Source organism: Chiloscyllium punctatum, chromosome 30 (genome assembly GCF_047496795.1).
Source record: "Chiloscyllium punctatum isolate Juve2018m chromosome 30, sChiPun1.3, whole genome shotgun sequence".
NCBI classification, from domain to species: Eukaryota; Metazoa; Chordata; class Chondrichthyes; order Orectolobiformes; family Hemiscylliidae; genus Chiloscyllium; species Chiloscyllium punctatum.
The window spans coordinates 49609283-49681371 of record NC_092768.1 but is presented as its reverse complement, the minus strand read 5'-3'; the positions used below and the strand labels follow the sequence as shown (position 1 = coordinate 49681371).

Sequence of the window (72089 nt, the reverse complement as noted above, 5' to 3'; positions counted from 1 at the left end):
ACAGGGGAGAAACCTCACAAGTGTAAGGAATGCAACAAGTCATTCTCAGAGTCATCAAAACTTCAAACACACCAACGAATTCACATAGGGGAGAAACCTCACAAGTGTAAGGAATGCAACAAATCATTCTCAGTGCTGTCAAAACTTCAAACACACCAACGCATCCACACAGGGGAGAAACCATTCACGTGTGAGTGGTGCAACAAATCATTCTCTAATTCATCAAGACTCTTGATCCATCAAAGGATTCATACGGGTGAGAAACCATTCATGTGCAAGGTGTGTAATAAAACATTCTTAGATTCGTCAAAGCTTCAAAGACACCAGCGAATTCACACAGGGGAGAAACCTCACAAGTGTAAGGAATGCAACAAGTCCTTTTCAGAGCCATCAAAACTTCAAATACACCATCGAATTCACACAGGGGAGAAACCATTCACATGTGAGATGTGTAATACATCATTCTCAGACTGTTCAAACCTCCGCAGACACCAACGTATTCACACAGGGGAGAAACCATTCACATGTAAGGTTTGTGGCAAAGTGTTCTCACGTTCGTGGAGCTTCCGCATACACCAACATATTCACACAGGGGAGAAACCATTCACGTGTGAGGTGTGTGACAAATCATTCTTGAAACCTTCAGACCTCCGGATACACCAGAGCATCCACACAGGGGAGAAACCATTCAAGTGTGAGTGGTGCAACAAATCATTCTGTGACTCATCAAGACTCTTGATCCATCAACGGATTCACACGAGGGAGAAACCGTTTGTGTGCAAGGTGTGTGAAAAAGCGTTTTCAGAGTCATCAAAGCTGCAAAGACATCAACTCACGCACACAGGGGAGAAACCTCACAAGTGTAAGGAATGCAACAAGTCATTCTCAGAGTCATCAAAACTTCAAAAACACCAACAAATTCACATAGAGGAGAAACCTCACAAGTGTAAGGAATGCAACAAGTCATTCTCAGGGCCGTCAAAACTTCAAATACACCAACGAGTTCACACAGGGGAGAAACCATTCACATGTGAGATGTGTGACACATCATTCTCAGACTGTTCAAGCTTCCGCAGACACCAAAATATTCACACAGGGGAGAAACCATTTACATGTGAGGTTTGTGACAAAGCCTTCTCACATTCGTGGAGCTTCCGCAAACACCAACAGATTCACACAGGGGAGAAACCGTTCACATGTGAGATGTGTGACAAATCATTCTTGCAACGTTCAGACCTCCGGATACACCAACGCATCCACACAGGGGAGAAACCATTCACGTGTGAGTGGTGCAACAAATCATTCTGTAACTCATCAAGACTCTTGATCCATCAAAAGATTCATACGGGTGAGAAACCATTCATGTGCGAGGTGTGTAATAAAACATTCTTAGATTCGTCAAAGCTTCAAAGACACCAGCGAATTCACACAGGGGAGAAACCTCACAAGTGTAAGGAATGCAAAAAGTCCTTCTCAGAGCCATCAAAACTTCAAATACACCATCGAATTCACACAGGGGAGAAACCATTCACATGTGAGATGTGTGATACATCATTCTCAAACTGTTCAAACCTCCGCAGACACCAACGCATTCACACAGGGGAGAAACCATTCACATGTGACGTTTGTGGCAAAGCCTTTTCACGTTCGTGGAGTTTCCGCATACACCAACAAATTCACACGGGAGAAACCATTCACGTGTGAGGTGTGTGACAAGTCATTCTGTAATTCATCAAGACTCTTGATCCATCAACGGATTCACACGAGGGAGAAAACCGTTCATGTGCGAGATATGTGAAAAAGCGTTTTCAGAGTCATCAAAGCTGCAAAGACATCAACTCACTCACACAGAGGAGAAACCTCAAGTGTAAGGAATGCAACAAGTCAATCTCAGAGTCATCAAAACTTCAAAGACACCAGCAAATTCACACATGGGAGAAATCATTCAGGTGATATGTTAACATATCATTCTCAAATATATAAACCCTACATGTACACCAACAAATTCACACAGAGAATAGAACATTCACGTGAGGTATGTGACAAATCATTCCCAAAATTGTTGCAACGCTACAGCCAACTATGCATTCACACAGGAGAGAAACCATTTATGTATGAGGTGTGTGATAAACTGTTCATCAAATCTCCTGCTTCATCAGGTTTCACAAAGGGAGGAACTCTTCAAATGGGAGGTTTGCAATAAAAGTATTGTGACTTCTTCAAACTTCCTGACACGAGGGGATTCAGAAAGTAACAAACTCTTCAGATATGATTATATGACAGAGCTTTCATCCACACCTCTAGCCTAAGCTGCAGAGGACTCACACTGGTTCAATCAAGATAATGAGTCCACAAGGGACACCATTTCCTGGAACATATGAACAAGGATATCCACATCAGACTTGTGCTCATTGACCACAACTCCACCTTCAACACCATTATCCCTTCCACACTGATCTCAAAACTCTTGAGACCTAGATCTCCACTCTGCCCTCTGTACCTGGATCCTCAGCATTCTCACCCACAGACCGCAATCAGTGAAGATAGACAACTGCATCTCTTCCACGATAACACTCAACGCTGGTGCTCCCCCCCCCCCCCCCACTCTCCCGGTCCCTCAGGATGTTTGCAGCCCTCTGCTGTACTCCCTGTACACTCATGACTGTTGCCAAATTCTGAACATGTTTACTGATGACACCACAGTGGTAGGACAGATATCAAACAATGATGAGACAGAATACACGAAGGAGGTAGGGGGCTTGGTGACATGGTGCAAATGACAACAACGTTTCTCTCAATGCCGGCAAAACTAAAGAACTGATCATTGAATTGGGGAAGAAAGGAGGAGATCATAGCCCCATCAACATCAGTGGAGTGGGGGTGGGGAGCATCAAGTTCCTTGGAGTGATGTTAACCCAACAACAAATGCACCATAGAAAGCATGCTGTCGGGATGCATAATGGCCAGGTATGGCAACTGGTCAGCTTAGGACTGTAAGAAACGCAGAATGCTGTGTGCAAGCCCAGACCATCACAAAGGCAACTTTTCATGCATGGACTCCATTTACATCGCTCGTTAGTGTGGAAAGGCTGCCAATATCATAACCGACCCATCATTCAGTGTCAAGGAGTGAAGGACTCTGCTTTTTAAAAAGAGACTGATTTTTGTTGGTGTCTTTGCATTAAGTAAGTTATTTTGTCTATTGAGATTGTTTGCTTGTTTAAAAAAAACCATCATCCCACCCACCCCATAATGCTCCCCTACAACCTCTTCTGTTGAGCAGAAGATACAGAAGCTTGAAAACACACACCTGGAGGTTGGAGAATGGCTTCTTCCTGGCTGTTATTAGACTAAATGGACTGTTTAACTTCAAACAATGCTGAACTTGTTAATTTTGATCTTGCCTAGCACACAAACTGTGCAGTACAACCTGTATGATTCTGTCTAGGTTTTTTTTTCACCCAATGATTGCTATGTTCCTTGCAGACTATGTTCTGTCTGTACTGCTTGGAAACAACACTTTTCACTGTAGTTAGATACGTGTGATAATAAATTAATCAATCAATCAGTGTGACATGTGCCAGGATTGTTTCACCACCTCCTCCTCTCAGGATGTCTTCACATGGTTTTGGAGTCAGGTCACCCACTTGCATTGCACTGAGAGTCGACTGTGTTGTTCATTGTAAATTACTGTCTCAGCAGTGTCTCCCTCAAACCTCTCCCATTGTCAATCCAATTAGGTCAAGGATGTCAGTATAACCTTTGACCAGATAGCAAACATCATTAAATGAAGACATCAATATAAGACCATAGGAGCAGAAATGAGGCCATTCGGCTCATCAACTCTGCTTCGCCATGCAATCATGGCTGATGGGGTTTTCAACCCATTTTCCCCCCCTTTCACCCCATAACCTTTGATCCCCTGAGCAATCAAGAACTTACCTACCTCTGTTTTAAATATACTCAATAACCTCAGGGCAGCAGTAGACGTCCAGTTCATAGCCAATGCCATTTGACAGTGGTGCTCAGACCCGACATCATGCACCAGTTGGAGGGCACTCAGGTGTGCGGTGGAATCCCGTCTGCACTCACCCCTGCCCAGACGGAATTTCACATTGGCCCCAAGGTCCCGCACTTCCCACGGGAGCCTGTGCCCCACAACCTGAGCTGCCTCCAGAATTTTAGTTTTGTCCCCCAGGGATGTATCACGGCAGGCCCTATACAGACTGCTGCTGCACACCATCCACCTCTTTTCCCTCGTCCACCACCTGGACATGTCTTGGCGTGCCCATTTGTCTAAGCCCACTATGCTGTGTACATCTTTGCTTAGTGTGATCTGCCTGTACTGCTCGCAAACAAAGATTTTCACGATGCTTAGGTACATGGGATCACAATAAATCGAATCAAATTTGGATGTGAACATAGGAGATATAGTTATTAAGTTTGTAGATGACATCAAAATTGGAGGTGTAGTGAACAACGAAGATTACCTCAGTTTACAACGGGATCTTGATCAATGGGCTGAGGAGTGGCAGATGGAGTTTAATTTTAGATAAATGTGAGGTGCTGCACTTTGAAAAGATTAGAGCAGGATCTGTACACTTAATGGTAAGGTCCTAGCAAGTGTTGCTGAACAAAGAGACCTTTGAGTACAGGTTCGCAGCTCCTTGAAGGTGGAGATGCAGGTAAATAGGATAGTGAAGGCGGCGTTTGGTATGCTTTCCTTTATTGGTCAGAGTATTGAGTATCGGAGTTGGGAGGTCATGTTGCAGCTGTACAGAACATTGGTTACGCCACTGTTGGAATATTGCGTGCAATTCTGGTCTCCCTCCTATCGGAAGGATGTTGCGAAACTTGAAAGGGTTCAGAAAAGATTTACGAGGATGTTGCCATGGTTGGAGGATTTGAGCTATAGGGAGAGGCTGAATCGGCTGTCACTGTTTTCTCTGGAGCATGGGAGGCTGACCTTTCTGAGGTTTATCCATGAAGGACATGGATATGGTAAATAGACAAAGTCTTTTCCTGGGGTGGGGGGAGTCCAGAACTAGAGGGCATATGTTTAGGGCAAGAGGGGAAAGATATAAAATGGACCTAAGGGACAACTAAGGGTGGTGCATATATGGAATGAACTGCCAGAGGAAGTGGTGGAGGCTGGTACAATTGCATCATTTAAAAGGCATCTGGATGGGTGTATGAATAGGAAGGGTTTGGAGGGAAATGGAACAAGTGCTGGCAAATGGGACTAGATTAGGCTGGGATATCTGGTCAGCATGAGTTTGACTTAAGGATCTGTTTCCGTCCTGTACATTTCTATGACTCTAATCCAAATCAAATGATCTTCCAGATTGATTACGAGCTACTCCTGGGATTCTTCTCTTTGGTCGGCTGTTTTCAGACTAAGACATTGGTGTTCTTCCTCTTTGACTTTGAACCTTGCCTTGTGCTAAGTAGATGTTCATTGCTGATCAAACAAGTTGATAATCTGTTCAGCAGCATCACTTACACATACGGATTAAATGGTACAGCCAATCCGTGAAGTGCAGACAGCAGTTTGAACTTTGACTTGGACATAGCGAACAGGGCAGCGGTAGACGTCGGGTACATGGCCACCACTATCCGACGCCTTAAAACGGCGGTGCTCGGAGCCGACATAGTGTACCAGTTGGAGGACGCTCAGGTGTGCAGTGGGATCCCGTCCACGCTCACCCCAGCCCCAGGGTCCCGTACTTCCCGCGGGAGCCTGTGCCCCACAACCTGAGCCGCCTCCGGAATTTTAATTTTGTTTCCTTTCAGGGGGTTAAAAAGGCGGGCCCTGTATCGACTGCTGCTGCACACCATCCACCTCTTCTCCCTCATCCACCGTCCGGACACGCCTTGGCGTGCCCATTTGCCACCGGGCAGTGGGGATCCACAGTGGAGGGCTCTCTACGCGGGAGTCCTCCCCCTTTCTCTCGGGGATCTGGGGTGGAGGGTGCTGCACGCAGCAGTCCCCTGCAACCGCAGATTGCGGTGGTTCACGGACTCCCAGCCCAACTGCTTGTTCTGTGGCGCTGTGGAGTCCGTGGACCATGTATATATTGGGTGTGGGCGTTTGCACTCCCTTTTTGATTTTCTCAAAAACCTTCTCCTCTGTTTCTGGCTGCACTTCAGTCCCACGCTCCTGATCTTCGGGCACCCGGTACGGAGGAGGGAGGGCAGGTCCGAGGACCTCCTCGTGGGTTTGCTCCTGGGCCTGGCCAAACTGGCCATCAACAGGTCCAGGCAGCGGGCCGTGGAGGGGGTCGTTAGGGCTGACTGCCTGCCCCTCTTCTGCGGTTACTTTAGGGCCCGGGTGTCCACCAACACCCTGGAGTCGTTCAGGGAGAGGTGGGCGCCACAGGGAGTGGAGTGCATCATTTCTATAAAAAAAAAGTAGCAGTGTCAGAGGTTCTGCTTACTCTAGGAGCCAGCTCTAAGATAGCTGAGACAGAATCATGTAATGTGCATGTGTAATTACAGGGTGACTTGATGATAGGATAATGGCCTTCATAGAGTTATTTCACTGGCAACGAGAGTGTTACGATACGGGGTAAACCCTCCTGCTTAGTTTCAACCAGCAACACAGAAAATGTTTATCCCGTGCAGTAATCTGTGAAAATTTGAGAGGCCAAGAACTATTTAAAGTAAAAATTAATAATTCTATTACTTAAAGTATAACAAAGAATAAGTAACTAACAACTATTTACAACTCCTTCTGCTAACCTAGCTTTTACTTTCCCTTCTATGATATGTGTCCGATAAAAACCCCGAGTAAGATTTACCAAAAACCCAAATTCCAAAACTTCTGTAGATTTGCTCACTAGGTCAATGTCGATGTTTTTTCTCTGTGCAAACTCCTTCTCTAGACAGGTACCTCTCAGAGAATTCTTACTAGCAGCCTACATCTGTTCGTCTTTTGGCAGTTCTCCCCCAGCTGTTCAATTTTTCCCGGTCTTATACTCCCAAAGCATCGGATTGTGTCACTGGCTTTTAATATTATCAATATACTAAATTCAATCTTGAGTGGAGTTTGTTTTTTTTGGGTATAATTTAAACTGATTGGCTTAATTCAAATTTGTTTTTGTCTCCAGGCAACCAACTACCCTAGCTGCTAGACCACTTATTACATTGTATCTTATTCAAAATACTTGGAGCTGGCAGGTAGTTCTGCTAGCTTTTAACTCTCCTAAAGATACAGTACACCCATATCTTCAAAACAAGAGAAAAACAACACCCGTGAAGAGATTTACTGAGAATAGTCTTCTTTGAGTTGGGGTAAGAATTTCTGGCATCACGCCACTCTTTGGGAAGCATGACTAATTCAATCCTGTCATCAAAGACTGGGTCCAGTGTATAGAAAGAATACATTATTTTTTCCAGGCAAATGACACTGGGACAACAAATAGTAAAAATTAAAAAAAAAAGAAAAAAAAAAAAAAGAACTTTGACTTGGACATAGCGAACAGGGCAGCGGTAGACGTCGGGTACATGGCCACCACTATCCGACGCCTTAAAACGGCGGTGCTCGGAGCCGACATAGTGTACCAGTTGGAGGACGCTCAGGTGTGCAGTGGGATCCCGTCCACGCTCACCCCAGCCCCAGGGTCCCGTACTTCCCGCGGGAGCCTGTGCCCCACAACCTGAGCCGCCTCCGGAATTTTAATTTTGTTTCCTTTCAGGGGGTTAAAAAGGCGGGCCCTGTATCGACTGCTGCTGCACACCATCCACCTCTTCTCCCTCATCCACCGTCCGGACACGCCTTGGCGTGCCCATTTGCCACCGGGCGGTGGGGATCCACAGTGGAGGGCTCTCTACGCGGGAGTCCTCCCCCTTTCTCTCGGGGATCTGGGGTGGAGGGTGCTGCACGCAGCAGTCCCCTGCAACCGCAGATTGCGGTGGTTCACGGACTCCCAGCCCAACTGCTTGTTCTGTGGCGCTGTGGAGTCCGTGGACCATGTATATATTGGGTGTGGGCGTTTGCACTCCCTTTTTGATTTTCTCAAAAACCTTCTCCTCTGTTTCTGGCTGCACTTCAGTCCCACGCTCCTGATCTTCGGGCACCCGGTACGGAGGAGGGAGGGCAGGTCCGAGGACCTCCTCGTGGGTTTGCTCCTGGGCCTGGCCAAACTGGCCATCAACAGGTCCAGGCAGCGGGCCGTGGAGGGGGTCGTTAGGGCTGACTGCCTGCCCCTCTTCTGCGGTTACTTTAGGGCCCGGGTGTCCACCAACACCCTGGAGTCGTTCAGGGAGAGGTGGGCGCCACAGGGAGTGGAGTGCATCATTTCCCCCTCCAACTCTATTTTGATTTAGTCCCTACCCTCCCCTTCACTGTTTGATCACACAGCATTGCCCTTTGATATGAAGGGCACTGCTTGTCACTGGCCACCCGGGTGTTTTCCTATCTTCCTAGTGGTGGAAATTGAATAAAGATTTGTGCACCTTGTGTCTCACTGTGTCTCACACCTGCACACACACACCATGGGTGCTGGGGAAAAAAAAGCACTACCGCAGTTAGGCGTAGTGTGGGGGTTAAAAAGAAAAAAAAAGAAAAAAAAAAGAACTTTGACTTGGACATAGCGAGCAGGGCAGTAGTAGACGTCTGGTATGTGGCCACCGCCATCCGACGCCTTAAAACGGCGGTGCTCAGACCCAGCGTCGTGCACCAGTTGGATGCTCAGGTGTGCGGTGGAATCCCATCCACACTCACCCCTGCCCGGACGGAATTTCACATTGGCCCCAAGGTCCCATACTTCTCGCGGGAGCCTGTGTCCCACAACCTGAGCCGCCTCCGAAATGTTACTTTTGTCCCTTTCAAGGACGTAAAAAGGCGGGCCTTATATCGACCGCTGCTGCACACCGTCCACCTCTTTTCCCTTATCCACCGTCCGGACACGCCTTGGCTTGCCCATTTGTCACCAGGCGGTGGGGATCCCCAGTGGAGGGTTCTCTATGCAGGGGTCCTCCCCCTTTCTCTCGGGGATCTGGGATGGAGGGTGCTGCACGCAGCAGTCCCCTACAATCGCAGATTGCGGTGGTTCACGGACTCCCAGCCCAACTGCTTTTCTGTGGCGCTGTGGAGTCCGTGGACCATGTGTATATTGGGCGTGGGTATTTGCACTCCCTTTTTGATTTTCTCAACAACCTCCTCCTCTGCTTTTGGTTGCACTTCAGTCCCACGCTCCTGATCTTTGGGCACCCGATACGGAAGAGGGAGGGCAGGTCTGAAAACCTCCTTGTGGGTCTGCTCCTGGGCTTGGCGAAACTGGCCATAAACAGGTCCAGGCAGCGGGCCGTGAGGGCCGACTGCCTGCCCCTCTTCCGCGGTTACGTTAGGGCCCGTGTGTCCTTGGAGAAGGAGCACGCGGTGTCCACCAACACCCTGGAGTTGTTCAGGGAGAGGTGGGCACCGCAGGGAGTGGAGTGCATCATTTCCCCCTCCAACTCTATTTTGATTTAGTCCCTGCCCTCCCCTTCACTGTTTGATCACACAGCATTGCCCTTTGATGTGAAGGGCAGTGCTTGTCACTGGCCACTTGGGTGTTTTCCCTTTTGAGAATTGGATCAGTGTGACTGTGTGCGTGCACGTGCAAGGACTCTCCTCCTTGAAGGGACTGTCCCTGGACTAGCTGCCCCATATTGAGAGAGAGAGAGGAAGAAGGAAGAAGAGGAGGAGGCAGAAGCAGAAGGAGGTGAGAGGTTGTGAGTCTGGGGCCTACTTTTGGATGCTGCAGCCTGGGCCTCACCCAGGTCAAGGGAGTGTTGCTGCTGACCTGGGCCCCACTCCCACTGCTGGTCTCTGAGACCCCGCCCAGACCTACCTCAGCTGTTGCTGCTTGGGGCCTGCCTCACTGCTGCTGCCTGGTACTTGCCTTGGGGCCCCTCCCCAACAGTTCTGCCCCCACCGCTGCGGCCAAGGGCCTGCCTAGGACTTGCCTAAGGCCTGCCTCCACCACTGCTGCCTGGGATTCGCCTTGGGCCCCTCCCCACAACCTCCACCGCTGCTGCCTGGGACTCAATTTTGGGGCTGCCTGGGACTTGCCTTGGGGGCCCTCCCTAACAGGCCACCGCACCCACTCCCCCTCCCACGAAGTCTGCACCGCAAGCCCCAGCACCGGGGGCTAAGCCGGAGCCTTCCGATGCTCCAGCCTCCGGCAGGGAGAGGGGTGAGCGTCCGGCCGGCCAGAAGGCGCTCAAGAAGACGCGATGTGTCAGGCCAGCCCACGGGGAGACCACCCTGTCCCCTTCCCTGACACCTAGCCCACGCCCTGCCCCGCCCCAGCACAACAATGCCCCTGCTGCCGTGCCAGCGTCACCCTGGCACGGGAACCCTGTCCCCCAAACGTGTACCTGATCCTGGCCCCACTGACCTCACATCTACCCCCCACCCCAAATAGAGAAACCCCTAGGGATTCAACGCTGCAAAACCTGGCCCGGGGGCCCCTGAGCCCAGCCACACCCTGGCACTAACCTGGGGGGAACCACCGCTGCCCAACCACCTGCATCGACCGTGTCTCTGGGCCCTGGAGAGGGAACTGGGCCCCTGCCCCGCCCGCCATCACCTGATAAACCAGGGGCGGGGCAGGAAGTGACACAGCTGACCCTCCCCACCCTGGCCACGCCCCCTGCCTTCCCCCGGCAAATCATATTCCAGGAAAGGCTAGGGGAGAGGGACCTCGGCACACACACCATGGGTGCTGGGGAAAAAAAAGAAAAAAAAACAGGAGTTAACCCTCCCCTTCACCTTTTTATATAAAAAAAAGAAATAAAAATTTATAAAAATAAACACTAGTGTCAGAGTTTCTGCTCACTCTGAGCACTGACTCTGAGAAGGCCAGAGCAATGACGAGTACTATGTATGTGTAAATAAAGGTTTACTTGGTGATGAGATACCAGCCTCTCCGGAGAGAAAAAAAGAAAAAAAAAGAGGGACCTCGGGCCCCATGACCACCAAGGGAAGGGACGGGATGGGACGGCTCGACTCAGCTCACTGGGGAAGAGGTGCCGGCCCTTGGAGGAGAGAGATACCCCAGCAGCGTGCTGGCAGCGCTGCTCCTCTCCAGGGGATGAGCCGACGGTGCCTCTTGACCGTCCCGCACCGTGGCCTGACCTACTTAAACCCCCAGGGGCTACAGAGGGCCTCCAGCTGCCCCAACTCTTCTGGCCCCTGGGGAGGACAGTAATAACCACACAGGCCACGGTGTGGGCGACAACGGAGGGCCCTCTGCTGGGTCGTCGAGCGGTGGAGCGGAGGAAGGTGTTATCCTCGCTCCTCGCTCCTCCCTCCCAGACTGTTTTTCCGGGGGCCTTGGCCCTGGGAAGGACCTTTTCCCTGAGGAGCTGGGCGTCTCGGTGTCGGGAGAGGAGCGGGGCCCTGAGCCTCTGCTGCCTAACGACCTGAACTCGGGGCGTTCTGGGAAGCGGTGCACCGAGGAAGGTACCGCCGGTGACCCTGGGGGTGGGGTCACTGGGGGTTTGAGGCCAGTTGGCGGTGCTGGACCAGCCCCCATCCTCTCGGTGGGGGAAGCGGTCGGTGACCAAGGGTGACCTCCCGGAGGAGGGTTCGGGATCGGTGGCGGACACCGGGGATGATGCGGACTCTGTCTGCAGTGACATTTTCGAGTCCCAGGTGCCCCACACCGATCTCCCCCCTCAGTCCCTTCGAGGAACTCCGGGAATTTGTCGAGGAAACTCAGAGTCGCCAGGATAGAGCCCAACTGGTGCTCGACCGCTGGAGCTCCTCTGAAAGAGTTTACTGGTCAGCCCACGCTGCTCGCCAGGCACCTGGGCTCGACGTGAATGAGCGAAAGCGAGTCAGGAACTTCCTGGGGCACTCCTGGTGAAGGGGAGGGAGTTCTGTGCCCCTCCCCTGTCCTCACAGTAAATGTATATATCGGTTTTTAACTGTACTGGTGGTGGTTGCATCAGGGAGGAGGTTAGGGGACTTGGTCAATTCCTTCGACCTGGTGGACGTCTGGCGGAATCTCCATCCTGACTCCATCGCCTTTACCTTCGTGAGGCCTGTGGTCGGAGCATCCAGAATCAACCGCCCGTACATTTCGCGGGCGTACGCCTCCTGTTTTCCGAAGGCCTCCACGCAGCAGGTGTCGTGCACGGACCATCACCTAGTGTGGGCGGAACTCCTTCCGTTCGGCGCCAGGCTCGGCTCTGTGTACTGGCACTTTAACAACCTGCTGCTGGAGGACGAGCGGTTCCGGGACTCGTTTCGTCGTTTCTGGGCCGGCTGGAGAAGGAAGCGGGGAAGCTTCCTCTCCCTGAGGCTATGGTGGGACGTGGTCAAGGCTCACGTCCGCCTCTTCTGTCAGGAGTACGCAAGGGGATCGACCAAGAGGCGGAAATCCAGGATCGGGGAGTTGGAGAGGGAGATGCTCGCCCTGGAGTCAAGCCTCGGTCAGCTCGACGCGGACCCAGCCCTGCGCGGGGTGTACGAAGAGAAGAAGGCCGCGCTCCGGGACCTGCAGCTCGTCGGGGCTCGGGGCGCGTACGTGAGGTCGCGGATCCAGCTCCTCCAGGACCTGGGCCGTGGCTCCTCCTTCTTCTACTCGCTGGAAAAAAGGCGTGGCACCCGTCAGCAGCTCCTTGTGCTGCTGGCCGACGACGGGTCCCTCGTCTCGGATCCGGAGGGCATCAGGGCCCACGTCCAGAACTATTACACGGCTCTGTTCTCTCCGGATCCGTCCAGCGAGGATGCTCGCAGAGTTCTGTGGGAGGACCTGCCGCAGCTCGGCCCGGAGGATGCCGGAAAGCTCGATGCTCCCTTCACTTTAGAGGAGCTGACCGGCGCCCTTGACTGGCTCTCGAGGGCCAAGTCCACGGGGCTGGACGGGCTGACTGTGGAGTTCTTCAGGGCGTTCTGGGATGTCCTGGGGAGCGACTATGCACAGGTCCTGGGGGGAGTGTCTAAATGTCGGAGAGCTGCCCCTTTCTTGGTGCAGGGCAGTCATCGTCCTGCTGCCAAAGAAGGGGGACCTTTGTTCTTTGAAGAACTGGCGTCTGGTCTCCCTCAGCACGGACTACAAAATCTTTGCCAGGGTGTTGTCTTCTTGCCTGGCTTCCGTGCTGGCCCACATGATTCACCTGGACCAGCCCTACACGGTCCCGGGCCGGAGGATACACGACAACGTCCACATGGTCCGGGACCTGATTCATTTCTGTCGATGGGCTGTGATCGACCGCGCACCTTTCTGTCTCTCGACCAGGAGAAGGCATTCGACAGGGTCGATCACGAGTACCTGCTCGGGACTCTGCGGGCATTCGGGATCGGGACGCAGTTCGTCGCCCGGATCAGACTTTTGTACGCCGCCGCAGAGTGTCTGGTTAAAGTTAACGGGTCCCTGACGGCGCCCCTTCGCTTCGGGAGAGGAGTGCGTCAAGGCTGCCCCCTGTCCGGCCAGCTGTATTCCCTGTGCGTGGAGCCTTTCCTGCGCCTCTTGCGGAGGAGGTTGTCAGGGCTGGTTCTGCGCGGCGTGGGCACGGGGGTGGTCCTCTCGGCCTACGCCGACGACGTGCTCCTCGCTTTCACCGACCCGGCTGACCTGGGGAGAATGCGCGAGTGCCAGGCCGTGTACTCAGCAGCGTCTTCCACCAGGATCAACTGGGTCAAATGTTCTGGACTACTGGTCGGTCCATGGTGGGTGGACTCTCTGCCGGAGGAGTTATGGGGGTTCAGCTGGAGTACCACCCATCTCCTCAGCCCGGCTGAGGAATCCTGGCCGGCCAGCTGGCAGGAGCTGGAGGCCAAAGTCTCGGCTCGCCTAGGCTGCTGGACAGGACTGCTCCGAGGGCTATCTTACAGGAGTCGAGTGCTGGTCATAAACCAGCTGGTGGCCGCCATGCTGTGGTACCGGCTGGTCACTTTGGTCCCTCCTCCTGGCTTTGTCGCTGACATCCAGAGAACGTTGGTCGACTTCTTCTGGGACAAAAAGATGCACTGGGTCGCTGCACAGTTCGAGTCTCCCTATTGAGGAGGGCAGTCAGTCGCTGGTGTGCGTCCGCACCCAGGTCGTGACGTTCCGCCTTCAGACCTTGCGGCGATACCTTTACGTCGAGCCTCCTTCTAGGTGGTGCGCCCTGGTGATGTATTTTTTCCGCCAGGTGCATAACCTCAAATACGACACGCAGTTGCTGTTCGGCGACCGTGACAGTTTGGAGGTCTCCCTCAAGGTGCTGCCTGTCTTTTACCAGGACCTGATCACAGTCTGGAACATGGTCGAATCGCGTCGTGCCTACCCTCCGGCTGGAGTAGCGGCTGTCATCAGGGAGCCGTTGCCCAGGAATCCGCACCTCCGTACTCACGGGTTCGAGTGGCTGTCGGAGGGGAGGGTCGTAGCGGCAAGGGTGACCAGGGTCAGGGACATGCTGGGTGCTGGGGGCCTGGGCTGGACGCTGCCGTAGGACATAGCGAGCAGGGCAGCGGTAGACGTCCGGTACGTGGCCACCGCCATCCGACGCCTTAAAACGGCGGTGCTCGGACCCGACGTAGTGCACCAGTTGGAGGACGCTCAGGTGTGCGGTGGGATCCTGTCCGTGCTTACCCCAGCCCGGACGGAATTTCACATCGGCCCCAAGGTCCCGTACTTCCCGCGGGAGCCTGTGCCCCACAACCTGAGCCACCTCCGGAATTTTAATTTTGTTCCCTTCCAGGGGGTAAAAAGGAGGGCCCTATATACACTGCTGTACACCGTCCACCTCTTCTCCCTCATCCACCGTCCAGACATGCCTTGGCGTGCCCATTTGCCACCGGGCGGTGGGGATCCCCAATTGAGGGCTCCCTACGTGGGAGTCCTCCCCCTTTCTCTCAGGGATCTGGGGTGGAGGGTGCTGCATATGCTTACAGACCATCTGAAAGACAAACCTCTCACATTGACTTTCATTCTCCTCAGTGTTCCAGATTTTATCCAAGTTAAGACTTTTCTGTGGTTTCCCTCATGAATGTTTTCACTTCAACACTTGTTCTTAATACTTCAGGACTCTGGATGACTCAGCTTCATGTTCAGGTTACCTTCTCACAACTTTAAAACTAACTCTGCTGACTGGTTTCTGCTACAAGGCGCTCAGGACTGTTGTAAGTTTCTTTCCCCATCTTCAAACAAGGCAAATTCTGCAGTTAACATTCCTTTTTTTATTAGCCCAACAGAGCTTGAACTTCACTTTGATTTCAATTGTTAGATCCCTAAGGGGGGAAAAATTGAGTAGAATATTGGCTTGAATACAGGCTTGGCTGACAGACAGAGTCCTTCTGTGGATGGTGAACTGGAACTAGTGGATGTCATAGGCTTCAGTTCTTGGACCTCAGCTATTTACAATCTATATAAATGATCTGCAAGCTGGGACAGAGCGTAATAGAGCAAGATTCACTATTATACTAAAATAGGTGAGAAAGTGGGCTGTGATGGGGAAATAAGTCAGTGTGGTGCTGGAAAAAACACGGCCGGTAAGGCAGCATCTGAGGAGCAGGGTTGAGGAAATAGTTTATAGACCTATATTGATAGGTGAAGACAATGGGCCAGTAGCACCTGACAGATGGCGTTCAATGTGGATAAGTGTGAGGTTGTCTGCTTTGGCTGGAAAAATGAATGGGCAATTTATTCACTGAATGGCAAGCAGATTCAAAGTACATCAATGCAGAAGGATCTGGGCATCTTTGTTCATGACCCACAAAAATGGGTAGCAAGTGCAGCACATAATAAGAAAGGCAAATCAAATTCTGGCACATTGCACAAGAACTGGATTATAAATGTAAAGTGTGTTCCAATTAAACAAGGTGTTGGTTTGAAATGTCAACTCTCCTGCTCCTCGGATGCTGCCTGACCTGCTGTGCTTTCCCAGCAAGATAGTCAACTCTGATCAGCATCTGCCGTCCTCACTTTCTCCAGGAATGAAAGGGCTGTCAATTGAGGAATAGTGGAATAGCTTGGGTTTATACTCACTAGAGTTTAGAAGGAGGAAGGGTGATCTGATTGAGCTACTGTATATAAAATGCTAAAGGGAATTGATAAGGTGGATTTTGGAAACATGGCACCTGTGGAACAGTCTCAAACAAGACGTAAAGGATATAGTGATAGGGGGTAGGTTCAAACTGAGATAAGGAGAAGTTACTTCTTTCAGAGGGTTGTGAATCTGTAGAACTCAATGCCCCAGAGTGCAATGAAGGCAAAATCAATCCACTGATTCAAGAAAGAAATATGTATTTCAGATACAAAGCAGAATAAAGTTCTCTAATGAACAGGCAGAAAATTGGAGTCAGGATAAGGTCAAGCATGTTTGTGTTCAATAAGGAATGGTCTTGAAGGTCTGAAATGCCTATTCCTCCTCCTGTGTAAGTGGTGCACAATGAGCATAGTATTTCCTTTGCTTTATGTACAAGTCTGACTGACAACCATCTTCTGTTGGCCTCCTAATCCAATAGGATGCAGACTTGCAGTTTGGTTCAACCATGTGTAAAGAAGATGAATTCAAGAGGTGATGTGAGAGTGACTGCACTTGCCCCTGGCTGCATTTAACCAAATGTGATATCAAGGAGCTGAACTACAGTCAGTGGGAATCAAATTTAACATTCTCTACTTGTTTGACTCACACCAACACAGAAGAAGATGGTTATGCTTGTTGGAGGTCAATAATCTCAGCTCCAATAATCTCTGCAGGAGTTGGAAGCAGGTAGATGATAGAAAGCAGAGGGTGATGGTTGAATGTTGTTTCTCAGACTGGAGGCCTGTGACTAATGGTGTGACTAGCCACAGTCCTGTGAACTTTGTTATTTATATAAATTATCTGGTTGTGAGTGTACAACGATTGATTATGAAGTTTGTGGAAGATACAAAATTAGGAAGTATCACTGATAGCAAGGACATTGATCAACAATTATAGAGGGATATTGATCAGATGGGGAAATGGACTAAGAATTGGTAAATGCAGTTCAGTACAGAGAACTGTGAGGTGCTGCACTTTAGAAAGTCACACCAAGGTCAGACTAATACAGTAAACTGTAAGGTTCTGAGGAGTGTTGTGGAACAGAGGGACCTAGGAATACAAACATATAGTTTGTTGAAAGTGGTGTCACATGTAGACAGTTTTGAAGAACGCACTTCGCATGCTGGCCTTCATCGGTCGAGGTACTGAGTAAGTGTTGGGACGGCATCGGCATATTACAGTTGTATAAGTCATTACTGAGGCCACACTTGGAGTATTGTACACAGTTTTAATCATCCTATTATAAGAAAGATATTGTTAAACTGAATAAAATGCAAGTAGTTGGCCAAAATAGGACTTTATTGCTTGGAACATAGGAGAATGAGGGGTGACTTTACTAAGGTGTATAAAATCCTGAGGGGGTGTTGATATGATGAATTGAAAACTAGACAACATAGGTTTACGCTGAGAGAAGAATGATTTTAGAAGGAACTGAGGGGCAATTCCTTCATGCAGAGAATAGTGCGTAAATGGAATGGACTGCCAGAGAAAGGGGTTTGGAGAGGTATAATAGCAATACTCAAACATTTGGATTGGTACAGGCATGGAAAGGGGTTAGAGGGATATGGACCAAATGTAGTCAATTGGAACCAGCGGAGTGGGAACCATGGACAAGTGTGGCCTGATTCACACTGTATTACTCTGACTCTGAGTTCCTCAGGGTCCTGTCTAAGGCCCAAACATGTTCAGCCACTTCATCAATTACTTTCACTCCATCAAATTAGAAGTTGGGATGATTACACAATGTTCAGGACCATTCACAATTCCTACCCAGGCTTAAGTGAACAAGTGCATAGAGGAGATAAAGGTGGAGCATGTCTCTGTACATGTGTGTGAAGGAGGGAGGGATGGGCTATCTCCTCGAACATGACTGAACTTTATAGCCTCAAGCCCAGAAAGCGCTCCCTTCCACAGGGATTCAGTGCAAACCATCCAAACCCCTCACAATCCCGCTCCGAACTACATTACCCATGCTGCTTGTGGGCCCCGTGACGGCCAATAGCCTAGATTTCGAGGTGACCCAACTCACAGTACCTGACGGGAGTTGTAGTTCTGACCTGCACTGCAACAGTTGGTACCCACCGTTCACAAGTTCGAATCTGAGAGCGCGCGAGCCCCTGCAGCTGTGAGTGGAAGGTTCTGGAATGGGAGGTGTGCCCCTGTTAATGGCAGCGCCTAGAGATGGAACCCGAGATCACATGCTCTCCCCTGAAAAGCCTTTCACCCTCCCTCTTGCTGATTGGTTCACTGGAGGGGCTGTGTCACAATCATCCTCAAGTTCAAAGTTAAAAATCTCACAACGCCAGGTAAAAGTCCAACAAGTTGAATTGGAAGCACTAGCTTTTGGAGCACTGCTTCTTCATCAGGCGGTTGTGGAGTACACTATTGTAAGACACAGAATTTATAGCAACGGTTTACAATGACGTAATTGAAATTACACATTGAAAAATACATTGATTGTTTAAGTCTCTCATCTGATAGAATGACCATGTTAGTTTCTCTTCTTTCATGTGTAAATTGCAAAACTTTTTTTAAAAAGTTACATTCTCAAGTGAACTTTAACAATTTGCCATTTGGCAGAGCTTAAACTAGTCTGGCAGGAAGGTAGGATCTGAAGTAGTGCGGAGATGAAAGAGAAGGTTAAGGACAGTACAGAGGTTAATGAGAGCTAGTTAAATAGTAAAGGCAGTGTTGATAATCCCACTGTTGATAATAGACAAGGCAGGCAAGACCATGGCATGAAGCAAGGGAAGACTGGGTTAAACTGAATTTATTTCAATGCAAGAGGTTTGATGGATAAGACAGATGAACTCAGGGCATGGATGGGTACATGGAACTGGGATATAATAGCTATTACAGAAACATGGCTGTGGGAGGGAGAGGAGTGGCAGCTCAATGTTCTGGGTGATACATGCTATAGGAAGGATAGAAAGGGAGGCAAGAGACGAGGGGTTATTGTATTTCTGATTAGGGAGCACATCACACAATACTGAGAGGACATTCTTCAGGGTTTGTTCACTGAGTCTATATGGGTACAACTGAGAAATAAAATGGAGGAGATCACTTTGATAGAATTCTTCCCCGAGTAGTCAGTGGGAGATTGGGGAGGGAAAGGATAGGTCTGGTCCACAAGTTAAAGTTCTAAATTGGGTCAATTTTGATGGTCTCAGAGATGAACTTTTATAAGTTGATTGGAGGTGGTTGTTCACAGACAAAGGGATGGCTGGTAAGTGGGAGGCCTTCAAATGTGAATTAATGAGGATTTGGGGCCAGCATATTCCTGTTAGAATGGAGGGTAAGGTTGGTAGGTACAGGGAACCTGGATGACTTGAGTTATTGAGGCTCTTGTCAAGAAAAACGAGGCATGCGACGTGTAAAGGCAGCTGGGATCAAGTGAATTCCTTGAGGAGTATAGAGTGTATCGAAGTACACTTAAGAGAGAAATCAGGAGGGCTAAAAGGGGACACAAGATGACTTTGACAGACAAGGTAAAGAAGAATCCAAACAGATTCTACAAGTTCATGAAGGGCAAAAGAGTAACTAGTGAGAGAATAGGGTCTCTTAAAGATCAACAAGGTAGTTTATGTGCGGAGCCACGAGAGATGGGTGAGATTCTAAATGAATATTTCTCATCAGTGTTTACCATCAAGAAAGGTGTGGATGCTAGGAAATTTACAGAAATAAATAGTGATGTCTTGAAGAGTGTCCACATTACAGAAGAGGTGGTACTGAAAAGCTTAAACACATTAAGGTAGATAAATCCCTAGGACCTGATGAAGTGTATCCCCGTACTTTGTGGGAGGCTATGGAGGAAATTATTGGGGCCCTAGTGGAGATATTTCTCTCATCAATAGCCACGGGTGAAGTGTCCAAAGATTGGAATATGACGAATGTTGTGCCATTATTTAAAGGTTGCAAGGAAATGCCTGGGAATGGGGTGGCATGGTGGCTCAATGGTTAGTACTGCTGCCTCACAGCACCAGGGACTCTGGTTCAATTCCTGCCTTGGGCGACTGTCTGTGTGGAGTTTGCACATTCTCCTGTGTCTGTGTGGGTTTCCTCTGGGTGCTCCGGTTTCCTCCCACAATCCAAAGATGTGCAGGTCAGGTGAATTGGCCATGTTAAATTGCCCATAGTGTCACATGCATTAGTCAGGGGTAAATATAGGGTAGGAGAATGGGTCTGGGTGGGTTACTCTTCATAGGGTTGGTGTGAACTTGTTGGGCTCAAGGACCTGTTTCTATACTGAAGGGAATCTAATCTAATCTAATTGGTGTCAGATCAGATAAATTACTGGGTATTAGCACCTCTGTGCTGCTATCTGGGCCATAATACTTACACTGATTCTAATCTTAAAAAATGAATTAACAGAATCTTACATAGATTCATACAGATTTTGAGCAAAGCACAAGGTAACTCTGCAAGTACAAATTCACCCCACAAACTTTTATGTGTATGTGTGCATGTGGGGATGTGAGTGCCTGTGAGAGAGTGTGTATGTGGGTGTAAAATGGTCTAGGTGTGTGTGTGTATCTATAGGAGTGCCTGTGTGTCTGCATCTAGTGCAATGGGGTCACCTGCAATGTGACATGAACCCAAGGATCCGGTTGAGATCAATCCTATGGGTACCAAACTTAGCTATCAGCCTCCACTTGTCCACTTTTTGCTGCTGCCTGTCCCGAAGTCTGTCTTGGAGGATGGACACCCGAAGGTCCAAGGTCAAATGTCCTGGACCGCTGAACTGTTCTCCACCTTGGAGGGAACACTCCTGTCTGTTGACTATTGTGCAGTGCCCATTCATCCGTTGCTGTAACCTCTGCTCAGTTTCCCCCTTGTACCATGCCTCAGGACATCCTTGCCTGCAGTGAATGGGATAAACAACATTGGCTGAGTCGCATGAGTATCTGCCATGTACGTGGGAGGCATCCCACGCATAATGGTAGCATCCATGTTCACACTCTGACAAGGCTTGCAGCGCCTTCCGTGACAGGGTTGTATGGAATTGTCCTGTAAGCCAGGCAGCTTGCTATGAACATTGATCTGTTTGAGGTTTGGTGGCTGTTTAAAGGTGACAAGTGGAGCTGTGGGGACGATCTTGGCGAGGTGCTCATCCTCATTGATAATGTGTTTCAGGCCACGAAGAACATGGCGTAGTTTTTCAGCTCCTGGAAAGTACTGGACAATGTAGGGTATCCTGTCAGTTGCAGCATGTGTCTGTCTCCTGAGGAGGTCATTGCGATTCCTTGCTGTGGCATGTCCAAACTGGCGGTCGATGAGTTGAGCATTGTACCCTGTTCTTGTGAGGGCATCCCTGAGTACTTCCAGGTGCCCATCACGTTCCTCCTCATCTGAGCAGATCCTGTGCATGCGTAGGGCTTGTCCATAGGGGATGGCTATTTAATATGTTTTGGGTGGAAGCTGGAGAAGTGGTAGAATTGTGAGGTTATTCATGGGTTTGCGGTAGAGGTACTGAGGTGCCCATCCTTGATGGAGATGCGTATGTCCAAGAATGAGACAGATAGTAGAGAGTAGACCATGGTGAGTTTGATGGTGGGATGAAACTTGTTGATGTCACTGTGTAGTTTTATCAGTGACTCCTTGCCATGGGTCCAGTGGAAGAAAATGTCATCAATGTACCTGGTGTATAGTGTTAGACTGGTCCAATTACAACTTTGAAAAGGCACCTGGATGGACATGGGAGTATGAAAAGTTTCAGGGGATATGGGCCAAATGCAGGCAAATGAGACTAGATTAATTTAGGTTGTCTTTTAGGATGTCTGAGAGGTGACATTACAACTTTTCACTGCACTCATTCAAGTACATGCCAAAATAAAGGCTATTCTATTTGATACAGTTGATACATAACTGCACATCTTTTCTTCCTCGGAATACATTATGCTTCCAATGAACTGGAAATTATACAACTATTGATGGAGAAACCAGATGTAGTGGCACAGTAGGTAGTTTCCCTGCCTCAAAGTCAGAATCTCTGGGTTTGAGGCTCACTTAGGAATTTATGGTGATGTCTGTCAAAGTCAGCAAGTTGACTTTCAACCTCTAAATCCTCCTGATATTCTGATTGCATGTGATAAGAGTGGAGGAATCTCCTGGTGGAGAAACCAGACCATCTTACAGTGACTTTTAGCAATCTTATTGGGTATAGCACCATCACTGTTTCCTGAGTGGTTCAGTGAATGGGAACACATCATGCTGACAAGCCAAGTAGTTTGGTTTAACCTAAACAGTGAATTCATTGACATTATAAATCTCTATAAAACTCAGAAAAATTGATAAAACAGAGAACCAAAATGATGTCAGCTTACACCAAATACTAAATCAACCAAAATGACAAAACATTTGAAAATAACTGACGATACTTCCCAGAACATTAAACCCTTCGAAGATTCATTTCAAGTGAATATATCACACCCTGCTACATTGAGGTATTATGGGATGAGGGAACCCAGTTCTCTTGAGACACCCCCCCACTCCCTCCCCATACTCAGGATAGTTGTTTTACCAGACCAGAGAGTACAAATACTCTCCATGGTATTCATCACACCCCCATTACCTGAAGAGAATCTGTCTATAATTCACATCACCAACTCAAGCAGGATCCAAGTCATTCTGACACTTGTCCAGAATTCAGGTCAGCTGAGATCATAACAAATGGATGAGATCCTTAACACAAACGTTACAATTAAGGAGCCTCTCCCCAATGTGAATTCACCAGCGTCCATGGGTTAGGAGTGTCACAGACATACAATACCTTTAGCGGAAACCTCACACCAGAAGGATTATTCCGCTGTGTGGATCCTGTGAGGTCAGAGATCTGATGACCTCAAGATTTTTAATGCACTCCACATGTGAACAGCTTCTCTCCTGTTTGAATGCACTGGTGTTACACAAGTGCGGAAGACTGCCTGAAGGTGTGATCACAGACTTCACACTTAAAGGGTTTCTCCCCCATGTAGATTATCCCATGAATTAGCAAACTTGTAAATATCGTAAAAGTTTTATCTCACAGCTCACACTTTAAGGGTGTGTCCCTTGTGTGGATCCTCTGATGGACCAGGAAGCCTGAGCAACTTGTGAAACCTTTGTCATGCTCATAGCATTTGAACAGTTTCTCAGCAGTGTGCACATGTTGATGAGCCCATTGGGAGGCAGAATGGAGAACAACCTCAAGCACATTTCGCATGTGATTTGGTTTCTCCCTGATGTGAGCGCACTGGTGTCAGTTGAGGGTCAATGACTGCAAAAACAATTGCACACTCTACACGTTTCTCCCTTGTGTGAATGTATTGGTGTACATCCAGAGTTGATGAATCTGAAAAAGCTTTATTGCACACTTCACAGGTGAACGTGTTCTCCCTAGTGTGAATTCATCTGTGTGAGCTGATGGTCAATGGCTGTGAGATTGATTTGTTATGCACCTCGCATGTGAATGGTTTCTCCCCGGTAATATTGCTTTGGTGTTCACAGAGGATTGAAGACTTAAGGAACGATTTCTTGCACACCTTGTATATGGACAGTTTCTCCTCACCTTGGTGTGTGCGGAGATTAAATGACTGTGAGGCTGAAGTGGGATGAGCGTGAGAATGATTTGTCGTTCTCTTTCGTCCTGTTTCTTGAGTTAAAGTTGATGCAAACATGCGCCTCATATTTTAGGATATCTTATGAGACAGTGCAATACTCCTCACACGCATCACACTTGAACTGCCTTTCAACTACAAGAAAAGTCAGTGGTTCACAAGACTCCATGAACAATTGAAGCTCTCACCACACTTGCAACCTAATCATACTTCTTCCCAACAGAAGGCCCACAGCCAAACCTCTCAAAGGGCTGGTTCTTGTAGAAGGCTCCATCCACTGACTAGGTTCAGATTTCAGCATGTGTCAAATCTCCTTTGATATGACCGATCTGCAGATGATTTCCAGGATCTGGCTGCTTTACAATTTATCAATCTCAGCACAGACCATGACAATACTTCAATCACCACGAATAAACAAGTGATTGCCTGGCCATTATAGCATTTCTATTTATGGGATCTTCTTGTGCACACTTTGTTTGCCACATTTCATGCATTAGAACAGCAATCACACTTCAAAACAACTTCAATGGCAATAAAGTGGCATGAAACATCTGATGGTCATGAAGGAATCTCTATAAACACAAGTTTTTCTTCTCCCTTGACGAGGTCATGGAAATGCCAGAGGAGGGGGATTTGGAGAAAGTGTGACATTATGGAGACATTTGAAAACATAGGCAACATTCAAGTATCAGCCACTGTATTGGGTAAATCTTAGCCTAGACTTGGGAAGAGTTGAGCCCTTCAGATAAAGGAGTCGTTAAAAACAACATTCCAATGAATATACCTCCAGACATGACAGCTGAATTGACAGGGAGGATCGAGGCAATAGAGGGATTTGGAAACAAATGAAAATTTTGAAAATGAGCTGCTGCTTGATCAGGAGTCAGAGGAGTTTAGCGAATGGAGAGAAGTTTGGTGAACCGGTTTTTCGTGTCAGTTAAGACCTGGTCAGTAGAGTTTTGTATAGGTTCAGGTTTACTGAACAAGATATGCAGCAGCCAGGAGAGTATTGGCAGAGTGGCTATGGTGGTGAAACCCTCCGAGGATGAAGAATGCCTTTCCCACACTGGCAACCTGAGAAACATTTACCAGGGGAACTGACACACCAGCTGTAACACGTGAGGTTTTATTCAGATGGGACAATGACAAGTTTAAATCTCCGCCTAACCTGCTGCTCAAAGTCACCTCCATTTCCCCGGTCAGTTTCCCAAGTTTCAGGAAACCCACGTTGCTCCAGAAATATTTGGATTGACTGTGAGAGACCTCAATCAGAGAGTCCACCCACTCTGCCCATTGTCTCCTCTTCCAGAGCTGGTTCACTTCCTATAGGGACTGAAAACCAAGTGAGGAGATGGTGAGTGAAGGAGCAGCTTTTATACAAATTGTATCCCATAATATCCACACCAATCTTCAGGCAGTCTGACTATCCTGTGGGTAATCAGGGGTGGAAATGTCCCTTATGCTGTGTGAGAAGATCCAGCTGAGAGAGCTGTTTACTCGGTGCTTTGTGCTGAACTGTTTGACTGGAGCTGTGTGTTGGATATTGAGTGTGTTTATTGGAAGCATTTCCCTCTGATTTCCAGGCTGAGTTTTAAAAGAGGTTAGAATTCTCAGTAATCAATGAAAAGTCATTACACGACATAAATTTCACATTTTCAGGATTTCTTTAGAACAAACGAAAAGCAACGGCGGGAAAGGAAGGGGTAAACGTCAGAAATGTAAGCAGCAGGTTAGCGAGTGTTTAACTATATGGCAGACTACGAAAGAAGAAAAAAGGAAGGATAACTCAATCAATATTATTATTGGAAATGTTAGAATCCATAAAGACGGCACAAAAATTAGAACAAGGGCACTTTCCATGAATGCACGTAGCATTTGTAACAAGGTATGTGAGATAACGGCACAAATCAGTGCAAATGAATGTAATGTAGTAGCCACTACGGTAACGGGGTTGCCTGATGGTCATGACTGGAGTTAAATATCCAGGGGTACTAGACTACTCGGAGCACAGGCAGGAAGGTAAGGAAGATGGTGTAGCTCTGATATTTAAGGATGACATCAGGGCAGTGGTGTGAGATAATGAGTTCTATGGAGAATAAGGCTGAATCCATTTGGGTGGAAATTTGAAATTCTAAGAAGAAAAAGTCACTGTTAGGCATGGTCTGTTGGCCACCAAGTACAAATATCACATTGGGGCAGGCAGTAAACAAAGAAATAACTAAGGCCTGTAAAAATGACAGGGCAGTTATTGTGGGGGATTTTAATCTACATGTCGATTGGTCAAACCAGGTCGGTCGGGGTAGCCTTGAGGAGGAGTTCATTGAATGTATCCGTGATAGTTTTCTTGAATAGTATGCAGTGGAACTGATGAGGGAGCAAGGTGTCCAAGATCTGGTCCTGTGTAATAAGACAGAAATAATTAATGATGTCATCGTTAGAGATTGTTTTGGAAGGAGCAATCACTGTATAGTTGAATCTAGAATACGGATAGAAAGTGCGAAGATAAAATCCATTACCAGGGTCCTGTGCTTAAACAAAGAAGAGTACAATAGTATACAGAATTGGCTGGCCCATAGAAGACAGAGGGTGGTAGTAGATGGCAAGTATTCAGCCTGGAGCTCGGTGTTCCACAGGGATCTGATCTTGGATCTCTGTTCTTTGTGATTTTTATAAATGACTTGGATGAGGAAGTGGAAGGGTGGGTTACTAAGTTTACCGATGACATGAAGGCTGGTGGAGTTGTGGATGGTGTGGAGGGCTGCTGTAGATTGCAACAGGACATTGACAGAATGCAGAGCTGGGCTGAGAAGTGGCAAATGGAGTACAACCTGGAAAAGTGATCCATTTCGGAAGGTCAAATTTGAATGCAGATTGCAGGGTTAAAGGCAGGAATCTTGGACGTCTGGAATAACAGAGGGATCTGGGTGTCCACGTCCATAGATCCCTCAAAGGTGCCATCCAAGGATTCCTGATGAAGGGCTTATGCCCGACAAGAAAGGTTGTTGCTGGTTCTGGGATTTTGATGTTTAGTAAGAACAGTACAGGTGGTAAAAGAGGCGAGGTGTGGCAATTTTAGTCAAGGACAGTATTACAGTAGCAGAATGGATGTTTGAGGACTCAATAGACAATAGACAATAGGTGCCCTTCGAGCCTGCACCACCATTCATTATGATCATGGCTGATCATCCTCAATCAGTATCCTGTTCCTGCCTTATTTCCATAACCCTTGATTCCACAACGCATCTACTGAGGTAGTATGGGCTGAAGTTAGAAAGAGGAGAGGAGAGGTTACCTTGTTGGGAATTTTCTATAGGCCTCCGAAAAGTTTTAGAGATGTAGAGGAAAGGATCGCAAAGATAATTCTGGATAGGAGTCAGAGTAACAGGATAATTGTTATGGGGGACTTTAACTTTCCAAATATTGACTGGGAAATACTATAGTTCAAGTAGTTTGGATGGGTCAGTTTTTGTCCAATGGTTGGATGGTTTCCTGACACAGTATCTAGACAGGCCAACAAGGGGTGAGACCACATTGGACTTGGTACTGGGTAATGAACCCAGCCAGGTGTTAGATTTGGAGGCAGGTGAGCACTTTGGTGATAGTGACCACAATTCAAGTTATGTTTATTTTAGTGTTGAAATGGGATAGGTATTTAACACAGGTCAAGAGTTCTTGCTGGGGGAAGGCATTAATGTTGCAATTAGGCAAGATTTAGGATATATAGGATGGGGAAAGAAACTGGAGGGGATGGCACAATTGAAATGTGGAGCTTATTCAAGGAACAGCTACTGCATGTCCTTGATAGGTATGTACCTGTCAGGCAGGAAGCAAGTGGTTGAACGAGGGAGCTGTTGTTTACTAAAGAAGTTGAATCTCTCTTGTCAAGAGGAAGAAGAAGGCTTATGTTAGGATGAGAGGTGAAGGCTCAGTTAGGGTGCTTGAGAGTTACAAGTTTGCCAGGAAAGACCTAAAGAGCTGGGAGGGGACATGAGAAGTCATTGGCAGGTAGGATCAAGGAAATGTCTAAAGCTTTGTATAGTTATATCAGGAATAAAAGAATGACTAGGGAAACATTACGACCAATCAAGGATAGCAGTGGAAAGTTGTACGTGGAGTCCGAGAAGATGGGGAAGTGCTAAATGAATATTTTTCATCAGTATTCACACTGAAAAAAGATAATGTTGTCGAGGAGAATACAGAGATACAGACTACTAGTCTAGACAGGATTAATTTTCGCAAGCAAGAGGTGTTAACAAATCTGGGAGTATGAACATAAATAAGTATGCTGTGCTGGATGGCATTTATCCTAAGATTCTCTGGAAAACCAGGGATGAGATCGCAGAGCTTTTGGCTTTGATCTTTATGTCGTCATTGTCTACAGGAATAGTGTCGGAAGACTAGAGGGTAGTAAATGTTGTCTCCTTGTTCAAGAAGGGGAGTAGAGACAACCCTGGAAATTGTAGACTAGTGAGACTCATTTCAGTTGTGGGTAAAGTGTTGGAAAATGTTATCAGAGATAGGATTTATAATCATAGAGTCATAGAGTCATAGGGACATACAGCATGGAAACAGACCTTTCGGTCCAACCTGTCCACACCGACCAGATATCCCAACCCAATCTAGTCCCACCTGCCAGCACCTGGCCCATATCCCTCCAAACCCTTCCTATTCATATGCCCATCCAAATGCCTCTTAAATGTCGCAATTGTACCAGCCTCTACCACATCCTCTGGCAGCTCATTCCATACACTGCATGAAAAAGTTGCCTCTTAGGTCTCTTTTATATCTTTCCCCTCTCACCCGAAACCTATGTCCTCTAGTTCTGGACTCCCCAATCCCAGGGAAAAGACTTTGTCTATTTATCATATCCATGCCCCTCATAATTTTGTAAACCTCTATAAGGTCACCCCTCAGCCTCTGATGCTCCAGGGAAAACAGCCCCAGTCTGTTCAGCCTCTCGCTGCAGCTCAAATCCTCCAACCCTGGCAACATTCTTGGAAATCTTTTCTGAACCCTTTCAAGTTTCACAACATCTTTCCTTTGGAAGGAGACCAGAACTGTGCGCAATATTCCAACAGTGGCCTAACTAATGTCCTGTACAGCCGCAATGTGACCTCCCAACTCCTGTACTCAATACTCTGACCAATAAAGGAAAGCATACCAAACGCTATCATCTTGAGAGGAATAAGTTGATCAGGGATAGTCAACACAGTTTAGTGAAGGGTAGGTCATGCCTCACAAATCTTATTGAGTTTTTTGAGAAGGTGACCAAGCATCGGAAGAGGTTAAAGCTGTTGATGTGGTGTATATGGATTTCAGTAAGGCATTTGATAAAGTTCCCTGTGGTAGGCTATTGCACAAAATATGGATGCATGAGATTGAGGGTGATTTAATGGTTTGGATCAGAAATTGGCTAGCTGAAAGAAGACAGAGGGTGTTAGTTGATGGGAAATATTCAACCTGTTCACTTACTAGTTGTATAATGCAAGGATCAGTTTTGGGGCCACAGCTGTTTGTCATTGCTCTCAATGACCTAAATGAGGGCGTAGAAGGATGGCTTAGTAAATTTTTAAATGACACTAAGGTCAATGGAGTTGTGGATTGTTGCAGGTTACAGAGGGACATAGATAAGCTGCAGAGCTGAAGTGAGAGGTGGTCAATGGAGTTCAATGCAGAGAAGTGTGAGCAGATTCACTTTGGAAGGAGCAACAGGAATAAAGAGTACTGGACTGATGGTAAGATTCGTGATATGTAGATGAGCAGAGAGATCTCGTTGTCCATATACGTAGATCTCTGAAAGTTGCCACCTAGATTGATAGGGTTGTTAAGAAGGCTCTGGTGTGTTAGCTTTTATTGGTAGAGGAATTGAGTTTCGGTGCCACAAGGTCATGGTGCAGCTGTACAAAACTCTGCTGCGGCTGCATTTGGCATATTTTGTACAGTTCTGGTCAACGCGTTATAGGAGGGATGTGGAAGCTTTGGAAAGGATTTGTCATCCCATTCCCCTCTTCAGTAGAAGCAAAATGCTCAGAATCACAGTATGGCTTTACCTCCTTCATCTTTATTCTGGGCCCAGGAGGGAGAGAGAACAATCACCCACGTGCACAGAGACATGAGTTCTCGGTCTTCTCAGGAAGAGCAGTTTCTTAATAAATTATATAGTCATTTTACATTTTACAGCATCCAAATAAGGCAACATACATATTGATTGGGTGACGTTACAATCAACGAGGGTCAATAGCAAAGATTAAGTCATCTGATGTTACACCATGAATGTTCTTAACCTTAGCTGGCTTCATACAATGGATACTTTTCCTCTTGTTAGCTGACCTTGCATACTGAATGCTTTCAACATTGTTAAATGGCTGTACGTAATGACTGCACTTCTAACTTGTTAACCCATCACCCTTGCCTCCAGCATCCCATTGTTAACTGTAAATTCTTATCTGATCTGAGTCATGCTCAGCTGAATCTCTTGTTTCACAAAAGTCAGAACTTAACTCTTTCTCTACCTGCTTATACCCTATACATATTCTCAGATTCAGAGTAGATTTACTAGGATGCTGCCTGGACTGGAGGACATGTTTTATGAAGAAAGGTTGAGGGGGCTAGGGCTTTTCTCATTGGAATGAAGAAGGATGAGAGCTGACTTAACAGAGGTGTACACGAAGATGAGAGGCATAGATAGAGTGGATAGCCAGAGACCAGAGACCTTTTCCCAGGGCGGAATTGGCTATAATAAGGGGGCATAATTTTAAGGTGATTGGAGGAAGGTTTTGGGGAGATGTTAGAGGTAGGTTCTTTTCATAGAGAGTAATGGGTGTGTGCCAGCAGTGGTTGTAGAGTCAGATACATTAGGGACATTTAAGCGACTCTTGAATAGGCACATGGATGATATTAAAATGAAGGGTGTGTGGGTTACTTTGATCTTAGAGTAGGATAAAAAAATCAGCACAACATTAAGGGTCCAAGGGCCTGTACTATTCCATACTGTTCTACGTTCTAAGAATATGAGGGAGGAGTTGGCTAAAGTAGACCGGAAGCAAAGACTTTATAGTGGGACAGTTGACGAACAATGGAGGACTTCCAAAGCTATTTTTCAAAATGCTTGGCAAAAGTATATACCAGTGAAAAGGAAGGAAGGAAGGACTGTTGGAAGCGGAGTATTGTACCATGAATGTCTCAGACAAAAAGAGAGGCTATCTAATTGAAACAGAAAGCATACAAAGTGGCCAAGATCTGTGGGAAACTGATTGGGAAAGCTTGAAAGGTCAATAGAAAGCCACAATAACAGCTGTAAAGAAAAGAAAGGTAGATTATAAAGACAGATAGCAAAAGTTTCTATAAATATATACAAAATGAGAAAGAGTAGCTAAAGTAAACATTGATCCTTTAGAGGATGAGAAGGAGGATTTAGTAATGGGGTATGAGTAAATGGCCGAGGCATTAAACAGGAATTTTGTGTCGGTCTTCACAGTGGAAGACACGAATAACATTCCAGTAATTGACAAAGAGACAAAGGCAGGTGAGGAAACAATCATTATTATGGAAGAGGCAGTGTTGGGCAAGCTTATGGAGCTAAGGGTAGACAAGTCTTCTAGCCCAGATGGAATGCATCCCAGGGTACTAAAAGAGATGGCGGGAGAAATGGCAAATGCATTGGTGGTAACTTTTCAAGATTCACTGGACTTTGGGGAAGTTCCATCAGATTAGAAAACAACAAATGTGACGCCACTGTTTAAAAAAAGGAGGTAGACAAAAGATAGGCAATTATAGACTAGTTAGCTTATCATATGTAGTGGGGAAAATGGTCGAGAGAGAGAAATGGTCGAGAAATGTTGTCAAGAGAGAAATAGCAAAACATCTGGTTAGAAATTGTCCCATTGGGCAGACGCCGCATAAGTTCATGAAGGGCAGGTCATGCTTAAATAATCTCCTGGAATTCTGTGAAGACATTACGAGTGTAGTGGACAACAGAGACCTAGTAGATGTGGTATGTGTAGATTTCCAAAAGGAATTCAACACGGTGCCACACAAAAGACTGCTGCATATGATAAAGATGCATGGCATTACAGGCAATGTATTCAATGGATAGAGGATTGGTTAACTAACAGGAAGCAAAGAGTGTGAATAAATTAGTGCTTTTCTGATTGGCAATCAAAGACTCAGGGATCAGTGTTGGGACTGCAATTGTTCGCAATTTGTGTAGATGATTTGGAGTTGGGAACATGTGTAGTGTATCAAAGTTTGTGGATGACACTAAGATGAGTGGCAGAGCAAAGTGTGCAGAGTACTGTGAAACTTTGTAAAGGCACAGAGATAGTTTAAGTGAGTCGGCAAACGTCTGGCAGATGGAGTACAATGTTAATAAATGTGAAGATTTGTTATCCATTTTGGTTGACATAACTGTAAAAAAGACTATTACTTGAATGCTAAAAAATTGTAGCATTCTACAGTGCGGAGGGACTTAGGTGGCCTTGTGCATGAATCACAGAGGGTTGGTCTGCAGGCGCAACAGATAATTCGGAAGGCTAGTGGAATTTTGTCCTTCATTGCTAAAGGAATTGAGTTTAAAAGCAGAGAGATAATGTTGCAGCTGTATAGGGTGCTGGTGAGGTCACATCTTGAGTACTGCATGCAATTTTGGCCTCCTTACTTGAGAAAGGATTACTGGCATTAGAACAGGCGCAGAAGAGGTTCACTGGATTGATTCTGGAGTTGAGCAGGTTGGCTTTTGAGGAGAGACTGAGTAGACTAGGATTATATTCATTGGAATTCAGAAGACTGAGGGGGTATCTTATAGAAACGTGTAAAACTATGAAGGGGAAAGATAGGATAAAAGTTGAGAGGATTTTCGACTGGCTGGAGAAACTAGGACAAGAGGGCATGGTCTCAAAATGAAGGCAAGCAGATTTAGGGTTGAATTGAGAAGGAACTTCTTCATGCAGAGGTTTGTAAATTAATGGAATTCCCTGCCCAGTGAACTAGTTGAGGCTTCCTCAGTAAATGTTTTTAAACCTAAGATAGATAATTTTTTGAACAGTCAAGGAATTAAAGGTTCTAGTGAGAGGGTAGGTAAGTGTAGCTGAGGCCATGAAAAGATCAGACATGACCTTATTGAATGGCGGACCAAGCTCGAAGGGCCAGTTGGCCTACTCTTGCTTCCGTTTCTTAGAATATTTAACAATGATTGAACAGTACTTGTCAGCAATTAAAATAGTAATCTACAGAAAAGATAAAACCTTTCAATTATTTACACCAACTAATCTACACAAACTACTGTTAGACTCTATGCATCCTCAGTTTCAAAGGTGAACAAGCCCCAGGTGCTAAAAAAGCCCGTTTGGCAGTCAACCCTGCTCTGCCATTGAATAAGGTCCTGGCTGATGTCTTTTCACCGGCTTGATGATGATCATGGAATGAGGGCTGTGCGATTGTGGTGGAATACAGTGCCTCTGCTGATTGCTGACAGCATCTTTTGGACAATCAGTTTTGGGATCTGTCTAGCACCTACATCCTAAGTGATAATAAATATGGTGAAATACTGATTCATCAGTTGCAAGGGAGTAGTGGTTTTCCTTGAACTTGTTTGCCCTGAAGCCATGAGATTTCATTGAGTCAACATTGTTGGTCCATCATCATAACAATTCAAATGCCATACCGCGGTGTTTGCCCCTCAGCATCCCCTTACTCTATAATCAGCATACAGTCATGGAGTATTACAGCAGGGGAACAGGCCTTTTGGCCCAAACTGGTGCAGGCTGACCATAGTGTCCACTGAGCATGTTCCAATTGCCCGCATTTGGTCCTTATCCCTCTAAACCCTTCCCATCCATGTACCTATCCACATGCTTTTTAAATGTTGCTATTGTACCTGCCTCAACCACTTTTTTTTTCTGGCAGCCCATTTCCTAAACGCACCACCCTCTGTGTGAACAAGTTGCCCCTCAGGTCCTTCTTAAATCTTTTCCCTATCACCTTAAACCTATGCCCGCTTGTTTTCAACTTCCCATATCTGGGAAAAACACTACCTGCATTCATCCTATCAACGCTCCTCATGATTTTATACACCTCAATAAGATGTATAAACCTATCATTCTCTTACATTCCAAGGAATAAAGGCCTATCTTTGCCAACCTCTCTCTTTCATACCCTATAATCCTGGCCTTGTAAGTCTCTTTCCAATTTAACTATGTCTTTCTGATAACAGGGTGACCAAAACTGTATGCAGTACTCCAAGTGTGGCCTCACCAACAACTTATAGAACTGTAACATGATGTCCCAACTCCTGTACTCAGTACCTCAACTGATGAAGGCCAGCATACTAAATGCCTCTTCAACACTCTGCCTACCTGTGACACCACTTTCAATGAACTATATATTCTTAGGTTCACAACACTCCTCAGGACCTTATCATTTACTGTATTAGTCCGACCTTGGTATGACTTTCCAAAGTGCAACACTTTATGTTTCTCTGTACTGAGTTCTATTTTCCAACTCTCAGCCCACTTCTCCATCTGATCAAGATCCCTCTATAATTTTCGATAACCTTCTTCACCATCAATGATTCCTCCTAATTATGTATCGTCTTCAAACTCATTAACTCATGGATTTAGTAAGGGGAGGTCATGCCTGACAAACCTGTTGGTATTCTTTGAAGAGGTGACAAGTAGGTTAGACCAGGGAAACCCAGTGGATGTAGTCTATCTAGACTTCCAAAAGGCCTTTGATAAGGTGCCACACGGGAGGCTGCTGAGCAAGGTGAGGGCCCATGGTGTTCGAGGTGAGCTACTGGGATGGATTGAGGATTGGCTGTCTGACAGAAGGCAGAGAGTTGGGATAAAAGGTTCTTTTTCGGAATGGCAGCCGGTGACAAGCGGTGTCCCGCAGGGTTCAGTGTTGGGCCATAGCTGTTCGCATTATATATGAATGATCTGGATGAAGGGACTGGGGCCATTCTAGCGAGGTTTGCAGATGATACGAAGTTAGGTGGACAGGCAGGTAGTACTGAGGAAGTGGGGAGGCTACAGAAGGATCTAGACAGTTTGGGAGAGTGGTCCAGGAAATGGCTGATGGAATTCAACGTGAACAAATGCGAGGTTTAGCGAAAAGAATAAAAGCACAGACTACTTTCTAAACGGTGAGAAAATTTGTAAAGCCAAAGTACAAAGGGATCTGGGAGTGCTAGTCGAGGATTCTCTAAAGGTCAACATGCAGGTTGAGTCCGTGATTAAGAAAGCGAATGCAATGTTGTCACTTATCTCAAGAGGGTTGGAATATAAAAGCAGCGATGTGCTACTGAGACTTTATAAAGCTCTGGTTAGGTCCCATTTGGAGTACTGTGTCCAGTTTTGGTCCCCACACCTCAGGAAGGACATACTGGCACTGGAACGTGTCCAGCGGAGATTCACACGGATGATCCCTGGAATGGTAGGTCTAACATATGAGGAACGGTTGAGGATCCTGGGATTGTATTCAGTGGAGTTTAGAAGATTAAGGGGAGACTTAATAGAGATGTACAAGATAATACATGGCTTGGAAAGGGTGGACGCTAGGAAATTGTTTCCGTTAGGTGAGGAGACTAGGACCGTTGGCCACAGCCTTAGAATTAGAGGGGGTAAATTCAGAACAGAAATGCGGAGACATTTCTTCAGCCAGAGAGTGGTGGGCCTGTGGAATTCATTGCCGCAGAATGCAGTGGAGGCCAGGACGCTAAATGTCTTCAAGGCAGAGATTGATAGATGCTTGTTGTCTCGAGGAATTAAGGGCTATGGGGAGAATGCGGGTAAGCAGAGTTGAAATGCCCATCAGCCATGATTGAATGGCGGAGTGGACTCGATGGGCCGAATGGCCTTACTTCCACTCCTATGTCTAATGGTCTAATCATGCCTTGTACATTTCTCTCCAGATCATTTATAAACAACAAATAATGGTCCCAGTACCGACCCCTGTGGCACACCACGAGTCACCGGACTCCAGTCCGAGAAACAAACATCAACTATCTCCCTCTGCTTCCTATAATCGAACCAATTTTGAATCCAATTATCAAGCTCTCACTGGATCCCATGCGACCTAACCTTCATGACGAGCCTGCTGTGCGGGACCTTGTCAAAGGCTATACTGAGGTTCAAATAGACAACATCCACTGCCCTACCCTTATCTATCCTCTTGGTTACCTCTTTGAAAAACTCTCAAATATTTGTCAGATGTGACTGAGGAGGTTCACTGAAATTTGCACAAAGTTCAGCATCGCTTGCAACTCGTCAGATATTGAAGCAGTCCATGACCAAATTTTGCAAGACCTGGACAATATTCAGCCTTGCGTTGACATGTGGCATATAACATTTGCATTGTCCAAGTGCCAGACAACAACCATATCCAAAAGAGTGAGTCTAACCATCACCAAGACCAAAAGATATGGCAGCAGAATGAATGCATTCAGACCATTGAGTCTGCTCGCCATTTGATTATGGCTGGTATATTTCTCATCAGCATTCTCTATCTTTCTCTCCATCACCATTGATTGCCTTAGTAATCAAGAATTTATCTATCTCTGTCCTAAATATTCTCAATGACTTAGCCTCCACAGCCCTTTGAGGGAATGAGTTCTGTAGATTAACCGCCCTCTGGCTGAAGAAATTCCACCTTATCTCAATTCCAAGCCACCAACTGAACCTGCATATTAACCTCAACAGAATCGTAATTAGGACTCCCAAATACCTTTGTATTTCGGATGTGGGTTTGCGCACTGAGCTGAAAGGTCCATTTCCAGACATTTCGTCACCCTATGAGGTAACATCTTCAGTGGGCCTCAGGCAAAGCACTGCTGATAATTCCAGCTTTCTATTTATACGTTTGAGTTTCTTTGGGTTGGTGATGCCATTTCCTGTGGTGATTTCACTTCCTGTTCCTTTTCTCAGGGGGGTGGTAGATGGGATCTAACTTAATGTGTTTGTTGATAGTGTTCCGGTTGGAGTGCCATGCTTCTAGCCATTTTTGTGCATGTCTTTGTTTGGCTTGTCCTAGGATGGATGTGTTGTCCCAGTCTGAGTGGTGTCCTTCTTCATCCTTATGTAAGGATACTAGTGAGAGAGGGTCATGTCTTTTTGTGGCTAGTTGGTGTTCATGTATCCTGGTGGCTAGTTTTCTGCCTGTTTGTCCAATGTAGTGTTTGTTACAGTCCTTGCATTGTATTTTGTAAATTACATTAGTTTTGCTTGTTGTCTTGCAGGGTCATTCAAGTTCATTAGCTGCTGTTTTAGTATATTGGTGGGTTTGTGGGCTACCATGATGCCAAGGCAGTTATTTCCAAGATGTCTTTGTATTTCAGATTTCTGAGCCCTTTGTCCATTTAAAAAATAGTCTATGCCTGTATTCTGCTGATCAAAATGCATTACCTCACATTTCCCACCTGGTAATTCCTCTGCCACTTCTTCGCCCAGTCTCTTTGCCTGTCCAAGTCCTTCCTCAGTCTATCTGCTTTGTCAACATCTCCACCTACCTGTCTGTCATTCACAAAAGTGAGCAACAATGTCCTCAGTTCCTTTGTCTAGATTGTGAATGTATAATGTGAATATGTGTAGACCCAATAGGACCCCTGTGGAACTCCACTAGTCACAGACTGCCACCCTGAAAAAGACCACTTTATATCACTATGGCTGCCTTCTGCCAGTCAGCCATTCCTTTGTCAATGCCAGTACCTTGTACTGAAAATCATGAGCTCTTATCTTATTTTGCAACCGCAGCTGCAGCACCTTGTCAAAGGCCTTGTGGAAATCCAAATAGATCATGTTCACCAAATGTCCCTTGACTAACACTCATTTCCTCCTCAAATAATTCGAATAGCTCAATGAGGCATGACCCCATCCCCTGACGCAGACTTCCTAAATCAACACAATGAACTGCCCTTCATGAAACCATGCAATCACTGGTGAATTGAGCTTTGTTTTTCCAAATGTTCAACTATCTCCTCCTTTACAAATGGCTGCAGGAACTTCCCCGCTACAAAGTCAAACTGGTCTGTAGTTTCCCCGTTTTTGCCTATCTCCTTTCTTGAATAAGGGTGTCACATTACAGTGTTTCCAATGCATTGGTAACTTTGCAGAATCCAGGGAATTTGGAATATCATAACTAATGCATCCAATCTCTTTGCTGCCACCTCCTTTAACACCCTATGGTGTGGGCCATGAGGCTCCAGGGACTTTAATCCCATCAGTTTGCTTCATATCACCTCCCTCGATACAGCAATTTCACCAAATTCCTCAATTGTCACTGCTGCTTTTGGGAAGAGGTTATTATCTTCGACTGTGAAAACAGAGACAAAATAGTGGTTCAGTGCCTCTGCCATTTCTGAATTTCTCATTATGACATTGCCATTTTCATTCTCTACAGGGCAAACATTTAGTTTCACGATTCTCTTCCTTTTTATATATTTATAAAACGCTAATGTTTTCCGCTGGTTTTCCTTCTTCATTTATTTTCATGATTTTGATTTTGTTATTAGTAATTCTTTTCGAAGTTTAAAGTTCAGATAACCTTCCAGTGTGCTACTAGCTTTTTGCCGTTATATATCCTAATTTTTGTCTTTGTGTTGTCCTTGATTTCCTTGTTAAGCTATGGATTATTTTGCACATTTTTATAATTGCTCTTCCTCTCACAAATATAAAATTGAGGGTATTTAATATATGCCTAAGCATTTGCCACTGTTCTTCAACTGTCCTGCTCTTTAATGTTTTTGACCAGTCCACTTGAGCCACCTCCTTCCTCCGGCCTGCATAATTACCATTCCCCAATAGAAAAATTCTCTTATGCAACTCTGTCGTCACTGTTTCAAAGCAAATTTAAAACTCTAGCATGTTGTGGTCACTCCTTCCAAGAAGAATCTAAACTACAATTCTTCCTCATTACATGACACCAAGTCGAAAGTAGCCAGTTCTCTGGTTGGATACATGACATGTGGCTCCATGAAACAATCCCTCATACAGTCTATGAACCTTTCTTCAAAGCTACCGTTGCCAAGTTGATTAATCAAGTCAATATGCATGTTCAAATCAGCATTAATTGTCCTTGTGCCCTTCTCAGATGCCCTCATTACTTCCTGGTTTATACTATGCGTTTTTCGGCAGTACTGTTCAGGAGCCCGTAATCCCAAGAAGTCATACCCATTTGTCTCTATTTGTGCCTCAGCTCATTAACCTTAACTTTATTCTGAATACTGTATGCATTTCAGTACTATTTTCCTTTAAAAGTTTCTACTGACTTGTCTTTCTCTTTTCATGATTTCCTGTGCACTGTGCTTTCCACATTCTCCATCCTTTTGTATGAATTCCTGATAATACTGAGCCTCATCTCTATCATTTACTCCAACTTTCAATTCGTGGTTTGATCTTTTATGATTCCTTTCCTTACCGTGATCACTAGACTGACTCTGCCTGTTTATCCTATTAACCTCCAACTTCTGCTTACTTTCTGACCTGCTGCTTTGTTTCCCAGCCCCCTGATTTATTAGTTTAGATCCACCAAGTTGCAGGAGGAAACCTTCCCACCAGGATATTGTTGCCTTTCCAGTTAACATGCAGTTAACTATACATCACTTTTGTCCAGGTCCAACCTGGCTTGGAAGAGGTCCTCATGATCCAAAAATCTGAAACCCTTCCCCCAGCACCAGCTGTTTCACCAGATGTCAAGCTGTACTATCTTGCTATTTCTTGCGTCAGTACTGCTGTGGCTCGGTGGTTAGCACTGCTGCGTCACGGCACCAGGGGCCCAGGTTTGATTCCAGCCTCGGGCAACTGTCTGTCTGGAGTTTGCACATTCTCCCCGTGTCTGCGTGGGCTTTCTCTGGGTGCTCCGGTTTCCTCCCACAGTCCAAAGACGTGCCGGTCAGGTGAATTGGCCATGCTAGATTTCCACAGTGTTAGGTGCATTAGTCAGAGGGAAATGGGTCTGGGTGGGTTACTCTTCGGAGGGTCAGTGTGGACTGGTTGGGTCGAAGGGCTTGTTTCCACGTTGTAAGGAATCTAAACCACATGACTCGAGGAGTAATCCCAAGATTACAGTCGTGCTTTTGAATTTGCAGCCTAGCTCCCCAAACTCTCCTTGCTGGACGTCCTTCCAATTTCATTGCTACAAATGTGTACCACGACCTTTGGCTGTTTCTCTTCCCCTTCAGTATATCCTGAGCATGAAAGGAGACATCCATGACCCTGGCACCAGGGAGGCAACACACCATCCTGGAGTCTCATTTGCAGCCACAGAAACACTTGTCTCTGCCTCTAACTATTGAGTCCTCAACTGCTACTGCTTGCCTGCGTTTCAATTCACCCTGCTGTACATCAGAGCCGTTTGTGGTGCCACTGTTCTGGCTACTGCTGTTGCCATGCTGTAATAAGCTGTGTCCTCGAACAGTACCTAAACTGGTCTACATGTTGGGAGGGGGAGAGCCACAAAAGGCTCCTGCACTGCTTGCCCCTTGTGACTATCATCAATCTGTGTGCCACAATCTTAGGTATGGTCACCTGCTGAAGCCCTGTCTACGATCCTTTCGGCTTCCTGCATGTTTCTAACTGTGACCATCTCCTGCTCCGGTCTATCTAAGCAATGTGTTAAGAGCTGCAGCTGTACACACTTCCTGCAAATGAAGCCTTCAGGAACAGTTGAACTTTCCTGAAGTTGTCAGATGTCACATGTCGAGCATGTAATGCTCCTGATCGCCATTTTCAAGATATTATTGAATTAAGTCAGCAGTCACACGACATCAGGTTTTAGTCGAACAGATTTATTTAAAATCACAGTCTTTCAGAGTGCTGCTCCTTTGTCAGTTGAAGACTCTCAGAAGTGATATAACAAGAGTTCAGAGGCATTATAGTCCATGAGAGAAAACGGTAAGGCTTAAGGAATAATGGATGAATGAAAATATTGAGTCTCTGGTCAAAAATAAGAAGGAGTCATACATTAGGTATAGAGTTGGGACCAAGTGAAGGTCTTGAAGAGTATAAGGGGTGCAGGGGCATTCTTAAGAAGAAATCAGGAGGACAAAATGGGATATCAGATAGTTTTGGCAGGTAAAGTTAAGGATAATCCAAAGAGATTCCACAAATACATACTAAATGAATTTTTCACATCAGTTTTTACGATGGAAAAAGAAATAGAAGCTAGGGAACTCAGGGAAATAAATATTCATGTCTTGAAAATAGTCCACATTACAAAAGAGGAAGTTCAGGAGGTTTCAAAAAACATAAAATGTAGATAATCTCTAGGACCTGATCGTGTGTATCCCAGGATGTTGTGAGAAGTTAGGGAAGAATTTGCGGACACCACACAGATATTTGTATGATCCACAATCATATGTGAGGTGCCAGAGGCCTGGAGAGTGGCCACTATTGTGCCCTTGTTTCAGAAAGTCTGTAAGGAGAAGCATGGGAACTATAATTCTGTGGGCCTGATATCAATGATATCAAAGTTGTTGGAGCGGATTCTGAGAGATAGTATTTATATGCATTTGGAGTGGCAAGGGCTGATAATTGATGAATCAGGATGGTTTTGCATGTGGGAAATCATGTCTCACAGACTTGATTGAGTTTTTTGAGGACCTAATCAAAAAGATTGATGATGGCAGAGTGGTAGATGTCATCTACATGAACATTCGCAAAGCTTTTGACAAGGTTCGACTTGGTAGACTAACTCATAAACTTAGATCATATGGGATTCAGGGAGATCTTGCCACTTGGATACAAAACTGCCTTGACATTAAGAGACAAAAGGTGGTGATTGAGGATTGTTGTTCAGACGGGATGCGTATGATCAGCAATGTTAGGCAGGGATCCGTGCTGGGTGCACATTTGTTTGTCATTTATATAAACACATTCATATAAACATTTTAAATGAGAATTTCAGAGACATGGTTTGTAAGTGGACACCAAAAGTGGTGGTACAGTGGACAGTGAAGAAGGTAATCTAGGATTATGAAAACAGAAGTCACACAAAACCAGGTGACATCACCTGACGAAGGAGCAGCACTGTGAAAGTTTGTAATTTGAAACAAACCTGTTGGACTGTAACCTGGTTTTGTGTGACTTCTGACTTTGTCCACCTCAGTCCAACAATGGCATCTCCACATCAGGCTTGCAAAGACATTTTGAACAAGTGGGCCAATGGCATGCATGAGGAGTGGCAGATGGAGTTTAATTTGGATATATGTCAGATATTACACTTTGGTAAAACAAATGAGCAAGACTTAAATGGTTCATGGTAGGGCCCTGTGTTGTTACACAGACAGACAGGGATTCGGGTACATATTTGTTTGAAATCTGAATGACAGATGGACAGGTGGTTAAGAAAGCATTTAGTATGCTTGCCTTTATTGTGCAGACCATTGGGTATAGGAGTTGAACGTCATGTTGAGTTTGCACAGGATGATGGTGAGGCTACATTTGAAGGACTGCATGGAGTTCAGGTTGCCCTGCTGTAGAATGATATTATCAGAGTGGGTTCATAAAAGATTTACCAGGATTAGATTCCCTACAGTGTGGAAACAGGCCCTTCAGCTCAACAAGTCCACACTGTTCCTCCAAAGAGTAACCCACCCAGACCCATTTCCCTCTGACTAATGCACCTAACAATACGGGCAATTTAGCATGGCCAATCCACCTGACCTGCACATCTTTGTGACTTTGGGAGGAAACCAGAGCACCCAGAGGAAACCCACGCAGACATGGGGAGAATGTGCAAACTCCACACAGACAGTCGCCGAAGGCTAGAATCGAACCTGGAACCCTAGGGCTGCGAAGCATCAGTGCTAACCACTGAGCCACCGTGGATGTTGGCAGGATGAGGGAATTTGAGTTAAAAGGACAGATTAGGTAATCATTTTACAATGGAGGGTAGGAGGTTGAGGGGTGACCTTACAGGAGTTTATAAAATCATAACAAGTGGAGATAAGGTAAATAACAAAGATCCTTTCCCCAGAGGAAGGGGCATGGAAGGCTTCAGAACTGTGGGACATATTTTTAAGGTGAGAGGAGAAAAGTTTTAAAGTGACCTCAGGGGCAGCTTTTTCATGCAGAGTGTGGTTTGTCTGTGAATGAACTGTCAGAAGAAGTGGTCGATGCAGGTACAGTTGCAACATTTAAAAGACATCTGGATAGGCACACAATTAGGAAAGGTTTAGAGGGGAATCAGCCAACACAGGCTCGAGGGACTAGTTTAGTTTGGGAGACTTGGTCAGCATGGACCTCAGAATCCCTACAGTGTGGAAACAGACCATTTGGTTCAACAAGTCCACACTGATCCTCCGAAGAATAACCCACACAGACCCATTCCCCTACTCTATTACTCTACATTTCCCCTGACTAATGCAACTAACCTACACATACCTGAACAGTATGAGCAAGTTAGCATGGCCAATTCACCTGACCTGCACATGTTTGGATTGTGGGAGAAAACTGGAGCACCTGGACGAAACCCATGCAGACACGGGGAGATTGTGCAAACTTCACACAGATTGTTGCCTAAGGCTGGAATCGAACCTGGGTCCCTGGCGCTGTGAGGCAGCAGTGCTAACCCTTGTTGGACTAAAGGGTATGTTTGTATGATGTATGACTGTAAGTCAAGACTCTGATACAATATTCTCAATTCTGTGGATGAGAACAGCCACACATCATCCTGACTTGGAAATATCTCGTTGTTCCTTCAGTGTCTCTGGGTCAAAATCCTGTAACTCACACCAAAACAGCATCATGGATATCCCTACACAACAAGGGCTGCAGCATTTCAAGAAGGCAGCTCATTGCCATCGCCTTCTCCAGGACAGTAACAGATAGGCAAGAAATGCTGGCCTAAGCAGCGACACCCAGACGCCGTGAAAGTATAAGTAAGAAAGAACAAAGAGTCCACACCTTCAACAGATGGGTTGAGGGAATTAGAAATAAATCATGTTTCTATTTCCTGTTTTACATTGTACTGCACCAGGCAGCACAGACAGGATAGAAACCACAAATAAATCCTGAAGATCACCCAAAGAAGCACAACAGGGGGAAGACATTGAGTCCCATCACAGCTTTGTTCAACATAGAGAAGCTTGAGCAGTGAAACCAACGATCAGGTCAGGGGAACTTGACACATCATCAGATTTGAAACTGATCAGTGATGTGGAGCCTTCCATCAGAACCAACCCCTTTGTGAAGGCTGTGAGGTGAGGATTTGGACAAGGCTGAGAAGAAGTGTGAGTTGCTTCAAATGTGGTGAGAGCTTCAACCACTTATTGATTCTCATGGATTGCAGATTTACTCTTGCTGTTTATGTGTGAAGTTTGGGAGGAAATTGATATAATCTCCTAACATACAATGTGCAGTTGTTGGAAAATTGTTAACAGAAGGAAAGTCACCTGGAGAGAAACCATTCAAGTGTGAAGTGTTCGTAATGTCATCTACACTCATAAATCTCTGACACATGAGAGAAAATGTTTACAGGTGAGGCATGTTGCAAGATATCTGTAGAATTATCAGGAGTGGTAAAACTTCAAGCAATTCACAAGGGGACAAAAGCATTCACATGCCAGGTGTGTTACAACTCATTCTCATGGTCAGCAGAGCTCTGTAAACACCAATGCATCACACAGGGGAGAAATCATTCATATGCAAGGTTTGTGAAATATCATTTTCACAGTCACCGAACCTTCGCAGACACCAATGCTTTCACATCGGGGACAAACCGTTCACATGCAAGGTTTGTGGAAAATCATTTTCACAGTCATTGCATTTCCTCAGTCACCAAAGCATTCATACAGGGGAGAAACCATTTACATGCAAGGTTTGTAAAAAATCATTCACACATTCATCGAACTTCTGCAGATACCAACGCATTCATACAAGGGAAAAAACATTCATGCATGAGTTGTGCGACAAATCATTCTCTGACTCATCAAGACTGTTTGTCCACCAGCGGAATCACATAGCTGAGAAACCATTCATGTATGAGGTACGTGAAAAAGCATTCTCTCAGTCATCAGACCTCCTCAGGCACCAACAAATTCACGCAGGGGAGAATCCTTACAAGTGCAAGGAATGCAACAAGCCATTCTCACAGTCATCAAAGCTTCAAAGACACCAATGAATTCACATGGGAGAAACCATTCATATGTGAGGTATGTGAAAAAACATTTTTACAGTCATCAGACCTCCACAGGCACCAACAAATTCACACAGGAGAGAAACCATTCAAGTGTGAAGTGTTTACAATTTCATCTATACTTGTGGATCTCCAAAGCAATGACACTGGAGAGAAAATGTTCTCAGATGAGACTTGTCACGAGAAGTTTGCACAATTATCAAGCTCAGTCAAACATCGAGCAAGTCATGGAGGCAGAAGCATTCACTTGTCAGGTGTGTGAAAAATTGTTCTCATGGTCAGAAGATCTCCGTAAACACCAATGTGTTCACACAGGAGAGGTTTGTAAAAAATCATTCTCAGATTCATCGCACTTCTGCAGACACCAACGTATTCACACAGGGGAGAAACCATTCACATGCAAGATGTGTGAAAAATCATTCTTAGATTCATCGCTCTTCAGCAGGCACCAATATATTTATACAAGGGAAAAATACATTCATGCTTGAGATGTGTGACAAATCATTTTCTGACTCATCAAGACTCTTGGTCTACCAGAGGATTCACATGGGAGAGAAAGTATTCATGTGCGTGGTATGTGAAAAAAACATTCTCAATGGCATCAAATCTGCAAAGACACCAATGGATTCACAGAGGGCAGATACCATTCAGGTGCACAGTGCACAAGAAAATATTCTCACAGTCATCAGACCTCCTCAGATAGCAACGAATTCACATAGGGGAGGAACTTCACAAGTGCAAGGAATGCAACAACCTATTCTCAGAGTCATCAAAGCTTCAAAGACACAACTGAATTCACATAGGGGAGAAACTATTCATGTCAACGGTGTGTAGTGAAATATTCTCAGTAATCAGACCAGATTCTTGTTCTGGCAAAGCCGGCACACTCAAAGTGATTTTCTGTAGCAAGTTGCTGTTGTCCAGCCTTTTCTTAACTACATTTAACAAAATCTGAAAAAAACAGCTTGGATACACTGTGTGATGCAAGGTATTTTTGCTGATGAGGATGGGATTAAGCAACCTGATGCTCTGGACACCTTCTGTATTCCAGAGTGGAATGCAGCAGACTGTTGATTTGGATCTGTAACTAACACGTTGGCACAATTAGGACCCGGAAAAGGATGTGACACTGTTATAATCCAATAAAAGAGAACTAGAGGCCAGTTTTCCGCAATGTGCAAGTATACTGAACCTTGTAGAAGTATTAACTCTTTGTAGCCTGGTTTGAATGCATCTTTGTTGGTTGCTAAATTTTGTCTTGTATCATTTGTGTGGTTTTGTTCCCTGGAGCTTGAGATCTGGGGATACTTTGAAGTTAGTTTGCATTTTGGGAATGTATGGTGATTTTCAAGTGTTGAGTGCCTGTATCTGTGTGGAACATGTATGGTTAAGAAACCAGCAGTGGTTTTGTAAAGCAAAAACCTGTGAAATGTTGATTCAAAGATTTGGTTTGGAAAGTGAGGTAGACTTTACATTTTGGAATTGGCTCAGTGTTATGTTTGGACTTAGATACATTTTAATTCCAGAAATTACCATGTTTGCAATTTCATTTTCCAGCCAGTTTGAACTTCCAAATACTGTTTTAACATGAGTGAATCTTTAAATCCAGATGATACGATAGACTCGTTGTTAATGTCCAAATGATAGGGACATTGGAATGCAACTCACTGTGGGTGAGGAGTTCAGGAAAGGCAAATATAATGAAGGAGTAGGCTTTGCCTTCATTAAGCGTATATTCACTTCTTTTCCCTGCAGGAGGAGGAAAGACAGATGACTCTGGGAGGAGTAATAGTGGACTGAGTGAAAGAGCCAATCGAATGACATACATACATTGAGTGTTTGTATGATTAAACCAGTTGGTGAAATTGTAATATGTTAGGACAGAAAGTGTATGTAAAAGAATGCTGAGCTAAGGCTCAGGTGGTGTAGGAGTCTGTGGTAAGGGAACCCTGGGAAAAAAATGAAAGGCAGGAAGCAGAAGTTGAAGGTAGAACCTGGTAAATGTTCGTGCTGTATTGTTTTATACCATGTGTCCTCAAAGAGGATACTTGTATATGGAGGTAGATACCACTCAATGATACAATCATTCATAAAATTGGCAAAGAAGGAAACATATTAAAGAAGTATCCTCAAGACAGATACAGTTGAAGAGGGCTGGAGAAGTTTTGAATCCATGTAATGATGTTATTTTGCTGTTTTTGGATGAAGTGATCTGTGAATAAGGAACTGGAGGATAAAAAAGAAAACACAAATTAAGGAAGCTGACTCTGGAATATACTGAATTTTAGAATAAATTATGTAAATAGATTAACTGAAAAAGAAATGTAGACGATATTCTGGTTGCTTCAGTCAAGTCGCATAACTTGGTGGTTCCATCACAGCTTTGATTGTACATTGAGGGTGGTAGATATTTAAAAGGGCTGGTTCCCCCAAAGGCCACTGTGATCATTAAGTTGATGATACACCCTATTGTTGCATTGTTCCTATTAGTGATAATTATTTTCATTGTAGTTTTAGTCTTCTAATGTAGATTCCGTGCTCTTACATGTTAGCGTGCAGCTACGGCTGATTTGCATCTGCATCTCCAATTGTAACATGCGCTGTCAAATATCATTGGGCTGGATTGTATAGGATAGGCTGAATGGCTAAGCTTGTTGATGGTATTCGACAGCTGCATGACCTTGAATGAGTCCTGTGAACATTCCAGCATGTGCTGAAGCCCGCACTATCAATGTGTTTCTCTGCAATTGGTTTTTTCCTGTCCTTTGCCATTTGTTACGCTGTATAAAAGAGAGAGTTTCATTCCAAGTTATCAGAGATCACCTCAGACTGGGATCATGAATGGTGCCAGGAACAACCTCAGTCTCCAAACCAGCCATTGATTGAGGGGTCCCCAATGGCAGAAGGCCTTGAGACTTCTTGATATTTTCCTCGCTTTTTCATTTTTTTTGTTTACTTAATAAATATTCCTTTCTTCAATCATCCTTTGTTGTTGCTCAATAAATGTTCATATTTAAGCAAATTACTGTTGTCAAGCCCTCTCTTAACCGAATCTGAAAAGAACCACATGGATATTCCAAAACATTGTGTTAACCTCCAGCAGCACAGCCAGGCACTTTGAGATCTCCTTGGAGGGACAATATCGGCATTTCAGTGAGGGTGAAACAGCTAGATGAATGAAAGTGGAGAATAGTGGATGATTGCTACTGTGCCAGGTGTGGCAAAGCAGCCTCCTCTGACAGCCTCCCAGCCCAGCCGTCTCCGCCTCCTCTCACAGCCTCCCGGCCCAGTCATCTCAGCCTTCCATGACAGCCTCCTGGCCCAGCCGTCTCAGCCTCCTCTCACAGCCTCCCGGCCAGCCGTCTCAGTCTCCTCTCACAGCCTCCCGGCCCAGCCATCTCAGCCTCCTGGCCCAGCCATCTCAGCCTCCCTTGACAGCCTCCCAGCCCAGCCATCTCAGCCTCCCTTGACAGCCTCCCAGCCCAGCCATCTCAGCCTCCTCTGACAGCCTCCTGGCCCAGCCGTCTCAGCCTACCGGTGTGGCATTGTGGCCTCGGATGACAGCCTCCTGGCATGGCAGGGTATCCCTCTGGTGTGGTGTGCTCTTGGCCCAGACTGTCAACCTGGCATTGCCTCAGTGTGGTTTTCCGGTCTTGAGGCGATACCAGAGCAATCTCCCAGGTTCATGATCTTCGAGGTGTAGCTCAGCACCAATTGAATCCAGGGCAGACTGGAGGCAAGTTGTGAGCATGCTATGGGTTGGAAGGCCACTGTTCTGGACTTTCATTTCTGCAATATTGGACATTTTATTTCTTTATTTTCCATGATCGTGTAACTAAAGAACCTAGGTACCTAGAATAACACTGTAAGTGGTGATGTATAAACTTTTCACAATACACATTTGCATTTCTGTGACAATAAAGCTAATTCAAATTCAAATTCACCAAACTGTTTGACTTAGTAAATCACAAAGCACTGTGGTTTGTGCTCCAGTCGTTTGGATGTCCAAGAGGTTCATCCCAATCTTGCAATTGCTCCATGACTGTAACTGCCTCGAGTGAATTCTAAAACAGAAACTGACAAAATCCAGACTGGTATCAAGGAAGGCTTTATGATACGTTGAATATAAGGAGAATGGGGCCTAACAGTGACTATTTACCTCCTCAACTGTCAATAATCCTCTGGTATCAGTATTAAATACCATCTTGATAGGAAACTCATTTACCTCAGGCCTTTCTGGATCCAAACCGAACTGATCACATAGATACACATGATCTGCAGTTTGCAGTTGACTGTGTTGTTGCCCACTCTGTGAAAGATTTGCACCCATTCTCAATCACTTCAAGTCTCCTTGCAAGAAACATGGCCTGTTTTTGAATATTGCTGGAAAGAAACCTCACCAACCCGCTCTTCTCAGCCAAACATTCCACCTCCCATATGCAATGAAGTAGAGACTGGAGAATACATTAGGTAGTTCAGATTTTGATAGCCAGCTCTCTCAACAGTCTGCCATTGATGAGAAGTCAATGTTATTTTATTTGCCATTTGATCCCTCTACAGACCACAGCAGTGAGGATTTGACTGCATCAATTTGGACTACAGAAGATAAAGAAGGTTGTTCATGGGAGTCTTCACGTGAACAATTCACGATGTGCAAACATTAATCTTGCATCATTTACCAGCATTTGCCCAGATCCTTCTAACCCCTTCCCATTCATGTATGCATCCAAATGCCTTTTAAATGTTGTATCAGCCTCTGCCTTCCTCTGACAGCTCAATTCATTTATACATGAAAAGGTTAACTTTAGGTCATAGAGTGATACAGTCCTACAGCACGGAGACAGGCCCTTTAGCCCAAACTGGTCCATGCCAACCAAAATGTCCATCCATGCTAACCCCATTTCCCTGCACTTAATCCATATCCTTATTATCCTTTCCTATCCATGTATTTGTCCAAATGCCTTTTAAATATTATTAATGTACCTGCCTCGACCAATTCTGCTGGCAGCTCATTCCGTATGCATACCGCCCTCTGTGTAAAACGTTGCCCCTCAGGTTCCCTTTAATTCTTTCCCCCCTAACCTTAACCTGATGGCCTCTAGTCCTCTCTTTCCAACCCTGGGAAAAAGACTGAATGCATTCATCCTATCTTTGTCTCTCATGATCTTATACACCTCTATAAGATTCCCCCTTCAGTCTCCTACATTCTGAAGAAAAACAAGTTTGTCCACCCTCTCCCTATAACTCAGACAATTGAGTCCAAGCAACATCCTTGTAACTTCCTTCCTCACTCTTTCCAGTTTAATAACATTGTTCCAACAGCAAGGTGACCAAAACTGAACACAATACTCCCAAGTGTGGCTTCACCAATGTTCTGTACAAATGCAACATAACTTCCCAACTTCGATACTCAGTGCCCTGACTGATGAAAGTCAGTGTGCCAAAAGCCTTCTTCTCTGCCCTGTCTACCTGTGATTCCACTTTCAGAGAACTGTGAACCTGAACTCCAAGATCCCTTTGTTCCACTACATTCCTTAAGGCCCTACCATTCATGATGAAACTCCTACCTGGATTTGACTTTCCAAATGCAAGACCTCACACTTATCTATATTAAACTCCATTCGCCATTTCTCAGCCCACTTCCCCAGCTGATCAAGGTGCTGCTGCAATATCTGATAACCTTCCTCACTGTCTATAGTAACGCCTATTTTAGTGTCATCAGCAAACTTACTAATCATGCTTTGTATATTGTCATTCAAATCATTGATATAGATAACAAACAGTAATAGGCCCAGCACTGTCCCCTAAGGCACTTCACTAGTCACAAGCCTCCAGTCCATAAAGCATCTTTCCACTATTACCTTTTGCTTCCTACCATCAAGCCTATTTGTATCCAATTTGCCAGCTCACCCTGGATTCCATGTGACCTCATCTTCCGGCCTAACCTGTGAACCCTTATCAAAGGGCAGACTGAAATCCAAATAGAGTAAGTCTACTGCCCTGTCCTCGTCAACCTTCCTGGTCACTTCATCAGGAAACTCTAACAAATTTGTGAGGCATGATCTCCCACTCACAAAGCCATGCTGACTACTCCGAATCAAACCCTGTTTTTCCAAATGCATGTATATCTTATCTCTCAGAATCTTCTCAAGTAATTAACTCACAATGTTAAGTTTACAGGTCTATCGTTCACAGGCTTTTCTTTGTAGTTCTTCTTGAATAATGGCATAACATTCGCTACCCTCCAGTCTTCCAGGATCTACCCATGGCTAATGATCTTGCAATAATATCAGCCAGGGCCCTCACCATTTCTTCTCTAGCCTCTTGCAGTGTTCTTGGATATACCTGGTCAGGACCAGGGACAAGATATTGTTAAACTTGAAAGAGTGCTGAACAGATTTGTTTGATGATGATCTTGAAATGCGACTGCAGGGGAATACAATCCTGCTGGTGATTGCTGATGGCTGCCTGCATCTCATGGACACTCAGTTTTTGGATCTATGTCCTGAGTGCTGATGCACATAATGATTTCTTGTTTCATCAGTTGCAAAGGAGTATCTTGTTTGCGCTGAAGCCATGAGAGTCCACGGAGTCAATACAGCCATTGTTGATCTATCATCATAAGAATCGGAATACCATACCTGTGATGTTTGCCCCTTAGCCTCCCTTCATTCTATGATCAGAATAGGAAGGTTCACTAAACCTTGCACAAAGCTCAGGTCCATTTGTAACTCCACAGATGCTGAAGCAGTCCATGACCAAATGCAGTAAGACCTGGACAATATCCAGCTTTGTGTTGATATGTGGCATATAATATTTGCATTATCCAAGTGCCAGACAATGACCACATCCAAGAGTGAGTCTAACCATCACCAAGACCAAAAGTGATGGCAGCAGAATGAGGGCATTTAGACCATTGAGTTTAAACGAAATAACGGGGGGAAGGGGACAAACTGGAAGTTTAAGAAGGAAATTGAAGGGAAAGTTAGAACAAGGGAAGTCAAGAAAGACAACTGTATCAATGAAGCAGAAAACTCAAAAAGGGATCATACCGTAGGTTGAGTGAACTAGGGGTTGATAGGAAGAGTGAGGGCAGTAACAAATTAAAAATACTATATATGAATGCACAAAGTATTAGAAATAAGATGGATGAGTTTGAGGCTCTTTTGGAAATTGGCAGCTACGATATTGTGGGGGTAACTGAGATGTGGCTTCAAGTGGACAGGGCCTGGGAAATGAATATTCAAGGCCATTCGTGCTATCATGAGGACAGACTGATGGGCAGAGGGGGTGGGGTGGCCCTGTTGGTAAGGGATGATATTCAGTCCCTTGCGCAGGAGGACATAGAAACAGGGGATGTAGTGTCATTATCAATAGAGCTGAGAAATTCTAAGGGTAGAAAGACCCTCTTGGGAGTTATCTACAGGCTCCCAAACAGTAGTATGGATGTAGGGTGTAAGTTGAATAACGAGGTGAAATTGGCCTGTCGCAAAGATGTTACTACAGTTGTTATGGGGGATTTTAACATGCAGGTAGACTGGGAGAATCAGGATGGTATTGGACCTCAAGAAAGAGACTTTGTGGAGTGCCTCCAAGATGGATTCTTAGAACAGCTGGTGTTGGAGCTGACCAGGGAGAAGGCAATTCTGGATCTGGTATTGTGCAACGAACCAGAATTGATCAGTGACCTCGAAGTGAAGGAACCATTGGGAGGTAGTGACCATAATACAATAAGCTTCAATCTGCAATTTGAAAGGGAGAGGGTACAATTGGTAGTGACAATATTTCAGTTGAATAAAGGGAACTATGGAGCTATGAGGGAGGAGCTAGCCAAAGTTCAATGGTGCAATACCTTAGCAGGGATGACAGTCGAGGAACAATGGCAGATATTTCTGGATATAATGCAGAAGATGCAGGATCAGTTCATTCCAAAAAGGAAGAAAGATCCTATGAGGAAGGAGGCAGGTGTGGCTGTGGCTGACGATGGAAGTTAAGAAACATATAAAGTCAAAAGAGAAAAAGTATAACATAGCAAAGATGAGTGGGAAAACAGAGGACTGGGAAGCTTTTAAAGAACAACAGAAGATTACTAAGAAGGAAATACGCAGAGAAAAAAATGAGGTACGCAGGTAAACTGGCCAAAAACATAAAGGAGGATAGTAAAAGCTTTTTTAGGTATGTGAAAGGCAAAAAAATGGTTAAGACTAAAATTGGGCCCTTGAAGACAGAAACAGGGGAATATATTACAGGGAACAAAGAAATGACAGAAGAGTTGAATTGGTACTTCAGATCTGTGTTCACTGGGAGACACAAGCAATCTCCCAGAGGTAACAGTGGCTGAAGGAGTACTGCGTGTGAGAAGGGCATAAGGAGAATTGATGCTGATTTGAACATGCATATTGACTCGATTTGTCAACTGAATGGAATTTATATTTACCAGGAATTGGTATTGGAGAAACTGTTAGGTCTGAAGGCTGACAAGTCCCCGGGACCTGATGTCTACATCCCAGGGTACTGAAGGAGGTGGCTCTAGAAATCGTGGATGCGTTGGTGATTATTTTCCAGAGTTCGATAGATTCAGGATCAGTTCCTGCGGATTGGAGAGCGGCTAATGTTGTACCACTTTTTAAGAAAGGTGGGAGAGAGAAAGCAGGAAATTATAGATCAGTTAGTCTGACCTCAGTGGCGGGAAAGATGCTGGAGTCAATTATAAAGGATGAAATTATGACACATTTGGATAGCAGTAACAGGATAGATCAGAGTCAGCATGAATTTATGAAGGGAAATCATGCTTGACTAATCTTCTGGAATTTTTTGAGGATGTAACTCTGAAGATGGACAAGGGAGATCCAGTGGATATAGTGCACCTGGACTTTCAGAAAGCCTTTGATAAAGTCACACATAGGAGGTTAGTGAGCAAAATTAGGGTGCATGGTATTGGGGGCAAAGTACTGACTTGGATTGAAAATTGGTTGGCTGACAGGAAACAAAGAGTAGTGATAAACGGCTCCCTTTCGGAATGGCAGGCAGTGACCAGTGGGGTACTGCAGTAATCAGTGCTGGGACCGCAGCTTTTACAATATATATTAATGATATAGAAGATGGTGTTAATCGTAACATTAGCAAATTTGCTGATGATACAAAACTGGGTGGCAGGGTGAAATGTGAGGAGGATGTTAGGAGGTTACAGGGTGACCTGGACAGGTTAGGTGAGTGGACAGATGCATGGCAGATGCAGTTTAATGTGGATAAATGTATGGTTACCCACTTTGGTAGCAAGAAAAGGAAGGCAGATTACTACCCATCTTAGCACTTTTGATTTTGTTTTTAATAACCATTTTCTGATGTTAATTAAGTTTGGTTAATCTTCCAGAGTGCTACTGACCTTTTGCAGTATTATATGTTCTAGGTTTTGTCTTTATGTTGTTCTTGACTTCCTTGTTAAGCTATGGATTATTATTTACCTTTTTACAATTGCTGTTCTTCTCATGAATATAAAATTAGAGGTATTTAGTGTTTCCCTAAGCATTTGCCACTTCCTCTATTCCTGATGAAGGGCATTTGCCCGAAATGTCGATTTTCCTGCTCCGCTTTTCCAGCGCCACTCTAATCTAGACACTGTTCTTCAACTGTCCTGCCGTTTAATGTTCTGGACAAGTCCGCTCAGGCAAACTCCTTCCTCCAGGCTGTATAAGTACCTTTGCTCAACAACAAAACTCCCTTATCCAAATCTATCGTCACTCTTCCAGTGTGAATTTGAAACTCTAGCATATTGTGGTGACTCCTTCCAAAAGCATCCTTAACTACAATACTTCCTCATTACATAACACCAAGTCAAAAGTAGCCAATTCTCTGCTTGGATCCATGACATGTTGCTCGAAGAAACAATCCCTCGTACAGTCTTTGAACCTTTCTTCGAGGCTGCCATTGCCAAGTTGACAAATCGAGTCAATATGCATGTTCAAATCAGCATCAATTCTCCTTATGCCCTTCTCACATGCCCATGTTATTTCTTGATTTATACCCTGCCATACTTCGGCTGTAATATTCAGGGGTCTGTAATCCCAACAGGTCATTTGTCTCTATTTGTGCCTCAGCTCATTCACCTTATTCTGAATACTGCGTGCATTTCAGGATAAGGTTGATAATCAAAAGCGCTCAGATGAATAAAGAAAAGAAACTAGTGGAAAACATCAGCACTGACATCAAAAACCTCTATCAATACCTAAAAAGGAAGAGAATACTGAAACTAAATGTTGGCCCTTTAGAGAATGAAAATGAATGTTCACAAGGCCTTTGAGGAGGTGCTGCAGATAAGGTTGCACAATAAGATGCTGATGGATCAAGGTACTGGCTTTCTCTTTGAATATTTTCTTCTGCACTGTGATTTCGACATTCTCCATCCTTCCTTATGAATTCCTGATAATACTGAGCCTCATCTCTATGGTTTACTCCAACTTTCAACTCATGGTTTGAACTTTTATGATTCCTTCCCTCACCATGGTCGTTAGACTGGCTCTGCCTGTTGATCCTATTAACCTCCAACTTCTGCTTACCTTCTGACCTGACTGAGAAAAGGGTAAGGCTAGTAAGAGTGGGGAATAATGGATGAATGAAGATATTGAGGCTTTGGTCAAGAATAAGAAGGAGTCGTACATTAGGTATAAACAACTGGAAACAAATGAAGATTTTGAAGAGTATAAGGGTGTACAGACATTCCTAAGAGGGAAATCAGGAGGGCAAAAAGGAATATGAGCAAGCCTTGGCAGGGAAGGGTTAGGGATAATCCAAAGAGATTCTACAAGTACATATTAAATGAATGATTCACATCTGTTTTTACCATAGAAAAAGAAATTGAAGCTTGGGAACTCAGGTAAATAAATATTGGTGTCTTGAAAACAGTCCACATTATGGAAGTGCAAGTTCTGGAGGATCTAAAGGACATGAAGGTGGATAAATCTCCAGCACTTGATCAAGTGTCCCCCAGGACATTGTGGGAAGGGTCTGTTTCCATGCTGTCCATCGCTATGACTCTATGCTGGAGGTTGGCCATTGTTGTGCCTTTATTTAAGAAAGGATATCAAGAGAAGCCTGGGAACTAGAGACTTGTGAGTTGTTGGAGGTCTCTGAGAGATAGTATTTACATGCATCTGGAGAAACAAGGGCTGATAATCGAGAAATCAGGATGGTTTTGTGTATGGGAAAGCATGAGGACCTAACCAAAACAATTCATGGAGGCAGGGCAATAGATGTTGTATACATCAGTGTTTGCAAAGATTTTCACAAGGTTCCACATGGTAGACTAATTCATAAAGATAGGTCACAGGGATTCAGGGAGAGCTTGTTACTTGGATACAAAATTGCCTTGTTAGGTGGAGACAAAGGGTGATGGTGGAGAGTTGCTGTTCACATTGGAGTCCTGTGACCAGCAGTATTCAACACGGATCGGTGCTGGGTCCACTTTTGCTTATGATTTGTATAAACGCATTCATATAAACATTTTCATGAGTTCGTAAGATATAGGAGCAAAATTAGGCCATTCTGCCCATTGAGTCTGCTCCGGCATTCGATCATTGCTGACATGCTCCTCACCCCCATTTTCCTGCCTTCTCTCCATATCCTTTCAACCCATCACCAAATAAAACCTGTCAACTCCTTAAATTTACTCACTGTCCCAGCATTTACCACACTTCGGACTAGCAAATTCCAGATTCACAACCCTGTGGGAGAAATAGTTTCTCCTCAATTCAGTTTTAAATTTGCTACCCTTTATCTTAAGACTATGACCTCTCATTCTAGAAAGCCCTGCAAGAGGAGGCATCCACTCAATGTCCATTTTATCCATATCTTTTATCATCTCTAATACCTCAATTTGATCTCCCTTCATTCTTCTAAATTCCAGGAAGTATGAGACTAAATTGTTCAATCTCTCTTCAGACAAAAAACCTCTCATCTCTGGGATCAATCTCGTGAATCTCCTCTGAACTGCCTCCAATGCCACGACGTCTTTTCTCAAATAAGGGGACAACACTATGCACAATACTCCAGGAGTGGTCTCACCAATGCCTTATATAGTTGCCACAATACTTCCTTTTCTTTATATTCTATTCCTTTAGCTATAAAAGCCAATATTGCAATCACTTTCTTTATCTGTTGTACCTGCATGCTCATTTTCTGTGACTCATGAGTGAGTAGACATAGATCCCTCTGCACCAGAGCACCCCAAAGTCTCTCCCCATTAAGATAGTAGGTCACCTTCCCATTTTTTTGACCCAAATGCATGATTTTGCACTTATCCACATGAAACTCCATCTGCCGTATCTTTGGCCCACTCTCCTAACCAATCTATATCCATTTGCAAGGTTCTTTTTTCCTCATTGCAATTTACTTTCCTGCCTATTTTTGTGTCATCCGCATATTTTGTGACAGAGCCTTCTATCCCTGTATCCAAGTTGTTAATGTGCATTGTAAATAGCTGGGGTCCAAGGACTGAGCCCTGTGGCACCCCATTATTTACACCTTGCCATCCAGAAAAAAAACATTTATTCCAACTGTCTGTCTTCTGTCCATCAACCAGGTATCTATCTAAGCTAATAAATGACCCAAAATCCTCTGTGATCCAATCCTGTGAACTAATCTTTTATGCAGCTCTGTATCAAACATCTTATGGAAGTGCAAATATATTAGATCTACAGGAACCTCATTATCCACTTTGCTTGTTACATCTTCAAAGAACTTTAGCAAATTAGTCAAACATGATTTGTCTTTCATAAAACCATGCTGACTCTGATAGATAACATTTGACTTTCCAAAGGTTGCCTGACATTGCTTCCTTGATAATTGATTCTAACACTTTCCCACCAACATATGCTAAACTAACTGGTCAGTAATTCCCACATTTTGCCTCCCTTTGTTTTTGAGTGTGGGAGTTATGTTAGCCATTTTCCAATCCACAGGAATCTTTCTCATGTCCAGGGAATTTTGGAATATTGTGACCAATGGATGTAATGTCTCTGCCGCCACTTCCTTTAATATCCTAGGATGTAGGGCATCAGAGTTGAGAGTGTGGTGCTGGAAAAGCACAGCAGTTCAGGCAGCATCCAAGGAGCAGGAGAATCGACATTTCGGACATAAGCCCTTCATCAGGAATGCAGTCCTCAATTTCTTCTTCTTCCTATAGGCCATCAGGCCCAGGGAACTTGTCTGTCCTTAATTCTAATTGTTTTGAATTAGAATTTTGGAGGAATGTTTATTAAGTTTGCAGATGACACCAAAATTGGTGGTACAGTGGACAGTGAAGAAGATAATTTCTAATTATAAAGACAGAAATCACATAACCAGGCGACATCACCTTACGAAGGAGCAGCACCGTGAAAGCTTGTAACTTTAAACAAACCTGTTGGACTGTAACATGATGTCATGTGACTTCTGACTTTGTCCACCCAGACCAACATCATCAACTTCACATGGGGATTGCATGTTAACAATTGGCCAATTGGCTGACAAATTGCAGATCGAGTTTATATGTGAGGTATTGCACATTGGTAAAACAAACAAAGGCAGTATTCATACGGTTATTGGTAGGGCCCTGGGTAGTGTTGTCACACAGACCTCGGGGTCAGGTACACAGTTGTTTGAAATTTGCATCACAGATGGCCAGGTGGTTAACAAAGCGTTTTGTACGCTTGCCTTCATTGTTTGGACCTTTGGGTTTAGGAATTGGGATGTCATGTTGGAGGACTGTATAGAGTTCTGGTTGCAGTGCTGTGGGAAGGATAGTATCGGAGAGGTTTCAGAAAAGATTTACCAGGGTGTTGCCAGGACTGGGGGATTTCAGTTATAAGGATAGCTTAGATAGGCTAAGACCTTTTACAATGGAGCATAGGAGGTTGAGGGGTGACCTTGCAGGAGGTTATAAAATCCTAACAGGCAAATAACAAATAACAAAGGTCTTTTCTCCAGAGGAAAGGCGTGGGAAGCTTCATAACTAAGAGACATATTTTTAAGGTGAGAGGAGTGTAATTAAAAATGGATCTGAGGGGCAGTTATTTTTTTACACGGAGTGTGGTTTGTATGTGAATGAATTGCCAAAAGTGATTGATGCAGGTACAGTTGCAACATTTAAAATATATCTGGACAGGCACACAAATGTGAATTGGCCAACACAGACAAGAGGGACTAGTTTAGTTTGGGCAAGTTAGTGGGCATGGATTTGTTGGACCAAAGGGTCTGTTTGTGTGATGTATGACTCTATGACTCTGTCAGTCAGGATTCCAATACAATATTCCCCATTGCCTGGAAGAGAGCAGCTACACATCATTCTGACTTGGAAATATATCGCTACTCCTTTATTGTCTCTGAGTCAAACTCGCTCCAAAGCATCACCTTGTGTATTCCTACACAACATGGACTCCACCACTATGACGCTGCTGAGCCATTATGTTGTCCTTGGTTTTCTTCCAGAGGGGTCATAAACGTAGAATTGCTGAGAGGTCCAGGTTTGGAGGGTTTTAGGGCCAATTTGATTACAGCTAACAAATACTGCTTCAGATAAAAGACTTTCAAGTTAAAAAAATATATTTGTATAATGTAGGAGGAGTGGCCAGTTCTCCCAGCTCAGTTTTATTTTTCTGGTTTGGTTTATTTTCAGAGCTGCTCACCAGTTTTGAGGCTGCTGGTTCAGGAAACAGTTAGATTAGATTAGATTCCCTACAGTGTGGAAACAGGCCCTTCGGCCCAACAGGTCGAACCAACCCTCCGAAGAGTGACCCACCCAAACCCCTTTTCCCTCTGACTAATGCACCTAATTGACAATTTAATCATGGCCAATTCATCTAACCTGCACATCTTTGGACTGTGGGAGGAAACCGGACCATCAAGAGGAAACCCACGCAGACACGGAGAGAATGTGCAAGCTCCAGTCACCTGAGATTGACATCGAACCCAGGACCCTGGTGCTGTGAGGCAACAGTGCTAACCACTGAGCCACCGTGCTGCCCCAAAGAAGGTGTTCCATGCTGAAGCTCTCTGCCATCTCTCTCTCTCTGATATCTCTCCTGTAATACCCTGTGTTTGATTTTATCATTTATGCCAAGGGGAGTTTACGTGGATTGTTGCAAGGATTTGGAACAGCGTCATTAAGTTCGGATAATCTGTTGGGTTTTCAAATAGGTTAAGTTATTCTATTCTCTTTTGTTTGTAGTTATTCAGTAACCTTGAAAATAAATTCTGTTTTGTTTAAAAGTAAGTGTTTGGGCCAGTAGCATAACTCCTGGAATATCCACTTCACACCTGTTTAAAACAACTAGCAAAGTTAGGATCCGGGCTACTTTCTTGAAGTGTTTTGTGGGGGTCTGGCCTGGTCATCACCTTCTCCAGCAAAGTAACAGGTGGGCAAGAAATGCTGGCCAAAGCAGTAACACACAGACCCGTGAAAGTATAAATGAGAAAGAACTGATGAGTCCACAGTTCAACAAGTAAGCAGATGGATTTGGAAATAAATCCTGTTTTCATTTACTGTTTTACAGAAGAATTGCATTGTACTCCACAAGGCAATATAGAGCGGATAGATATGGCCAACGGATCGTGAAGTTCACCCAAAGAACAACTGCACAATAGCGGGAAGCCATCCAGTCCTTTCACATCTTTGTTCAACACAGAGAAGCCTGAGCAGTGAAACCAATGATCAGGTCATGGGAGCTTGACATATCATCAGATCTGAAACTGGTCAGTGGTGTGGGGCCTTCCATCAGCACCAATCTTTCTTAAGCCTTGGAGCTGAGGATTTGTACTAGGTTGGGAAGAAGTATGAGTTGCTTCAAGTGTGGCGAGAGCTTCAATCATTTATTGTTCCTCATGGACTACAGACTCACTCTTGCAGGTGAGGGGCTGTTCCAGAGGGAAGTTTGGTCAGAGGGTGATATAATCTGCTAACACAAGATGCAGTTATTGGAAAATTGTTAATGGATGGCAAGTCACCTGGAGAGAAACCATTCAAGTTTGAAGTGTTCGCAATGTCATCTATACTTATGAATCTCCAACACAATGACACTGGAGAAAAAAAGTTTTCACAGGTGAGGCTCTTAACAATAAGTCTCCAGAATTATTGGAATGGGTAAATCATTGAGCATTTCAAAGGGGGCAAAATCATTCATTTGTCAGGTGTGTGATAAATCATGGTCAGCAGATCTCTGGAAACACCATCACATTCACACAGGAGAGAAATCATTCACATGCAAGGTTTGTGAAAAATCATTCTCATGAACATTGAACCTCCGCAGACATCAACGCAATCATGCAGGGATGAAACAATTCACAAGCAGGTTTGTGAAAAATCATTCTCAGAGTCATCACACTTCCTCAGTCACCAACGCATTCATACAGGGAGAAACCATTTACAAGCAACATCTATGAAAAATCATTCTCAGATTCATCACACTTCCACAGATACCAGGGCATCCATGCAAGGAAAAAACATTCCACATGAGTTATGCAAAAAAATCATCCTCTGACTCCCCAAGCATCTTGGTCCACCAGAAGATTCATACCTCATCGTTTGTGAGGTGTGTGTAAAAGCATTCTCACAGTAATCAACGCTGCGAAGACATCAACTCATTCACACCAGGGAGAAACCGTTCACATGTGTAATGTATAACAAAGCATTCTCAGTCATCAGACCTCCTGAGTCACCACAAATTCTCACAGGGGAGAAATCTCACAAACGCAAGAAATGCAACAAGTCATTCTCACAGTCATCAAACCTTCAAAGACACCAACAAATTCATACAGGATAAACCGTTGATGTGTGAAGTGTTTGCTATGTCATCCATGCTCATGAATCTCCAAATAATGACACTGGAGAGAAAATGTTTTCAGGTGCGGCTTGTCACAAAAGGTTTGCACAATTATCAGGCTTGGTAAAACATTGAGAAATTCACCTAGGGACAAAAACATTCACTTGTCAGGTGTATGACAAATCGTTTTCATGGGCGTAAACACCAACATATTCACATAGGGGAGAAACCATTCACATGCAATGTTTGTGAAAAATCATTATCAAATTTACAGATGAAAGAACTGACACCAACGTGGTCATCCTAAAAGATGAGAGTCTTAACAAACAATCCAGGTCTTTTTCAATACATAATTTCAGTTATATCACACTGTAACTTTTGCTCTAAATTCTGTGTCTTACAATCTTATTCTCCACAATCACCTGATGAAGGAGCAGCGCTCAAAAAGCTAGTGCTTCCAAATAAACCTGTTGAACGATAACCTGGTGTTGTGTGATTTTTAACTTTGTACACATCAGTCCAACACCGGCATCTCCAAATCATTGTCAAATATATTACACCTCTGCAGTCACCAACTCATTCATACAGGAGAAAAAATATTTATACATGAGTTGTGCAAGAAATCATTCTCTAACTCAAGAAGACTCTTGGTACTCCAGAGGATTCACAAAGGGAGCAGACCATTCATGTGCAAGGTGTGCAATAAAACATTCTCACAGTCATCAGACCTCCTCAGGCACCAACAAATTCACACAGGAGAAACATCACAAGTACAAGGCATGCAACAAGTCATTCTCACAGTTATCTAAGCTTCACAGACACCAACAAATTCATACAGGGGAGAAACCATTCAAGCATGAAGTATTTGCAATGTGATCTATGCTCATGAATCTCCAAAGCAATGACACTGGAGAAAAAATGTTAAGGAGTTTGCACAATTATCAGCCTCAGTAAAACATCATTCTGGATTAGTGGTGCTGGAAGAGCACAGCAGTTCAGGCAGCATCCGAGGAGCAGCGAAATCGACGTTTTGGGCAAAAGCCCATCATCAGGAATAAAAGCAGTGAGCCTGAAGCGTGGAGAGATAAGCTAGAGGAGAGTGGGGGTGGGGAGAAAGTAGCATAGAGTACAATGGGTGAGTGGGGGAGGGGATGAAGATGATAGGTCAGGGAGGAGAGGGTGGAGTGGATAGGTGGAAAAGGAGATAGGCAGGTAGGACAAGTCTGGACAAGTCATGGGGACAGTGCTGAGCTGGAAGTTTGGAACTAGGGTGAGGTGGGGGAAGGGGAAATGACGAAACTGTTGAAGTCCACATTGATGCCCTGGCGTTGAAGTGTTCCGAGGTGGAAGATGAGGCGTTCTTCCTCCAGGCGTCTGGTGATGAGGGAGCGATGATGAAGGAGGCCCAGGACCTCTATGTCCTCGGCAGAGTGGGAGGGGGAGTTGAAACATTGGGCCACGGGGCGGTGTGGTTGATTGGTGCGGGTGTCCCGGAGATGTTCCCGAAAGCGCTCTGCTAGGAGGCGCCCAGTCTCCCCAATATCGAGGAGACCGCATTGGGAGCAACGGATACAATAAATGATATTAGTGGATGTGCAAGTAAAACTTTGATGGATGTGGAAGGCTCCTTTCGGGCCTTGGATAGAGGTGAGGGAGGAGGTGTGGGCGCAGGTTTTACAGTTCCTGCAGTGGCAGGGGAAGGTTCCAGGATGGGAGGGTGGGTTGTAGGGGGGGGGCGTGGACCTGACCAGGTAGTCATGGAGGGAACGGTCTTTGCGGAAGGTAGAAAGGGGTGGGGAGGGAAATATATCTCTGGTGGTGGGGTCTTTTTGGAGGTGACGGAAATGTCAGCGGATGATTTGGTTTATGCGAAGGTTGGTAGGGTGGAAGGTGAGCACCAGGGGCGTTCTGTCCTTGTTACGGTTGGAGGGGTGGGGTCTGAGGGCGGAGGTGTGGGATGGGGACGAGATACATTGGAGGGTATCTTTAACCACGTGGGAAGGGAAATTGTGGTCTCTAAAGAAGGAGGCCATCTGGTGTGTTCTATGGTGGAACTGGTCCTCCTGGGAGCAGATACGGCGGAGGCGGAGGAAATGGGAATACGGGATGGCATTTTTGCAGGAGGTCGGGTGGGAAGAGGTGTAATCCAGGTAGCTGTGGGAGTCGGTGGGTTTGTAAAAAATGTCAGTGTCAAGTTGGTCATCATTAATGGAGATGGAGAGGTCCAGGAAGGAGAGGGAGGTGTCAGAGATGGTCCAGGTAAATTTAAGGTCAGGGTGGAATGTGTTGGTGAAGTTGATGAATTGCTCAACCTCCACGCGGGAGCATGAGGTGGCGTCAATGCAGTCATCAATGTAGTGGAGGAAGAGGTGGGGAGTAGTGCCAGTGTACGTAGCTCTACGTAGCCAACAAAGAGACAGGCATAGCTGGGGCCCATACGTGGGCCCATGGCTACGCCTTTGGTCAGTAAAACATCAAGCAATCCAAAGGGGGACAAAAGCATTGACATGCCAGGTGTGTGACAAATCATTGTCACGGTCAGGCGATCTTGGTAAACACCAACACATTCACACAGGCGAGAAACAATTCACATGCAAGGTTTGTCAAAAATCATTCTTATTGTCATCGAACCTTGCAGACACCAACATATTTACATAAAAGAGAAACCATTCATATGCATGGTGTGCAATAAAACATTCTCAGAGTCACCAAACCTGCTTAAACACCAGCAAATTCACACGGGGATAACCCTTTCAATGTGAGTGCAATGCAAAAGTTATCGCCTAGGTCCATTGTGTATCTTTTCTCTCCAAACTTAAGCTATTCATTCTCATTGTCATCGAACCTCAGCACACACCAACATATTTACACAAGAGAGAAACCATTCATATGCGTGATGTGTAATAAAACATTCTCAGAGTCATCAAACCTGCTTAAACACCAGCAAATTCACATGGGGATAACCCTTTCAATGTGAGTGCAATGAAAATCTTGTCTCTTAGGTCCATTTTGTACCTTTTCTCTCCAACCTTAAGCTATTCCCTGTAGTTTTGGACTCCTCCACCCTATGAAAAAGACCATATCCATTTTGCACTTCCTGCAGTGCAGGGGAAGGTGCAGTGTGAGCATGGACCTGATGAGGGAGTTGCGAAGGAAATGGACCCAACTATGTCTGCCTCTTTTTTGGGTGCGTGGAACAGTCCATGTTCCATACCACCCCCCCACATGTTCCTCCGCTACATGGATGACTGTATTGGAGCCACTTCGTGCTCCCACGAGGAGGTTGCACAGTTCATCAATTTCACCAATACCTTTCACCCCGACCTCAAATTCACCTGGACTACCTCAGACACCTCCCTCCCTTCCTGCACCTCTTCCTCTCCATCTCCATCTCCGACTAAAGACAGACATCTACTAACAGTCCACTGACTCCCACACTACCTAGACTACACCTCCTCCCACAGCTACCTCCTGTAAAAACACCATCCCTTATTCCCAATTCCTCTGCTTCCACTGCATCAGTTCCCAGGATGAAAAATTCCATCTTAGAAAATCACAGATAGCCTCCTTCTTCCAAGTTCGCAATTTCCCATCCCACATGGTCGACGATGCCCTCCAGCATATCTCCTCCACTTCCCACACCATCACCCTTGAACCCCACCCCTCCCAACACAACAAGGACAGAAACCCCCTGGTCCTCACGTTCCAGCTCACCAACCTCCGCAAGCATTGCATCATCCTCCACCATTTCCGCCACCTACAAACGGACCCCACCACCAGAGATATATTTCCCTCCCCACCCCTATCCACTTTCCGGAAAGACCATTTCCTCAACAACTCCCTTGTCAAGTCCACGCTTCCCCCCATCAGCCCACACCTCACTCCTGGCATCTTCCCCTGCAAGAAGTGCAAGACCTGCACCCACACCAGGATCCTTCCATATCTGACAGAAATTTACCTGTACCTCCACCAATATTATCTACTGTATCTGTTGCACCCGATATGGTCTCCTCTACATCGGGAGAAAGGACACCTACTTGCAGATCATTTCAGAGAATATCTCTGGGATACCCGCACACACCAAGCCCGCCGCCCCGTGGCTGAATACTTCAACTCCCCCTCCCCCTCCGTCAAGGACATGCAGGCCCTGGGCTGTGTCAATCGCCAAATCCTTACCACCCGATGCCTGGAGGAAGAATACCTCATATTCTGCCTTGGGACCCTGCATAAGGGATCAATGTGGATTTTAAAAGTTTCCTCATCTACCTTCCCCTCCACGTGATCCCAGTTCCAAGCCTTCAACTCGGCACTGTCCTCCTGACCTTTCCCAGCCATCCGTCCCACCCTCCTCTCCAACCTATCACCCTCTCCTCACCTTCATCTATCTATTGCATTCTCAGCTACCTTCCCCCCAACCTCACACCCCTCCCATTTATCTCTCACCCACCCCCACCTCCCAGCCTACAAGCCTCATTCCTGATGAAATGCTTATGCCCAAAATGCCAATTCTCCTGTTCCTCAGATGCTGCTTGACCAGCTGTGCTTTTCCAGAACTTCCATTTACTATTTCCTTCCATTAGCCTAACTGAACTTGAACCTCATACTGATTTCAAATGTTAGATCCCAAGGTATTGAAGGTAGAGTATTGGTTTGAATAGAGGACAGAAAGCACAGGGTCAGGATAAATGGGTCCTTTTCTGGATGGTGAACTGTCACCAGTGGGTGTCACAGGCTCCAATTCTCAGACCTCAACTATTTACAATCTACATTAATGATCCGCGTGCAGGAGCAGAGTGTACCAGAGCAAAATTCGCAATGATACGAAAACAGTTGGGAAAGCATGCTGTGATGAGACAATAAAGAGTTATTAAATGAACATTGATAGGTTAAGACAGAACCTGGCAGATTGAGTTTAATGTGGATAAGTGAAGGGTTGTCAACTTCAGCTAGAAAATAAATGGGCAAATTATTCTTGAAGTGGCAAGCAGACTCAAAGTGCGTCAATGTAGATGGATCTGGGTGTCTTTCCGCATGCATCATGAGAAATGAATAGCGATTACAGCATCTAATAAGAACGACAAGTGGAATCCTGGCACTAATTGCAAAAGGACTGAACTATAAAGAAGTATTGTTATAATACTACAAAGTGTTGGTGAGAGCACACATATAGCATTGTGTACAGTTTGGTCTCCTTACTTGAGGAAGGATATGGTGGCCCTAGAAGCAGTTCAGACGAAGTTCATGAGGTTGATTCCAGGGGTGAAAATTGGAGTTGAGGTCTGGATAAGATCAGGCATGATTATGTTCAATAGTGGAAGGTCTGAATTGCCTACTTCAGCTCCTAGGTTCCTATGTAAGTGGTGAACAATAAACATGAATTTTCTCTGCTGTATGACTAACAACTATCTCCTGTTGGTCTCCAAATCCAGTGGGATGCAGACTTCCAGATTGCTTCAACCATAGACAAAGAATTGAATTCCAGAGGTGAGAGTGACTGCACTTCCCCCACTGTATTTTACCAATTCTGATATCAGGAAACCAACAAATCTAGAGTCGTGGAAATCAAATTTAACATTCTCCGCTTGTTTGACTCACATCTGGCACTGAGGAAGACGGTGTAGTTGTTGTTGGTCAATCATCTCATCTCCATGACATATCGGCAGGAGTTCCTCAGGATCCTGCCGAAGCACCAGCTGCTTCATCAATTACTTTCCCTCCATCATGACGTCAGAAGTGGGGACGTTCACAAATGATTACAAAATATTCAGCACCATTCACAATTCCTATCTCGGCTGAAGTGGACAAGTAAAAAGTGGGAAGATTAGTGCAGCATGTCGCCCGATCCTATGTGCGAAGGAGGGAGGTAAACGCCATCTCCTCAAACATGATTGAATTGGATCTTCGTTGAGGTTATCCCCTCCACGGCCACTCAGCTCAATTCATGCAAACTGCTCACATCCCAGCTCCGAACTGCATTACCCATGCTGCATGTCGGCCGCAAGCCTGCGCATTGAAGAGCAATCATTCGGCCATCGGGCGAGGCACCGGATGACGGGGGGTATCGTTGTGACCCGCGAAGCGACCGTTGGCGCCCAACGTTCGTGAGTTCGAATCTGAGAGCGCGCCAGCCCTTGAAGCTCTGAATGGACGGTGCTAGAATGGGAGCTGCGTCTCTTTTAATGACAGAGCTTGGAGTTGGAACCCCGGAGCGCATCCTCTTCTCCGCAAAGCCCGACACCCTCCCTCTCCCTGATTGGTTCCCCAGAGGGGCTGTGTCACAATCGTCCTTAAGATCTGGAGATCAATCCAGGGGGCGTTCCTGATTGTGACGTCGGAGGTGGCCGTTCTTTTGGCAACTGTTTATTCTCAGAGGGTTCTCAAGGAAGGATTCTTTCATTCCCCCAAACTCCCAGAGGGAGAAACGGTTGTGGATCAGGCTGACCTGATAGAAGTTATAAAATCATGAGGGGCATAGAGAGGGTAAACAGCCATTGTCTTTTCTCCAGGGTAGTGGAGTCTAAAACTGGAGGTGAGAGGAGAAAGATTTAAAACAGACCTATCGGGAAACCTTTTCATCCAGAGAGTAGTGAGTGTATGGAATAAGCTGCCAGAGGAAGTGATGGAGACTGGTACAATTACGATTTGGAGATGCCGGTGTTGGACTGGGTGTACAAAGTTAAAAATCACACAACACCAGGTAATAGTACAACAGGGTAAAAACAATGACTGCAAATGCTGGAAACCAGATTCTGGATTACTGGTGCTGGAAGAGCACAGCAGTTCAGGCAGCAATCGACGTTTCGGGCAAAAACCCTTCATCAGGAATTTATTCCGAAACGTCGATTTTGCTGCTCCTCGGATGCTGCCTGAACTGCTTGCTCTTCCAGCACCACTCATCCAAAATATAGTACAACAGGTTTAATTGGAAGCACATTAGCTGTCGGAGCGTCGCTCCTTCATTAGGTGGTAATGGAAGGCTCAATCCTAACACGCAGAATTTATAGCAAAACTTTGCAGTGTGATGTAACTGAAATTATACATTGAAAATTGATTGTCTGTTAAGCCTTTCATCTGTTGGAATATCATGAGAGTTTCACTTCTTTCATGAAAGATTTTGTCATTTACACATGAAAGAAGTGAAACTATCATGATATTCTAACAGATGAAAGGCTTAGCAGACAACCAATTTTTCAATGTATAATTTCAGTTACATCACACTGTAAATTTTTGCTATAAATTCTGCGTGTTAGGATTGAGGCCTCCACTACCACCTGATAAAGGAGCGACACTCTGAAAGCTAGTGTGCTTCCAATTAAACCTGTTGGATTAGAATCTGGTATTGTGTGATTTTTAACTTGGTACAATTACAACATTGAAAATGATATGGAGATGCTGGCGTTGGACTGGGGTGGACAAAGTTAAAAACACACAACACAAGGTTATTGTCCATCAGGTTTATTTGGAAGTACAGGCTTTCAAGACCGCTGCTTCTTCATCAGGTAGCTTGTGGGGTAGGATCATATGACACAGAATTTATGGTAAAAGATCAAAGTGTCAAACAATTGATACCATGTGTTGAACAAATCTAGTTGCTCTTAAGTCTTGAATCACTTAGAATGAGGATGTAGGTTTCAATTAATTAATATGTAAATCCCAAACTTCTTTCAAGGTTTTATCCAAAAAAAGGTGATATCTCAGCTCAGACAATTAGAGAAGTGAGGTTAAAGTCTGTCTGCGTCCCAACCTTGAGTCATAGAGATGTACAGCATGGAAACAGACACTTCGGTCCAACCTGTCCACACTGACCAGATATCCCAACCCAATCTAGTCCCACCTGCCAGCACCTGGCCCATAACCCTCCAAACCCTTCCTATTCATGTACCCATCTAAATGCTTCTTAAATTTTGCAGTTGTACCAGCCTCCACCACTTCCTCTGGCAGCTCATTCCATACACATACCACCCTCTCTGTGAAAAAGTTGCCCCTTAGGCCTCTTTTATATCTTTCCCCTCTCACCCTAAACCTATGCCCTCGAGTTCTGGACTCCCCGACCCCAGGGAAAAGACTTTGTCTATTTATCCTATCCATGGTCCTGATAATTTTGTAAACCTCTAGAATGTCACTCCTCAGCCTCTGATGCTCCAAAGAAAACAGTCCCAGCCTGTTCAGCCTCTCCCTATAGCTCAAATCCTCCAACCATTGCAACATCCTTGTAAATCTTTTCTGAACCCTTTCAAGTTTCACAACATCTTTCCGATAGGAAGGAGACCTGAATTGCACGCAATATTCCAACAGTGGCCTAATCAATGTCCTGTACAACTGCAACATGATCTCCCAACACCTGTACTCAATACTCTGACCAATAAAGGAAAGCATTCCAAATGCTTCTTCACTATCCTATCTACCTGTGACTCCACATTCAAGGAGTTATGAACCTGCAATCCAAGGACTCTTCATTCAGTAACACTCCCTTGGACCTTACCATTAAGTTCTGCTAAGACGTGTTCCCAAAATGCAGCACTTTGCATTTATCTGAATTAAACGCCATCTGCTACTTCTCAGCCCATTGCCCATCTGGTCAAGATCCTATTGTAATCTGAGGTAACCCTCTTCGCTGTCCACTACACCTCCAGTTTTGGTGTCATCTGCAAACTTACTAACTATACCTCTTATGCTCGCATCCAAATCATTTATGTAAATGACAAAAAGTAGAGGACCCAGCACCGATCCTTGTGGCACTCCACTGGTCACAGGTCTCCATTCTGAATAACAACCCTCCACCACCACACCACACCACCTCTGTCTTCTACCTTTGAGCCACTTCTGTATCCAAATGGCTAGTTCTCCCTGTATTCCATGAGATCTATCCTTGCTAATCAGTCTCCCATGGGGAACCTTGTCGATTGCCTTACTGAAGTCCATATAGATCACATCCACCACTCTGCCCTCATCAATCCAGTTTGTTCCTTCTTCAAAAAGCTCAATCAAGTTTGTGAGACATGATTTCTCACGCACAAAGCCATGTTGACTATCCCGAATCAGTCCTTGCCTTTCCAAATACAAGTACACCTGTCCCTCAGGATTGTTTCCAACAAAATGCTCACCACCGACATCCAGGCTCACTGGTCTATAGTTCCCTGGCTTGTCCTTACCACCCTTCTCAAACAGTGGCACCAGGTTAGCCAACCTCCAGACTTCCGACACCTCACTTGTGACTATCGATGATACAAATATCTCAGCAAGAGGCCCAGCAATCACTTCTCCAGCTTCCCACAGAGTTTTAGGGTACACCTGATTAGGTCATGGTGATTTATTCACCTCTACCTGTTCCAAGACATCCAGCACTTCCTCCTCTGTAATATGGACATTTTGCAAGATGTCACCATCTATTTCCTTACGGTCTATATATTCCATATTCTTTTCCACAGTAAATAATGATGCAAAATACTCATTTAGTATCTCCCCCATTTTCTCCACACAAAGCTCCATACTAAGGCCACCTTGCTGATCTTTAAGGGACCCTATTCTCTCCCTAGTTACCCTTTTGTCCTTAATATATTTGTAAAAACTCTTTGGATTCTCCTTAATTCTATTTGCCAAAGCTATCTCATGTCCCCTTTTTTGCCCTCCTGATCTCCCTCTTAAGTATTCTCCGACTTCCTTTATACTCTTCGAAGGTTTCATTCGAACTATCCTGTCTATACCTTACATATGCTTCCTTCTTTTTCTTAACCAAACCTTTAATTTCTTGAGTCATCCAGCATTCCCTATACCTACCAGTCTTTCCTTTCACCCTAACAGGAATATACTTTCTCTGGACTCTTGTTATCTCATTTGTGAAGGCTTCCCATTTTCCAGCCGTCCCTTTACCTGTGAACATCTGCCCCCAATCAGTTTTCAAAAGTTCTTGCCTAATACTGTTAAAATTGGCCTTTCTCCTATTTAGAACTTCAACTTTTAGATCTGGTCTATCCTTTTCCATCATCATTTTAAATCTAATAGAATTATGGTCGCTGGGCCCAAAGTGCTACCCCACTGACACCTCAGTCACCTGCCCTGCCTTATTTCCCAAGAGTAGGTCATGTTTTGCACCTTCTCTAGTAGGTACATCCACATACTGAATCAGAAAATTGTCTTGTACGCATTTAACAAATTCCTCTCCATCAAAACCCTTAACACTATAGCATTCCCTGTCTATGTTTGGAAAGTTAAAATCCCCAACCATAACCACCCTATTATTCCTACAGATAGCTGAGATCTCCATACAAGTTTGTTTCTCAATTTCCCTCTGACAATTAGAGGGTCTATAATACAATCCCAATAAGGTTATTATCCCTTTCTTATTTCTCAGTTCAACCCAAATGACTTTCCTGGATGTTTTCCAAGAATATCCTCCCTCAGCACAGCTATCCCTTATCAAAAATGCCACTCCACCCTCTCTCTTGCCTCCCTTTCTATCCTTCCTGTAGCATTTGTATTCTGGAACATTAAGCTGCCAGTCCTGCCAATCCCTGAGCCATGTTTCTGTAGTTGCTATGATATCCCAGTCCCATGTTCCTAACGATGCCCT

The 72089-nt window shown here is 45.0% G+C and overlaps 1 protein-coding gene and 1 long non-coding RNA gene across 2 annotated transcripts in view; both read left to right on the top strand.

Annotated features, from left to right (window-relative positions):
• Positions 1-3568, top strand: part of LOC140455492 (uncharacterized) — a 21939-nt gene extending 18371 nt beyond the window's left edge. The window contains exon 2 of the mRNA XM_072550431.1: positions 1-3568. This exon is cut by the window's left edge and continues 1859 nt beyond it. Within this exon, the coding sequence (XP_072406532.1) occupies positions 1-1704 (1704 nt within the window). The 3' untranslated portion in view covers positions 1705-3568.
• A 21351-nt stretch (positions 3569-24919) lies between these two features.
• On the top strand, positions 24920-62000 carry LOC140455490 (uncharacterized). The gene is made up of 2 exons (XR_011952879.1): positions 24920-24954; positions 60254-62000. It is a non-coding gene; the product is annotated as an uncharacterized lncRNA (long non-coding RNA).
• The last annotated feature ends 10089 nt before the right edge of the window (positions 62001-72089 follow it).